Raw genomic sequence first — 72,089 nt, 5'->3', positions numbered from 1 at the left:
AGGACGCGTCCTCTCGCACCGACTCACCTCCCATGTCTCCAGGAATTTGGACCCATCGTCGATATTATTTCCATTGCTGTCCGTAGGGAAGAGGGCTACTCCAGGCTGCGCAACGATAGTAATTATAAAAGTCATAAGACATTCCTTTTTACAACACCATAAACCTGGGGAATTCAAATCTGGACCTTGAAGCCAGTTCTACTGCTGATTTTCATTCTTCCGCTCTTACCAGGGACTGATTTAGACCTGGGGCATTATCAGGTAGAACAGAAAACAGCAGCACTCCATACCTCCAGGCATGGATTTGAATACCCCTGCCATGAACCAATGGAGCCTACTTGAGCAAAAAAAGCTACAAGTGAGATAGTGTTAAAATGGTATTAGTCTCACCTGGAAGCCCATGGGCCAGTGTATCAGATAAAGATCCAGGTAGTCTAGTTTGAGATCACTGAGAGTATTTTGACAGCCTTCTTTCACCAAAGACTTCCCATGGAATGTGCACCACAGCTGAAAAGAGGACAAGCTTGACTTGCATAACTACCACCCAATTTCCTCAATTCAATCTAAACCACAAATTCACTAGCCAAGATGTGATCATTTCAATCATATAGCCTTGATATCAAGTTCGTTATTTTAAGTAGCATATTAAAGAGTGGTTCAACTTCTCACTGCAATGTCAGTGGTACAAACTTGAGACCAGAGATAACTGTACTGCAGACAGTGACATTGTATCTCACCTTGCTGACCACGAACAGCTCCTCTCTCTTCACCACCCCCTCCTTGACCATGGCATGAATGCCCTCTCCCACCTCTGTCTCGTTCTGGTAGATGAAGGCCCCATCGATGTGCCTGTAGCCTGCAGCTATGGCCGCCTTCACCGCATCTGTTACTTTACGTGAAGGGGACTGGTACAGAGGAGGGGGCAGGAAACAGAATGATTCATTCTTTCAAATGATTCCACTACAACATTATTAAGATCTCCAGTAGCCAATCGGCAGTTGAAGGCGTGCTTAGGACGCTAAAGGTGCGTTACGGATACGGCGGTGGTATGACATCATCAGGGACAACAGCCCCTTCTGGGATGGGGGAGGTGTTCCCAGGAGGGATATTGGAAAGACAATTGGAGATCTACTTAGTCAGTTGCAGCTACAGTATGTTTAGCAGTGCATATAGTATGGTACAGCTACATGGATAGATGCCAGTCATTGATTCTGGTAGTATTACTAAGTATGGATAAATTCAGGGTGTCTAGCAGCTTGATCATCACGGTGCTTTTTGGTAGTAAGTTTACAGGCATATATTATGGTAAATGGTGAAATAAGTATAGCTAGCTGTAATTGTAATGGCGTAGCAGATAAAGAAAAAAATGCATTATCAGTCTTTACCTGGCTAAAAGAGAAGGAACATTGTTTACAGGAAACTCATTCTACAACTACAGATGAGGTTGTGTGGAAAAGGGACAGTGAGGAAGAAATGTTTCTGTCACGGGCAAAGAAACTCAAAAGGGGTGACGATATTAAAGAACAATAATTTTGATCCGAATGTACAAACTGTCCAAACAGATCTGCAAGGAAGGTGGATCCTTTTAGATATGCTATTGGACCATAAACAGATCTTGCTCATTAAAAACTATACAGTCCAAATAATGATGATCCACACTTCTTAGAAACTATTTATAACAATCTATCGATCTCACAAGCAACACACAATCCTATTATTATGGTGGGTGATAACAGTTTTAAGTACTTCAATGGACCGTAAAGGAAATCACACAAAGAAAGTTCACCCTCATGCACTTAAGGAGACCACGACAACCATGGATACATTAGAACTAGTGGATATATGGAGGCTTAAAAACCCTGACCTACTGAGATATATGGAGGAGGCTTAAAAACCCTGACCTACTGAGAGATACATGAAGGAGGCTTAAATCCATCTAGTCGTCTTTCTTGTGTCCTCGCTGGCACCAAAAGTTTAAAAAGTGTTGATGGGAGACAGAATGCGATCGGACCACCATCCACATAACTCTTACCGAATTTCCACGTGGGTGGGGATGCGGATATTGGAAGTCTAATCAAAGCCGACTGGATGACAAGCTGTTTTTAACCTAGACAGAATCATTTATAACTGACTTTTTCCTGCATAACATTGGTACAGTAGATCACCTCATTGTATGAGATACTTTCAAATGTGTCTTCAGAGGCCATGCAATTCAATACTCATCTTTAAAACAAAACCAATTAAATTTACTTCGCTCATCGCGCTCTAGCGACTCCTTGAGGCGAGCCCTGCAAGCTGACTGTGATCGTCAGTTTAACAGTATTTCCTCTGACACATTGGTACGGCTGGCTTCCGGGTTAAGCAGGCGGGTGTTAAGAAGCGCGGTTTGGTGGTTCATGTTTCGGAGGATGCATGACTTGACCTTCGCTTCCTGAGCTCGTTGGGGAGTTGCAGCGGTGAGACATGATTGAAATTGGGAAGAAAAAAAGGGGGTAAAGCACAATAACAAAAAATGTAATTAAAATAAAAACAGAGGCACAGAATAAGTTAGAAAAACAAAAAGAACTGGAGAAGCTTACTCAAGAACGATCAAGTGTAATATAAACTGAGTATACTAAACATTAGGAACACCTTCCTAATATTGAGCTGCACCTCAGAACAGCCTCAATTCGTCGGGGATTGACTCTGTGTCAAAAGCATTCCACAGGGATGCTGGCCCATGTTGACTCGAATGTTTCCCACAGCTGTGTCAAGTTGGCTGAATGGTCCACCATTGAAAGGACATTCTTGATAGACACGGGAAACTGTTGAGCGTGAAAAGCCCAGCAGCATTGCAGTTCTTGACACAAGCCGGTGTCTCTGGCACCTACTACCATACCCCATTCAAAAGGCACTTAAATCTTTTGTCTTGTCCATTCACCCTCTGAATGGCAGACATACACAATCCATGTCTCAAGGCTTAAAAATCCTTCTTTAACCTGTCTCCTCCCCTTCATCTGCACTGATTGAAGTGGATTTAACAAGTGACATCAATAAGGGATGATAGCTTTCACCTGGTCAGAGCAGGTGTTCCTAATGTTTTGTACACTGTGTATTACAAAAATAAAGAAAACTGGATGGAAAATTGTGAAAAATGCAGCAAATTATTTTAGAATTTTCAACATAAAAAACATGAGCTGGCGCACACCCAGAAAAAAGTAGTTTGTGTGGAGGTGCTGACTAACGGTGAAAAAACGATTAACTATCAAAATAAAGAGAGTCGCAGACTCCATATATAAACTCCCAGTAATTTATTGGGTATTTACCAACGTTTCGGCATCACGGCGCCTTCTTCAGGGTAATGTCATGAATACTTGAACCAGGTTATGTAGACAAACAGTGCAACCAATGACAATAGTGATGGGTGTGTCATAATGATTAAGTTAATTAGAATTAATTAGTGAAACTTAAAAAAACAATAGTTTATGGCATATTAAATATATTAGGCTATTGTTGTCATATAGAAACATCATTGAATATTGTACATAATATTAGCATCAACATACATTATTGTTTAATTCAATTTCACATATTTAATTGTTTCATATTTAACTTCATATTTGTTACATGTAATCTTTTGGTTCAACCTTAATGTATAATTAGCATCATCAACAGAGGGAACATATTAGGTGTACGCTAATAAGCTGTAAAAACAAATATATGAATATATAATACTTGTTCATAAAATAAATGATTGTTTATAAGAAAGGCCTGAGATCAAAGTCAATATTCAGACCACTAGGGGTCAATGTTTTTAGATAGGATATCCAGTAAGCCTCCTTTTGTAGTAGTAGGATCTCAATGTTATCTCCTGGCTGACAAATCATAAGAGGGTGATTTACAGAGATACAGTAGGTGGAATGGGCTGAGAGCAGCTGAGGGGTGGGTTCAAAATACCATGATCTATAAATGTTGTGACTGAAAATACTATATACAGTGCATTCAGAAAGTATTCAGACCCCTTGACTTTTTCCACATTTTGTTATGTTACAGCCTTACTCTAAAATGGATTAAATAAAAACATCTACACACAATACCACATAATGACAAAGCTAAAACAGGTTTTTTGAAAATATAAAAAAAAACATTAATACCTTATTTACATAAGTATTCAGACCATTTGCTATGAGACTCGAAATTGAGCTCAGGTGTGTCACGTTTCCATTTACCTTCCTTGAGATGTTTCTACAACTTGATTGGAGCCCACCTGTGGTAAATTCAATTGATTGGACATGATTTGGAAAGGCACACATCTGTCTATATAAGGTCGCACAGTTTGACAGTGTATGTCAGAGAAAAAACAAGCCATGAGGTTGAAGGAATTGTCCGTAGAGCGCCGAGACAGGATTTTGTCAAGGCACAGATATGGGGGAAAGGTACCAAAACATTTCTGCGGCATTGAAGGTCCCCAAGAGCACAGCGGCCTTCATCATTCTTAAATGGAAGAAGTTTGGCACCACCAAGACTCTTCCTAGAGCTAGCTGCCCGGCCAAACTGAGCAATCGGGAGAGAAGGGCCTTGGTCACGCAGTAACCTGCAAATGTCCCTTGTGGATTCAAATGTATACAGACTTGATCACAAGACATTGCATAAAAGGGATTTTGTGACTTTTATTGATACAGCTATGAGGAAATAGGTGCAGCCTTTCAACGACAAATCACAGGACCAAGGCTAAGCAAAGCTTTATTGTAACAGAAACTATGGGGTCTATTGCCTATTCCTAAAAACGTAAGAGTTCACATATCTTGACTAGCTAATATTTTGACAATATAAAATAGACTATATAAAAATCTAAAATCGAACAAATCTCATTGCTCATTTTATGGAATTATTACAGCTGGCTCCTGGTTATGTTATTGTCGAGAGCGTGCTAAATAGAGAAAAGTAACGTTACTTGACAAGATATTATAATTACATAACGGAAGAGAGAAAGCAACGTATTCATGTCATAAATGCATACCATTCTGTAATTTCCAAAGTTGCTAACTAGCTCAAAGACCAAGAACTCAAAAAGTTCGACCTAGCTAGCTAGCTATCTATACAAGTAAAGGGGATTACTTGCTAAATTTAGAACGAACCTTCCACGTCCCGAGACCGAGAATGGGCATGTCTGCACCGGTGTTCAATTTCACGGATGTTGCCATTGTCCTCTTTGTCGCAAAATATACCTTTAGATACTTTGTTGCAATTGCAGACGGTGCTAGTCCAACCTCAAGTGCAGCGCCAAGTGCAGACTACGAATGGTACGGCAGCCAGCCCATATTGGTGATCGATTGCTTACGTCTGGAATTCTATTTAGCTGAACATCCTGGACAACAGCGCCACCCAGTGCCACCCTCACTCTCTTCAGTAATGATTTTACAATGGCACAGATGAGTCGCTTCATACAGACTACTTTGACATAAACCTGCAGATGGATTTAAAATTTTTCCAGAATACGAATACGTTCTTTGTAAAACAGAATCCTGAACCAAAATAGTTTAATAGCATTTTCACAAACTGATTAATCATTGCTGCCCCCCCCCCCCCCCCCCCACACATCTTGAATTCCACATTTGCATCTTATCAATTTGTTTCTGAAACTTAATCAAAAACGTTTGCTTCACCTCAAGCATTATGTGTAACAAGCACTAGAGGGAGACATTACCACACCGTTCAGCTGGCAAGCAAACGCTAAAAGGGTCAATTGCAAATGTTACGATTTTTTTTACTTAGAAATGCATATACCCTTTTGATTCTTGAATAATATAACTTAGAAATGCCTCGTGAGCTTAGTTAAATTGTCTTACCGCACCAGAACCCAAAATATAAGCTTGTTTTTACTTTGTTTGTAAACACTGTATTGCCTCAAAACATGGTTAAAACTATCACTTTCATTTTATGGACGATCAGTCCTTGCATCCATAGCTCTGTCTATGAATTTGAGAGTGGTAAAATTTCTCCAGCCCCAATCCCTAAACTGTTAACCAATTCAGGGGCAGATCGCACCTTTAACTGGCATATTATGGATACTACACCATGGAATACTGCACTCCAAGGAAAAACTGAAATTATGCATTTAGTGATACATGCATGAAGTCAAAAGGTTCAATTCTAATATGGTATTGATACTAAGATTTTTATATTTGTGTGAAATGTGAGGAAGAGATGTGGTCAAGAAAAAAAAAAAACATTGCATTGCCATCAATATTCTTATTTAAAAAATAAGAAAGAGACTAAGATAAAGCCTAAAGCATGTGATTAGGGGGTATAATATAGACTAGTCTTTAGTACACTCAACACAAATATCAACGCAACATCTAAAGTGTTGGCCCCATGTTTCATGACCTGAAATAAAAGATCCCGGAAATGTTCCATATGCACAAAAAGCTTATTTCTCTCAAATGTTTGCACAAATTTATTTTTGTCCTTTTGTCCTTGTTAATGACAATTTCTCCTTTGCCAAGATATTCCATCCGTCTGACAGGTGTGGAATATCAAGAAGCTGATTAAACAGCATGGTCATTACACAGGTGCATCTTGTGCTGGGGACAATAAAATACAACTCTAAAACGTGCAGTTTTGTTACACAACACAATGCCACAGATGTCTCAAGTTTTGAGGGAGCGTGCACGTGAAATGCTGACTGCAGAAATGCCCACCGAGCTATTGCCAGATAATTTAATGTTCAGCCTTCTCCAACGTAATTTTGGAGAATTTGGCAGTACATCCAACCGGCCTAATAACCACAGTCCACGTGTAACCACGCCAGCCCAGGACCACCACATCCGGCTTCTTCACCTGCAGGATCGTCTGAGACCAGCCACCTGGATAGCTGATGAAACTGAGTTTGCTTCACCGAACAATTTCTGCACAAGGGGAAGCTAATCTGCGTGCTCGTCATCCTCACCAGGGCCTTGACCTCTCTGCAGTTCGGCGTCGTAACCGAATTCAGTGGGCAAATGCTCACCTTCTATGGCCACTGGCAAGCTGAAGAAGTGTGCTCTTCACAGATGAATCCCGGTTTCAACTGTACCGGGCAGATGGCAGACAGCATGTTTGGCATACTTGTGGGCGAGCGGTTTGCCGATGTCAGCATTGTGAACAGAGTGCCCCATGGTGGTGGTGGGGTTCTGGTATGGGCAGGCATAAGCTCCGGACAATGAACACAATTGCATTTTGTGGATGGCAATTTGAATGCACAGAGATACCGTGATGAAATCCTGAGGCCCACTGTCGTGCCAATCATTCGTCGCAATCACCTCATGTTTCAGCATGATAATGCACGGCCTGATGTCGCAAGGATCTGTACACTATTCCTGAAAGCTGAAAATGTACCAGTTCTTCCATGGCCTGCATACTCACCAGACATGTCACCCATTGATCATGTTTGGGATGCTGTGGTTCGATGTGTATGACAGCGTGTTCCAGTTCCTGCCAATATCCAACAACTTTGCACGGCCATTGAAGAGGAGTGGGACAACATTCTACAGGCCACAATCAACAACCTGATCAACTCTATGAGAAGGAGATGTGTTGCCAGCAGATGCATATCTGTATTCCCAGTCATGAAATCCATAGACTAGGGCCTAATTAATTTATTTAAATTGACTGATTTCCTTATATGAACTGTAACTCAGTAAAATCTTTGAAATTGTTGCTTGTTGCGTTTATATTTTTGTTCAGTGTAATTTGATAACTTCCTATGCAGTATCTTGAATTTGAACCTGGTTAAAAATTCAAGAAACACAGTATACCATAAGATTTTGTATTTACTTACCCTTTGGTAAGGGCTGGATTCAATCCGTAATGCGGAAGTATCGCGAAAGATCCGTGTAAAAATGTAAAGGTAATTTTTGATTGAGCCAACGTATGCAGCGTTTACCTTGAATGCAGTCTCCGCGAACGTGAAAACGTTGTCTTTACATTTTAATCAAGCTATAACACGGAACTTCCGTGATATGGATTGACTCCAGCCCTTAACCAGGTTAATCTCATTAATAATATCTTCTTCGGGATTGGTGTCCTTTCCACGGGACGGTTGAGCTAATGTAGGTTTAATGCAATTAGCATGAGGTTATAAGTAACAAGAACATTACCCAGGACATAGACATGTCTGATATTGGCAGAAAGCTTGAATTCTTGTTAATGGAACTGCACTGTCCAATTTACAGTTGCTATTACAGTGAAAGAATACCATGCTATTGTTTGAGGAGAGTGCACAATTTTGAAGATAAAAAGTTAATAATAAACAAATTAGGCACATTTGGGCAATCTTGATACAACATTTTCAACAGAAATGCAATGGTTCTTTGGATCAGTCAAAACTTTGCACATTCACTGATGCCAAATCTAAATTGCACCCGGGCTGGAATAATACATTATGGCTTTTCTCTTGCATATCAAAGAAGAAAATGCAAAATAACGTTTTTTTTCTTTGTATTATCTTTTACCAAATCTATTGTGTTATATTCTACTACATTCCTTTCACATTTCCATGACCTTCAAAGTGTTTCCTTTCAAATGGCACCAAGAATATGCATATCCTTGCTTCAGGGCCTGAGCTACAGGCAGTTAGATTTGGATATGTCATTTTAGGCAAAAATTTAAAAAAAGGGGGTAATCCTTATTTTTCTAAAAATCTGTCTTGAAACACGTGCAATGTGAATGTGTGGAGCCTACTGTACGTATCGAATAGTTATTCACCACCATGAAGAATAAGCCAAACCCCAAAAGGCAACCAAAAGAAGAAAAAAAACACTTTTGTCAGTCAGACAAAACCTCACAGACCTTTAAATGAGCCATTCAAAATTCTGAAAAGGACGTACTGAAAGAAAAAAGAAAAATAAGAAAAGAAACAAGAAACAGAAAAGTTATCAGAGCCACTGTCTGTGTATCTCACAATGGCTCTCGCTGAAGTTTGTGTCTCTTCTGATCTTCTCCCAGCTGGACTTCTGATTTCCACCCCGTCTCCTCTGATCTGCCTGCAGACATCCGACAGCCTTTTGCCAGCCTGTGAGCTGTCAAAGTACCCCTGGAATCAAACGCCCAGCCACCCCATCTCCATGCTCTGGCATGATCAAAGAGGCACAGGTAAGCCAGACATGAAGCCACATACAATTGCCATCTAAAAAGGTGGAACATTTTCATTTTTTAACGTTTATCTTTTGTGTAACTTGACTAGGCTGAGATGATACGGCTCCTGGAGAACAGAGTCAATGCATTGATCAGAATCAAGGACAAGAAGTTGATCAGATTTGAAGATAAGAGAGATTAGTTAATTTTGATCTGACTGTCTATAGGAAACTTTTGGACAAGAAGTTCAACACTGTAGTGAGTTGTCTGAACACTCTGAAGAATTTGAATTTAAGATGGAATATTCATCACCTTCCATCTAAAGTTCATGTTTAAGTCATTCATTAAATACATATATATATATACTGTCACTGTCTCATCCATGTCAAGATATGGCTATATGCTTGATATGAAATACAATATACCTACTATTACCTATGATAAAGTACAGGCAAGCATATATAGACAAAGAGAAATATGGACAGAGAACACACATGCACACACACACAGGCTATTGACCAACACACACTATTGACCGAGTATTCCTTTCCGATGCTGCTAGTGATCTACTGATCTCCAAGTCCGGCCTCCCTGATGTGTATGGTTATAATGGGGACTCTGTGGGCTGGTGGCCATGTTTCCCTTCTTCTCCCTGCTCCCTACCAGAGATCACACACTAAACCTTTGAGTCCTGACCTGTCCTGGGGAGATCAAACAGTATCTCTGTGCTCGGCTCGCCGGGCCTCCTCTCTCTCTCCGACTCTCTTTCTGCCAGGGTGCACTGGATCATCCCTGTCCACACAGAGGTAATACTGAGTGTCAGATCCTGCTGAGTTCAACCACATACCATACATTCTGTCTACGGACTAAACACAACATAGGAGATATTGTCATCCGGCTTTTATTAAAAATCTCTACTGGAATCAATGGAAAATGCTTTTCATCAAATCAAAATCAAATCAAAATCAAATCATCTACATGCTTTTAGTATAAATCTTCACAGGAAATACCAGGAATATTAGCAATCTCAACTGGGTTAATAGACAATGAACACTAACAAAGCAGTTATTATTGAATTGGGTCTGATCAATGTGAATCAAATTAAAGCAGTGGATTATCATCTTCTGAGAAAAGTTATTTGCGGGAAAACACATAACAATGTAGAAACATAGAAACAGAAACATTGTAGAAAGTCAATGGTTCATTAAATATAAACATGTCTCTTTCTTTGAGCGTTTGATGGAATTCTGTCTGGACAATCAAGACCTTGATGATGATACTTGAGTTCTCAGAAAGAAGAGGAGAGAGGTCATATAAAGACATGCAACAAGTAGTCTGCACTATCCACCTCACCATCACGCAAAATAGCTCCTCTGTCCAGTGGGACGCCTGCTGCCCCTTCACCTCTGCTGGGCACTGAGGCAGACACGAGCCTCTGAGTGTCTGCTTCCATCGTCTGCCCACTCCCTCCCTGTGTGTTTGTAATGCGGTGTGTGTGCGTTCTGCATGTGTATGTTTTGTGTACGGTCCGTGGAGCATCCATAGCCACGGGCCTCTCCTGGCCACTCCTGGCCCCTCAAACAAGGCAGAGGCTTCAGCTTGATTAACCACTTAGTTCATCCTCTCAGACAGAATACTGCAGGGAGAAAGCAGAGTAATGAAGTGCTTCTCTGACGCCTTGATTTTCTGGGTTCAATATTGTTTGTTCCCTGTGAATAATCTGAAGATGCTTCTTTTTCATCAAAACAAGTGCCCATCCATGTCTCTCTCTCGTCAGCCCTAACTGGTGTGAATAAACATCATCAATATAGTACATATTTTGAGAGGGAATTGGAGGCTTTTTCCCTCAAATCACTTCTGATGGGCTGTTCGTCTTTCTAATTATGTAGATTATACTGTGTGTGTCAGACATGGGCTCAACAGACGTGGAATAGAAGAGTGCTTTGCCTTTGTACCAGATGGAACAGAGTGTCAGAGTTCCACACAGGTTGGCAATTACGTTCTCCTGTGTGCTTCTTTGTTCATGAGAAGAGGAACTGCACTCGACAGACAGACATGGATAGACCGTCTCAAGAATGATTGAGGATTGAGGAGTCAAGACTTAGTTGAAAGTCAAGTAACTGTGCAGAGCCTGCGAGTCTAGCAGCAACACTTGTGTCTAGACACATATATCAATCCCCAGACCCCACTGTAAACTGGGGTTCAATTCCCACAATCCACCTTTCCTACTGTTCTCCTACTTGCCTGTCTCCCTCTGTTTCCAACTGTCTAAATAAAGTGCAAAATGAAAAAATAATGTCAATTAACTGCTGTCAGTAATTCTCTTTCATGATATCAAATTGTCTCTATAAATTAGTTTTAGTATGAATGTAGGTAATGTATCTGACTTTCAGGACTTCAAATAGCCCCGTTTACTCTAAACAATATTCTGTTAAGAATTTTCACAAACATCCCTCATTGAGGAAATAGATGACACATCAAAAACAGAAAATTCACCAGAAATTCCACTACTTTCGATCAGCGCTCCAAACGGCTCAAACTCCTCTGTCCTAACAATGCATCCCTCTTCGAAAAAGACGCCATGGAGTGAGTGATGTGGCACACATTCAACAGTATACATAGCGTGATGACTTGTCAAAATCTGTGGGTGATTATTTCTGTCCAAGATATGTCCAACCAAGGATTTGACGTAACAACTTCCCTTTGCACTCCGCTCCAATAGACAAAAAAGAGGAAACAGGGTTTGGTTAAATATCTAGGGCCCTTTCACTTGCCCATCCAGGGCTGATATCTAAAGCTGAAGTTTCAGTACAAAATTACAAGACTCAATTGACTTTACCTCCAGACTTGCTACCCACTCCAAACACAGGTAGGCTATTCCATATAGGGCCAGGTTTCTTACTAATAACCAATAATCACATATTTATCTAAACAGATATTTCTGATTTATAAATTGTAGCTAGCAAAGTTTTGTAGCAGTAGGCCTGTGTGATTTTCATTTGAATTGAATTTCATGATTTTGGATGATGATGGAATTCTGTCCCTGCAGACTTGTCTGTGTTGCTTGAAGTAGGAAGTACATCAAACCACAGATCTAGGATGCTACCCTTGAGCATAAGGGGGATGGAGTATCTGATCCTAGATGAGTGGTTGGATACAAATTCTACCTACTCTGGTCCTATCCATCCCTAACTTCTCCTCTAACCACATCCTGCTTAACAGGAAGTATCTTATTCAGGATGGATTGCTCTTTACAAACATAGGAAACATTTAAACTGTTGACACTTGTTGTGTATTTTTAAGTGATGGTTCTGATTGGCTATGCAATGTTGGGGAACTAAAATCAACCCTATATGCTTTCTTTATTTAACCAGTTAAGAACAAATTCTTATTTACAATGACAGCCTACCGGGGAACAGTTCAGGGGCAAACAACAGATTTTTATCTTGTCAGTTTGGGGATTCGATCCAGCAACCTTTCAGTTATTGGCCCAATGCTCTAACCACTAGGCTACCTGCTGCCCCAATATAAGTTTCATTCTAAGTCTTTATATGCCCTCATTAAAATGTATGCAGTAATTCTGAGGTTTACTGCAATTTGATTTTCTCAAAACAAAGAAAAAACCTTCTCGTTTTGTGATTGAGAAGTATCAGGAAAAGAAATACAAATATGAAATACTGCATTGCTTTGGAAGTTCACTTTTAATTCCTCCTTGCGTATTCATTGTAAACTCAGCTAAAAAAGAAACGTCCTCTCACTGTCAACTGTGTTTATTTTCAACTTAACATGTGTAAATATTTGTATGAACATAAGACTCAACAACTGAGACATAAACTGAACAAGTTCCACAGACATGTGACTAACAGAAATGGAAAAATGTTTCCCTGAACAAAGGGGGGGTGAAAATCAAAAGTAACAGTCAGTATCTGGTTTGGCCACCAGCTGCATTAAGTACTGCAGTGCATCTCCTCCTCATGGACTGCACCAGATTTGCCAGTACTTGCTGTGAGATGTTACCCCACTCTTCCACCAAGGCACCTACAAGTTCCCGGACATTTCTGGGGGGAATGGCCCTAGCCCTCCGAGCCCTCCGATCCAACAGGTCCCAGATGTGCTCAATGGGATTGAGATCCAGGCTCTTTGCTGGCCATGGCAGAACACTGACATTCCTGTCTTGCAGGAAATCACGCACAGAACGAGCAGTATGGCTGGTGGCATTGTCATGCTGGAGGGTCATGTCAGGATGAGCCTGCAGGAAGGGTACCACATGAGGAGGATGTCTTCCCTGTAACGCACATCGTTGAGATTGCCTGCAATGACAACAAGCTCAGTACGATGATGCTGTGACACACCGCCCCAGACCATGATGGACCCTCCACCTCCAAATCGATCCCGCTCCAGAGTACAGGCTTCGGTGTAACGCTCATTCCTTGGACGATAAACGCGAGTCCGACCATCACCCCTGGTGAGACAAAACCACGACTCGTCAGTAAAGAGCACTTTTTGCCAGTCCTGTCTGGTCCAGCCACGAAGGGTTTGTGCCCATAGGCAAAATTGTTGTTGGTGATGTCTGGTGAGGACCTGCCTTACAACAGGCCTACAAGCCCTCAGTCCAGCCTCTCTCAGCCTATTGCGGACAGTCTGAGCACTGATGGAGGGATTGTGCGTTCCTGGTGTAACTCGGGCAGTTGTTGTTGCCATCCTGTACCTGTCCCGCAGGTGTGATGTTCGGATGTACTGATCCTGTGCAGGTGTTGTTACACGTGGTCTGCCACTGCGAGGATGATCAGCTGTCTGTCCTGTCTCCCTGTAGCGCTGTCTTAGGCGTCTCACAGTCAATTTATTGCCCTGGCCACATTTGCAGTCCTCATGCCTCCTTGAAGCATGCCTAAGGCAAGTTCACACAGATGAGCAGGGACCCTGGTGTCTTTTGGTGTTTTTCAGAGTCAGGAGAAAGGCCTCTTTAGTGTCCTAAGTTTTCATAACTGTGACCTTAATTGCCTACCGTCTGTAAGCTGTTAGTGTCTTCACGACCGTTCCACAGGTGCATGATCATTAATTGTTTATGGTTCATTGACCAAGCATGGGAAACAGTGTTTAAACCCTTTACAATGAAGATCTGTGAAGTTATTTGGATTTTTATGAATTATCTTTGAAAGACAGGGTCAAAACTCCTTTGTTGAGTTTAGATAGTTGTGTTGATGCAGCCTTGCAGTTGTTTGGGTTTGTTCTTCTGCCCTGTGAACACCATGTCTCATGTGCTGTGATTGTTTTTTTGTTTCAGTGAACTTCTATAATGTACACAATGACATTGCAAGAAAAGCCTTCCACACCCCCCTCTTTTGGGGATTTCCTCTTTTGTTTTGGTCACCAGATATTATTCTCAATATGTTTCGAAAAATCTCTTGGACTTCTGTAATTTGTCACGATCATCATGGGACATTTGATTTTATCATGTTATATGGGCAACCTGTTTAGACGGGATGAGTTTGCACCACACACTGGTGAGGGGGCGAGGGCCCCAGTGTGAGTATTTAAAGTGGCACATGACTCATTACAGAATGTGTCGCTATGACTTAGCAAAAACATCCAAAAAACAATGTTTAGAGGACAGAGAGGATTGCAGTGCCCACTGCACGCATACTGTGCATTATGGGTGGTGTGTCCACTATGTGAAAAGTGTTGGTGTGCTGTCAGCGTGTTGTAATTTGTGTGGGAGTAGGCTACTGGATGAGTCAAAGTTCATTCATGATTCATGTTATAGCTAGGCTATAATAGGATTTCTTAATATAATTTAACCCAGCTGGACGTAAACATATAATAATACTTTTTGTTACTGGGTGTGGAGATTCAACAATGCATTCGTATAGAATGGCAAGAGAGGGGAACCACTTGAAGCATAGGAAATGGTGTATACATTGCCCTCTTGTGGATCATAGGGGAAAGACAACTTGAGCATGAAGACAACTTGAGCATCTTGGACCACTACCATCTTAGTGTTCAGTATTTCAGATATAACACAGTTCAGATATTATACTAATGTTAATGATACTGGACTAAATGACATTGCCTCATTAAGAAAAGGATGACTTTAGTTTGAGATGACACTACTCTTCTATCAAGTGCCATGTCTGGTGATGGGAGAGCCCTTCAGGCACTCACTTTGCTATAGAGGGGAAAAGAGTGGACACTTCACTGCTCCACAGACACTAATCTAAAATGCTGACAGAAGGCTTGAAGCGAGAGATAGAGGGAGGGAGATAGACAGAAGGGAGAGAGAGACAGACAGAAATGCAGACAGAGAGAAAGTGAGAGAGAGAGAGCGAGATACAGAGACCAAGATGTAGAGAGAGAGTGAGCGAGAGAGAAATAGATCAAATAATGTACACATTGTATCACTGTACGGTCTAACAGTTCACTTCCAAGTGGAGACCATGCTAACCTTACCCCAGTGGGGGGTCTCATTGAGTTCAGTGAATGTATATGCTGCCGCCCAGACCTGACCAACCAGAGATGACATAGATTGACATAGAGGATGGAGACGAGGAATCTATCTCCCCCCTCTGAGACCACTCCACTGTCTCTTATGCTGGGGCGCTTTTGTCTTTGAAGTAATGCAAGTGATCAGATTGACTTGTGAGGCAGACAGTCAGACAGATACAAGTCATTTTCTCTCTCATGGGTAGGGGAATGCTGTAATCGCTAGGCAGACATGTCTGTCTGTCTGTCTGTCTGTCTGATAACTGAACACAGGTGGCACAAATTTGTGACGAGATGTTCCTGCCAGTAATGTATTTAACAGTGTCAAGTTCAATCAACAAGTGGGATATCTTGACGAGGGACACGAGCTGTCTGCTACCTCAAAACAAATAGCCTGTGTGTCAACATTCCTTTCTCAAACCACAAGCCCAAAGAATGACCAGATTGTCAGGTAGCGTCTTGAAACACAAAACGGACTGGTTGGCCTAATCTACCCAGCAGTTGAAAGAACAAGTGATGACCAGAAGTCATTTCATAACTATGACCAATAATCTGAGTTCATTTGCACACATAACACACATGGTGATTGTGGAGTAGCAGAGTGCTTACTGTTGGGCTGTACAGAACAGAATAGCAGTGCTGTGCTGTGAATGAGCCTGCATCTCTCCAGTGTCCGTAGCCTCATCATTATCCCAGCTCAGTGAATCACATCCTAAGGAGAGAAAGCAGTCTCTCATGGCTGCCTTGTTCACAGCTCCATGGGAGGTGTTGAGGGACAATGATGGAGAATTAGCGGTGAAAAGAGCAAATAAATAGGTGCTTGCTACTTGAAAGCTCAGCCACAAAGCCCCAGCAGCCCACTGAAGACAAGAGAGGGAAGAGAGAAGAAACATGTTTTTTTTCCTCTTCATGTCTTGCCTGATGAAAATAAAGGGTTGAGGCCCAAAGGAAGACATAGAGGCAGTGGGGGATAGGAGGTGATGCGAGAGCAGAGAGCCTCACAGAGCGGTGGTGTCTATGGGAAGGGTTTTAATGAGGTGGAGGGTGGAGGAGTGGGTGAAATGGGGTATGAGGGAGAAGGGGGGGTTTGCTCGTCAGACTGTGACACAGACACTCAGAACATAACATCCTCCTGAGGAAACGATGCACTGACTTCCTCTCTCTGGGGCTGAGAAGGACGTGTGTGTGTGTGTGTGTGTGTGTGTGTGTGTGTGTGTGTGCACTATCCTTGTGGGGAGCAGAAGTCCTCACAAGGATAGTAAAACAAGGAAAATGTGGCTGGTCCCCACAAGGAAAAAGGCAATTTTAGGCTTAGGGGTTAGGTTTAGGGTTACAATTAGTGTTAGAGGTTAGGTTTAGAGTTAGAGTTAAGGTTAGGGGTTAGGTTTAGAGTTAGAGTTAAGGTTAGGGGTTAGGTTTAGAGTTAGAGTTATGGTTATGCTTAGGGGTTTGGGGTTAAGGTTATGTTAAGGGTTATGTTTAGGGTTAGGGAAAATAGGATTTTGAATGGGAATCAATTGTTTGGTTCCCCACAAGGCTAGTCAAACAAACATTTGTGTGTGTGTGTGAGTTGGGCAGAGGAGGGGCAGAGGGACAATGACAACAGCTGTCTGTTTTAAAAGGAGCGAGACAGAATAACATTTGCATGTTGCCCTCGAAAGTCCCCGACTAAATAGCCTGGTGGCCCGTTGAATCAGGAAGATGTAACTGGGATCTGATTGACACATTGATGGAGAATTAAGTGATCATACCATGCTGTGATCAATAAGTTGCAAGAGAGAACACAATACAAGGGGATTCACAGCTTTTAAGCTTCCTAACATGTCATGTTTTGTCATCTTGTGACGCAATCATTTTCAAACTTGATTTTACAGCAGACTGTGAAAATCATTTTCTGAATCTATTTTATATGGAATATGCATGTAGTACGAGGTCCATCTCATTGAAATATCCTGAACAAAAATATAAAACGCAACATGCAACAATTTCAAAGATTTTACTGAGTTATAGTTCATATAAGGGAATCAGTCAATTGAAATAAAATCATTTGTCCCTAATCTATGGAATTCACATGACTGGGCAGGGGCGATGGGTGGGCAAAGGAGGGCAGGGAGGGCATAGGCCCACCCACTTGGGGCCAGCCAATCAGAATGAGATTTCCCCCACAAAAGGGCTTTATTACAGATAGAAATACCCCTCAGTTTCATCAGCTGTCTGGTTGGCTGGTCTCAGACAATCCCACAGGTAAAAAAGCCAGATATGGAGGTCCTGGGCTGGCGTGGTTACAAATTCTCTAACATGATGTTGGAGCCAGCTTATGGTAGACTCTCTGACAAACGCTCTGGTGAACATTCCTGCAGTCAGCATGCCAATTGAACGCTCCGTCAAAATTTGAGACGTCTGTGCCAGTGTATTGTGTGACAAAACTGCACATTATTTTATTGTCCCCAGCACAAGATACACCTGTAAAAGGATCATGCTGTTTAATCAGTTTGTTGATATGCCACACCTGTCAGGTGGATGGATTATGTTGGCAAAGGAGGAATACTCACTAACAGGGATGTAAACAAATGTGTGCACAACATTTGAGAGAAAGAAGCTTTTTGTGTGTGTGGAACATTTCTGGGATCTTTTATTTTAGCTCATGAAACATTGGACCAACACTTTACATGTTGCTTTTATATTTTTGTTCAGTATATATGCTTATATAAATCATTTTAGTGGTCATATATAGTCACATCCTTATTTTTCAAGTCAACACTATCCACCCCTAACATAGGTGTCAACTGTTTAGACAAGTATAAATCGTGTAGTGGGTGCAACTGGCAACAAAAGCCTGGTTTAGTGACATTACCTTGCCCACAAATGCCCATTAGTATATTACCACTGGCAAAATGGACTCCTTGTCTGAGAGGGCAGAATGTCCTCTACCTAATAGAGGGATCTACACATAAACAATTGCTGACACAGACCCAAGTCAAGTGCAAACAAGGCCAATTGTTCAAAATGGGCAGGCTAAAACAGGCATCACCCGTGGAATGCAGATATGTGGACACCATATATTTTTCCCGTCACCCAACTTCATCCAACACATTTGTCCTTTGTCTGACATAGAATGAGCAATTATCTAGCACCAGTGTTCTGCAATGCTGGCGACAGAAAAAAGAAGGGGCAATTACATAGTGTTTGCGTTATGCACAGAGAGAGGGATAGGGAGAGAGAGGTTAGGGAGGGAGAGAGGGGGAGAAAAAGAGAAGAGGAGAGAGGGAAAGAGAGGCAGCCAGAACCTTGCTAATTACCTCTCCATGTGAAGGGATGAAGAGGAGAAGGGCCATTGCTTAGGGCCGACACACTTCTCCTTCCCTTCCACCTCACTGCCACCTCTCCTTACCTCCCTATTAGAGGCCCCTTCCCTTCTAGTCTCTGCTCTGTTTATTTCTCAAAGCTGTCTCTGAGTGTGTGGGGCCGTCTCTCCACTAACTGATCTCTAATGGATAACACATGGGGATGACACACGGACATTCAGACAGGCATGGTCCAGGGCAGCCAATGCTGGCTGAGGGGTCCTCTTTTGTGCCACAGGTGATTCACACTGTAGGCAGAAGTTGCCCGACTCCATATCTGCACAAAAGCACAAGGAGGATGAAAAGTGTCAACTTGTATCAGTGATTGCGGACAATTCTTTGACGCATGTGTAAAATAGACTACTGAGAAAGGCCCCAAATTGACTTATTGAGGTACAATCTCTCTGTGGGACTATACAACATCAAGTTAACCATGGCATTTAAATGTGTCCCACTGTTTAAGGACAGGCCACACTCTGCTGAAGCATGATTTGGATGGATTCACCCCAATATGTCACTTAGGTCATTTACATTGGTTTATTGGCAGACTTGTTTTCCCAATTCAATTGCCCAGCTTGATTTGGTTTATGTATCAACTGAATGCAGTATGCCGCGGTAATTTCAATGGTTTCTACAGAACATGATGCTCCCTATTACTACAGTGACACTCATTATCTCCTACTAGAAGAGACAAGGACATTACCCAGCATACATGACCCCATTGGTCCCATGTGGGTATTTGGTGGGCAAGGTGGGCAGGGGCTAGCCCACACAAATCCCACACCAAGCCCACACCGGCCCAACATGGGCTAGCCCACACCAAGCCCACACCTGCCCAACACGGGCTAGCCTACCAGCCCAACACGGGCTAGCCCACACCAGCCCAATACGGGCTAGCCCACACCAGCCCAATACGGGCTAGCCTACACCAACCCAACACAGTCTAGCCTACACCAGCCCAATACGGGCTAGCCTACACCAGCCCAATACGGGCTAGCCTACACCAACCCAACACAGTCTAGCCTACACCAACCCAACACAGTCTAGCCTACACCAGCCCAATACGGGCTAGCCTACCAGCCCAACACAGTCTAGCCTACACCAGCCCAACACAGTCTATCCTACACCAGCCCAACACAGTCTAGCCTACACCAACCCAACACAGTCTAGCCTACACCAGCCCAATACGGGCTAGCCTACACCAACCCAACACAGTCTAGCCTACACCAGCCCAATACGGGCTAGCCTACACCAGCCCAATACGGGCTAGCCTACACCAACCCAACACAGTCTAGCCTACACCAACCCAACACAGTCTAGCCTACACCAGCCCAATACGGGCTAGCCTACACCAGCCCAATACGGGCTAGCCTACACCAACCCAACACAGTCTAGCCTACACCAACCCAACACAGTCTAGCCTACACCAACCCAACACAGTCTAGCCTACACCAGCCCAATACGGGCTAGCCCACACCAGCCCAATACGGGCTAGCCTACACCAACCCAACACAGTCTAGCCTACACCAGCCCAATACGGGCTAGCCTACACCAACCCAACACAGTCTAGCCTACACCAACCCAACACAGTCTAGCCTACACCAACCCAACACAGTCTAGCCTACACCAGCCCAATACGGGCTAGCCTACACCAACCCAACACAGTCTATCCTACACCAGCCCAACACAGTCTAGCCTACACCAACCCAACACAGTCTAGCCTACACCAGCCCAATACGGGCTAGCCTACACCAACCCAACACAGTCTAGCCTACACCAGCCCAATACGGGCTAGCCTACACCAACCCAACACAGTAGCTCTAAGTTCACAAGTTATTTTTGTGCAACCATTACTGAGAAAGCCGTTCCAGTTGAACTTTTCTGTTGTACAATGCCAATGACGAAGTCTGTGAAAAGACTTTGGTAAGTGCATGTGACAAAAACTTCTCTGGTTTAAATATATATGTTTCAGGACCCTGTCTTTCAAAGATAATTTGTAAAAATCCAAATAACTTCACAGATCTTCATTGTAAAAGGTTTAAACACTGTTTCCCATGCTTGTTCAATGAACCATTAACAATTAATGAACATGCACCTGTGGAACGGTTGTTAAGACACTAACAGCAATTAAAGTCACAGTTATGAAAACCTAGGACACTAAAGAAGCCTTTCTACTGACTCTGAAAAACACCAAAAGAAAGATGCCCAGGGTCCCTACTCATCTGCGTGAACGTGCCTTAGTCACATTATTCAATTTCTGTTAGTCACATGTCTGTGGAACTTGTTCAGTTAATGTCTCAGTTGTTTAATCTTGTTATGTTCATACAAATATTTACACGTTAATTAAGTTTGCTGAAAATAAATGCAGTTGACAGTGAGAGAACGTTTCTTTTTTTGCTGAGTTATATATATATATATATATATATATATATATATATATATATATAATAGTAACAACTTTATCGTTCTGATACAATGTATAGGGCAGCCGATCCAAAAGGGTGGGCTTATTTCAAGCTGCCCTTGGGGCCAACGAGCAAAGGTGGATCGGCCTAATGTGGGAAGCCTTTGTGAGGCCAATATTTTAGCCCCACATCATGCCAATGTTTGCTGGGTACTTTTTTTTATAACCCTTATTTTCCCAGGTAAGGTGACTGAGAACACATTTACTGTCACGTCCTGACCAGTAATAGGGGTTATTTGTTATTGTAGTTTGGTCAGGACGTGGCAGGGGGTATTTGTTTTATGTGGTTCAGGGTGTGTTTCTGTATGTGTTCATGTAGAGGGGGTATTTGGTTTATATGGTTCGGGCTATGTATTTAGGTAGAGGGGTATTTGATTTATTAGTCCAGGGTTTTGGTTATTGTTCTATGTTAGTTTTTCTATGTTCTGTCTAGGTGTTTGTATTTCTATGTTTTGGTAATGGGGATTGGGGCCTTCAATTGGAGGCAGCTGTCTATCGTTGCCTCTGATTGAAGGTCCTATATACAGGAGTGTTTTTGTCATGGGATTTTGTGGGAGATTGTTGCTGTGTATAGCTTTGTGCCGTGCCGGCATGTTCTTTGTCGTCGTGGTTTTGTATACGTTTTCCTTCTTTGTCCATTTAATAAAAGAATATGAGTATACATTTTCCTGCTGTGTCTTGGTCTAAACCCTGCGACACCCGTGACATTTACAGCAACAACCTGGGGAACAGATACATGAATGAGCCATTTGGAAGCTGGGGATGATAAGGTGGCCATATTGGGAATTCAGCCAGGAAACTGGGGTTGACACCCCTACTCTTACAATAAGTTCCATGGAATCTTTAGGGTACCACAGAGAATCAGGACACCTATTTAACATCCAATCAGAAAGACAGCACCCTAAATCACTTGGGATATTATTTTAGAATGCGTGCCTCCCACTGGCCCACCAACACCACTTCCAGCAATATCTGGTCTCCCATCCATTCCAAGAATAAACTGTTCAACAGGCTGCTGTCATCAGACCAAAGGTTTCAGAGGGAGTTCCTTTGGAAAATCCTTTAATTTTAATAGGAATCTCATGTGGTTAGAGTTAGTGGGCACCTACAGTATAGTAGTATGTTTTATGAAGGGTTATTGTGGGGAGTCGTAACATTACTGTCTATGACAGCCATCTTAACGATCAGTCAGTCAGACAATAGATTGTTAGCTCAACGAGCCAAACATTACAGAGTGGCTTAATGACTGTATAGGCCCTTGTCTGTTCTGTTTCTCTTTGACCCAGACAAGACCATCCGTGGAGAGGAGAGCCATGTTCGATTCCCAGACTGACCTGCCTGTGGTGCAGCTGGTGAGGGGTCAACTAAGGGGACAGCCTGAGGGGGTGAAGCAGGAATACTTGGGCCCCCCAGGACCACATCCCCACCCCCATACCTGGCCACAGCAGCACCGGCCCTACCCCTACCCTCCTCACCCTGCCTGTCCAACCCGGCCTGCCCGCCCTCCATACCCATACCTGGGGGCCTACTACACAGAGCAGCAGCCTCCAGCCTGGCATCAACCACACAACACATGGAAGGTATGAACAACCTTCTTGTTTAATTTCTCACATGGGAGATAAACAACTCTTTCCTTATGTGCAGCCTATGTGATTGATAGATACATCTACTGTACATTGTAAAGCATTGGTCACCAAACTATTTTTGAGTCAAGATCACTTTCTGAGTCAAAATGCAAGCCGGGATCTATCGCTCAGATTTTTTTTTCTAACATGGCTTAAAAAACACAAGCAACATTAACTAATTAAAAACAGTTCTGTAGCAATGAGGTTTGTGCAGTAGGCTATAAGACCACGACATTATCCCTGTATACTGGGTTTGGTTCAATTGCCCTGCCAATGCATTGTTGTTCGGGACATTTCTTACAATCATATTTCAAAATTTGAGGTAGGCTATATGATCACACCGGTAATAGATTGATCAGTTGTTGTATTACCTCTGAGGCACAGCTGAGTGAGCATACATTTAAATAATTAGCTTTACATTTGTATTTTACTGGGCAGATGGTGCCTGCATCTGATGGTCAGTCTCAGCCGAGGGAAAGAGCAGCAGACTGACATGCTGACCACACCGCTCGAATTGCAAAATAAATGTACACATACATGTTATTCAATCGTTGCCCCCCCCCACACTGCTCACGGGCATCTGCGTAGCCAGGCACTAAAATACAACTTGGTTCAAATGTTTTTTTTAATTTAACCTTTATTTAACTAGGCAAGTCAGTTAAGTACAAAATCTTATTTACAATGACGGCCTACACCAGCCAAACCCGGACGACGCTGGGACAATTGTGCACCGCCCTATGGGACTCCCAATCACGGCCTGTTGTGATACAGCCTGGATTTCAACCAGGGTGTCTGTGGTGACACCTCTAGCACTGAGATGCAGTGCCTTAGACCGCTGCGCCCCTTGGGAGCCCACTCGGGAATCCTATTTGTGACACTAGATGCGCTGCAAGTCCCGCCTTTCCCATCTCCTCATTGGATTTTAGGTGCATATACCCACGTGTAATCTCCTCATTGGTTTTAGGAGCACATACCCATGTGGGTGATTGAAAGATTAACTGAGTTCCACACTCCAGTTCAGTTAGTAGTGGTAATGCACCTTAAAGTTGGTTGCCAACCACCATATAAAGTCCAAAGAAAAAGAAGCCTGAAGGAGAAGAGATTACTAGAAACAAACACAGTTGACCCTTTTATCTGTGAATTAATTGTTGGAGTAGAGGACTTGTGCATTTCAGGTAAAATAACAACCCAATGTTTATATCCCAGGACAAATGAGTTAGCAACAGCAAGCTAGCTAGCTAAATTGCCATATATGTTTAATGCTTTTCAACCTGTCCCCAAATTAACATAGTTGGTTCAGAGTTCGTTTTGATATTTCAAGCTGCGTGTACCGATCAAGTCCGGTGTAGGTAGACAATATCAACATACGCGCGAGCGGTCTGGTCAGCATGTGATGGTCCATCTCTCAACGTTTCTCCACTCTCCCTTTCTTTCATTGACACTGACCAAAAAAGGGACACCAATTCTTCGCTATCAAAAAAGAGCCAAGCCGCTAATAATAACAACGCAAATCTACCGATACACTTTCCTACTCATTCATTACAGTGCTTGTTGTGGCATATAAAAGTGTTGAATACAAAGTTTTGACAGTGCTGAGTAAGAACTTAAACATGAACTCAGTCATAAATACAAAAGCTCTTTGCGGTATTCGTTGACAGTCTCTCTCTAGTCATGGTTTTAAACTTTTAGAAATCTCACAGTATCAACTTTACTGTAGCTTTTCTTTATGCCTGCTTCGTTACTGCCAACATGGTACCTTCTGACACATGAAATGGTTCAAAATGGGAACACTTCTCCTACCAGGCGCGCAGGGCAGCTGAATCGAGTGCACCTACCAGCCAACAGCAAAACGAATTCAAAATAAAAAAAGTACATTTTTCGTTGGGTTTTTTCCAGAATGTTTGGCGATCGAATAGGAATGCCTTGGAGATCGACCAGTTGCGATCTGTTGTAAAGTATGGCTGTGGTGTTTTTAATTTTAAATTTTATTTAACCTTTATTTAACTGTATCAAAAAAGGCACACCAATTCATAAATCAACAAGGTGAATGATGCTCATTGTTGATGATCCTGTCACATTCTGTAGCTCATATGGCTGGGTATAGTAGGCAATTGAGGTGAGGCACCTATCTCTGTTCAAGGGCAGTGTTGTTACTGTCCCTGGCCCGGTGGTGGTGGTGGAATCTGTATTTTGATTAGATTAGACACACCATATCAAACAAACCTTTGAGAGGAAAGCAGTGGATGAGTGTGTTGTGTGAGGCTTGGCTGTGTGTGTGTGTGTGTCTGTCCATGCGTTTTGGCTGTCTCTGCTCTGCCATTGATAGTTAATCTCATGATGTGATTAAAAACGAATGCCGATGTCCGCACATTTGAGCCAGGAACCACCCAAAAAGGCTCTTTGTGTTTCAAGGGTCATTTCTCTGGAATTCTGTCCCACAGGATTTGGCCGGTATTGTCCGTGAGATTAAGTCCTCCTCACAAAGTGCTGATGGACCACTGAGCCAAGACATGTCACTGGAATTATAGCTTCCAGGGTTAACATGTGTGTGCTTGTCTGTGTTTATTTTGGTTGTGCTAACGCTATGGCGTAAATCCAGTTTCTTTAGAGTCATTTTTTCCCCTCTCTCTCTCTTCCCCTGGCTTCTAGCTATGCAACTGAGAGTTTATATTTCCCAGTTTGGGGATATTTGGGCTATTGTCACTGAAATACAATAACTCCCATCTCAGTTGCAGTTGGCCCAGACAGGTTACCCAAAGCAAGAAATGAATCAGACTTGCAGCCGGTGTTGGGGAGAAGTCAGGGAAACTTCAAAGCAGCAATTCTGTTTTCTCTGGTCTGCAGGAGGCCTTTCATGTGTTAAAGTGTGTCTGGTTCAGGGGAGCTAGGGCCTCACGTGTGTGTGTGTGTGTGTGTGTGTGTGTGTGTGTGTGTGTGTGTGTGTGTGTGTGTGTGTGTGTGTGTGTGTGTGTGTGTGTGTGTGTGTGTGTGTGTGTGTGTGTGTGTGTGTGTGTGTGTGTGTGAGAATGATAAAGAGTGTGTGTGTATACACCTGTGTATTCATTTGTGTTTGTACTCACACATGTGTTTGCCTGTGTGTGTGTGTAAGAGATAGCAAGAGGGCCTATCCTCTCAGAAGCAGGGTATCCCCTATGGTTGCCGGGGGCATGGAGGGATGGATGGATGACAATCCAGAGTGTGTATGTACAAGCAGCCCCTGCTGTTAGCCTGATGATGCCTGATTGTGACTGTCTCAGTGCAGGTGGAGGTGGAGGGGTTGGTGGGGGGCCCAAAGCTGACAGCCCTATAGACCCCACTGAGGGGCTGGGTGTAGGAAAGGGGGAAGGTGTAGTTAGGAGGAATAGCTAGGGATTCAGGCAGTGATTGGGCCAGACCACCCATCTGGGCTGGCGAAGTGCCTGGGGGTGTCGTGCTGTGGCCCACTGGGCCTGCAGTCAGTCAGTATGAGGGACTCTATCTATGTATCTACACACTCCAGTCCAGACCCCATCTCTGCTGGGATGAATCCAGAGACAGAGCCAGAGGTAGGGTATTAAAGCCACACAACTAGTGTGCTCCCGAGTGGCACAGCGGTCTAAGGCACTGCATCTCAGTGCTTGAGGTGTCACTACAGACACCCTGGTTTGAATCCAGGCTGTATCACAGCCGGCCGTGATTGGGAGTCTCATAGGACGGCGTACAATTTGTCCAGCGTCGTCTGGGTTTGGCCGGTGTAGGCCACCGTTGTAAATAGAAATTTATTCTTAACTGACTTGCCTAGTGAAATAAAACCAGGGGCTCTGTGGTTCAACAGAAAGGCTTTTATAGTGTAGACCTCACAAAGTGTGTTTTCACTCTGAGCCTGCCTGGGAGACCTGAGGGCCAGTTGAAATTACTATACAGTACGGTAGCATCTTTGAACTATACCTAGGCTACTCAGCTTTTTTAGGTTTCTTGTCTCTGGCCAGAATACAGTGTAAGGGAAACAGTTCATCTACCATATGGAGAAACAATGTCGAGCAGATGTGGACTCCCCTGGCGCACATGATTCTGATCCAATCCGTCGAAGTGAATAAAGGGAAAACAAAAATATATGTAATGTACTTTGTTGTATGTGGCTCGAGACGAACAACACCCGTGCCAATATATCCTCCAAACACCGGCTTCTCTGGCATGATCACTTAACTGTACATCTAATTGAACACTTTAGCTCTTTGCCCTGTGCGGGTTAACCCCCATTGAATGTGCATCTAGGTGTATTTACCATGACAAGACTATAAGATTGGTTAGTTTAGTGGTTTAATAGTGTAATTACAGTATCTCATTCACCCTGCTCGAGACAGCCCTGGGATAGTACATTTATCACTAACTACATTTAGCCAGATAAAGATGGCCTCAGTTGAACTGTATCTAATGGCTAGCTGCTGTGTTCTTCTTGCTGTGTATCAGAGATGGAAACAAATATGAAAATGAATAGATGTAATATAGCTGGGAGGAAATAAGATATTAACACCAGCGAGGATGCCAACCAGACTGTATTGAAGAGACTAAATAAGGTCCTTGTCTGAGATGCAAAGCCTCCCGAACAGTTCATGACCTCGCAAATCATCACAGTCATGATAGGTCAATACATACAGCACCAGTCAAACACTTGGACACACCTACCCATTCAAGGGTTTTTCTTTATTTTTACTATTTTGGAGTGCTGCATCAGATGACCTGGCCTCCACAATCACTCAACCTCAACCCAATTGAGATGGTTTGGGATGAGTTGGACCGCATATTGAAGGAAAAGCAGCCAACAAGTGCTCATCAAGGTGGCTACTGTGAAGAATCTGAAATATAAAATATATTTAGATTTGTTTAACACTTTTTTGGTTACTACATGATCCCATATGTGTTACTTCATAGTTGTGATGTCTTCACTATTATTCTACAATGTAGAAAATAGTAAAAATAAAGAAAAACCCTGGAATGAGTAGGTGTGTCCAAACTTTTGACTGGTACTGTATATAGTGGGGGAAAAAAGTATTTGATCCCCTGCTGATTTTGTACGTTTGCCCACTTACAAAGAAATGATCAGTCTATAATTTTAATGGTAGGTTTATTTGAACAGTGAGAGACAGAATAACAACAAAAAACTCCAGAAAAACGCATGTCAAAAATGTTATTAAATGATTAGCATTTTAATGAGGGAAATAAATATTTGACCCCTCTGCAAAACATGACTTAGTACTTGGTGGCAAAACCCTTGTTGGCAATCACAGAGGTCAGACGTTTCTTGTAGTTGGCCACCAGATTTGCGCACATCTCAGGAGGGAATTTGTCCCACTCCTCTTTGCAGATCTTCTCCAAGTCATTAAGGTTTCGAGGCTGACGTTTGGCAACTCGAACCTTCAGCTCCCTCCACAGATTTTCTATGGGATTAAGGTCTGGAGACTGGCTAGGCCACTCCAGGACCTTAATGTGCTTCTTCTTGAGCCACTCCTTTGTTGCCTTGGCCGTGTGTTTTGAGTCATTGTCATGTTGAAATACCCATCCACGACCCATTTTCAATGCCCTGGCTGAGGGAAGGAGGTTCTCACCCAAGATTTGACAGTACATGGCCCCGTAAAATGATGCGGTGAAGTTGTCCTGTCCCCTTAGCAGAAAAACACCCCCAAAGCATAATGTTTCCACCTCCATGTTTGACGGTGGAGATGGTTTTCTTGGGGTCATCGGCAGCATTCCTCCTCCTCCAAACACGGCAAGTTGAGTTGATGCCAAAGAGCTTTTGGTCTCATCTGACCACAACACTTTCACCAGTTGTCCTCTGAATCATTCAGATGTTCATTGGCAAACTTCAGACGGGCATGTATATGTATTCTTGAGCAGGGGGACCTTGCGGGAGCTGCAGGATTTCAGTCCTTCACGGCGTAGTGTGTTACCAATTGTTTTCTTGGTGACTATGGTCCCAGCTGCCTTGAGATCATTGACAAGATCCTCCCGTGTAGTTCTGGGCTGATTCCTCATCGTTCTCATGATCATTGCAACTCCACGAGGTGAGATCTTGCATGGAGCCCCAGGCCGAGGGATATTGACAGTTCTTTTGTGTTTCTTCCATTTGCGAATAATCGCACCAAATGTTGTCACCTTCTCACCAAGCTGCTTGGCGATGGTCTTGTAGCCCATTCCAGCCTTGTGTAGGTCTACAATCTTGTCCCTGACATCCTTGGAGAGCTCTTTGGTCTTGGCCATGGTGGAGAGTTTGGAATCTGATTGATTGATTGCTTCTGTGGACAGGTGTCTTTTTTACAGGTAACAAGCTGCGGTTAGGAGCACTCCCTTTAAGAGTGTGCTCATAATCTCAGCTCGTTACCTGTATAAAAGACACCTGGGAGCCAGAAATCTCTCTGATTGAGAGGGGGTCAAATACTTATTTCCCTCATTAAAATGCAAATCAATTTATAAAATTTTTGACATGCGTTTTTCTCTATATTTTTGTTGTTATTCTGTCTCTCACTGTTCAAATAAACCTACCATTAAAATTATAGACTGATAATTTCTTTGTCATTGGGCAAACATACAAAATCAGCAGGGGATCAAATACTTTTTCCCCCCCACTGTATCTCATACTGTACTTTCCTCCCAAGATGGTTAAAAGAAGGAAATATACTTTTTTTTTTTTAATTACATATAAACATGAATTCATTCCAGCATTAAAACTCATTAAATACATTAAAGTAAGGATCTTGTTTGACATTTGGCAATTTTCAAATGTGATTCATAACAGCATTTAAATGTTGTGTTTTACGACATGGGGGAAATAGAGTCACCTTTTGACTGAAGAACGTGTCTGTTTCTATGATTGTGTTTTGCTTTTTGTGTATTGTTATGTTTATTAACATGTGTTTATTGTATTTTGATGTGTATTGTGGTGCTATAAAGGGCCCATCTGGAGAAGAGACCTTGGTCTCAGCGTTGACTCCCTGTCAAAATAAAAGTTAATAATAATAATAATTCAACGTCATCCCAGGACAGTCCCGTATGTCAGACCATTTTCAGGTGTCCCACCTTTTCTTTTTAAATAAAAGGTCCTTCCCATATATCAAATGGATGCACACACACACACACACACACACACACACACACACACACACACACACACACACACACACACACACACACACACACACACACACAGAGTCCCAGTTCTGAGGCACCCCTCCCCCCTCATTGTGGGTTCTTGGCAGCCTCACAGGCCTAGACTGGGGCTTGGGACAGGACAGGGACGGCCTTCTGTGTGTGTGCCAACTCTCAGATCCCTGCCCCAACATTCACATACACACAGGGCCTACTGCACACTGGAACACTGGCCTCACTGGCCCCCATTAAACAAGCGGCCCCCACATACTAGACGTTATGAGATGAATGCAGTGCATGTAGCAGGTGTCTGCCAAAATTCCATTCCTATTTAAACCTCCCGGCCCATACCAGCGGTTAATCCTATTACAGCTAATTGAGTGAAGTCGTCAGTCTTTTTCAGTTAAACCAAGTTCAGCCTCTAATAGGATTCAAAAGAAAAGCTACAATGGTACAATGCATGAAATAGAATAAGCAACCAGTTAGTCCAGTGGTGTGTGGCTGGAGCAGTGAGCGGTGAGCAGTGGCTAGTAAGGCCTGAGGAGATCTGCCCCCCCCCCCCCACCCGCTGATTTGGGATCTGTTTTATAATGAGAGAGGGGTGAGGCCGGGGTCTCTGGAGGCTAGAGGTGCTGAGAGGGGGATCAGGACTCAGTGGTGGGAGGGTGTGGTGGTGGTGGGTTTAGGTGGTTATGGTATTAGCGAGGGGTTTGAGGTGGGGGATGTTTGTGGTTGGTGTGGGGAGGTTTGTGGACGGTGACGTTCCGGTCTGATTATTGGATTGATCCTTATCCCACTGTGCTCATCAAAGGGACCACACAAGGGGTAAATGCTCTATTATTTGTGTCATGTTCATGGACAATATGAACCTGGAGTCCATTTCATGCTGATCATATTTTAGAGAAATAGGAATTGCTTCAGCAAAGCCCTTAACATCTCATAATTTCCCTACGTTCTAAACGGCAAAGCAGACAAATTATTCCTAATCGTTTGTGATGTCGATTTGTTAACACCACCAGGTCAAATGCATCAGCGGCCTCATGAAAGACCCTAGTGTGATCTTATCTTGTCCTTCCTAGTCACCTATTACCTGCTCCTATCTAAAGAGGATGAGATGCGAGAGAAGAAGCAACTCCTTCAGACAGACCCACTGTGCCCTGTCCTAATTTGATGTAACTTAGCCCCCTCATCCCTTCATCCCCATGTCCCTTCTCCCGCAACCAAGTTAGGCCAAACCGGGACACCTTTTACCAGTGGCGTCAGGAACTAACCTTTGGAGAGGGGAAAGGGACCCGTCTGAGACCAGTCTTAGCCAGGGGTGCTGGGCTGCATGTACTCCCTTTGAAGAGCACAGCCATGGAGACCAGGCTAGCAGTGACTACCTTTGAAGAGCACAGCCATGGAAACCAGGCTAGTAGTGACTCCCTTTGAAGAAGACAACCATGGAAACCAGGCTAGCAGTGACTCCCTTTGAAGAGGACAACCATGGAAACCAGGCTAGCAGTGACTCCCTTTGAAGAAGACAACCATGGAAACCAGGCTAGCAGTGACTCCCTTTGAAGAAGACAACCATGGAAACCAGGCTAGCAGTGACTCCCTTTGAAGAGGACAACCATGGAAACCAGGCTAGCAGTGACTCCCTTTGAAGAAGACAACCATGGAAACCAGGCTAGCAGTGACTCCCTTTGTAGAGGACAACCATGGAGACCAGGCTAGCAGTGACTCCCTTTGAAGAGGACAACCATGGAAACCAGGCTAGCAGTGACTACCTTTGAAGAGGACAACCATGGAAACCAGGCTAGCAGTGACTACCTTTGAAGAAGACAACCATGGAGACCAGGCTAGCAGTGACTCCCTTTGAAGAGGACAACCATGGAAACCAGGCTAGCAGTGACTCCCTTTGAAGAAGACAACCATGGAGACCAGGCTAGCAGTGACTCCCTTTGAAGAGGACAACCATGGAAACCAGGCTAGCAGTGACTACCTTTGCAGAGGACAACCATGGAAACCAGGCTAGCAGTGACTCCCCTTGAAGAGGACAACCATGGAAACCAGGCTAGTAGTGACTACCTTTGAAGAGGACAGCCATGGAGACCAGGCTAGCAGTGACTACATTTGAAGAAGACAACCATGGAGACCAGGCTAGCAGTGACTACCTTTGAAGAAGACAACCATGGAGACCAGGCTAGCAGTGACTACCTTTGAAGAAGATAACCATGGAGACCAGGCTAGCAGTGACCACCTTTGAAGAAGACAACCATGGAGACCAGGCTAGCAGTGACTCCCTTTGAAGAAGACAACCATGGAGACCAGGCTAGCAGTGACTCCCTTTGAAGAAGACAACCATGGAGACCAGGCTAGCAGTGACTACCTTTGAAGAAGACAACCATGGAGACCAGGCTAGCAGTGACTACCTTTGCAGAGGACAACCATGGAGACCAGGCTAGCAGTGACTCCCTTTGAAGAGGACAACCATGGAAACCAGGCTAGCAGTGACTACCTTTGAAGAAGACAACCATGGAAACCAGGCTAGCAGTGACTACCTTTGAAGAAGACAACCATGGAGACCAGGCTAGCAGTGACTACCTTTGAAGAAGACAACCATGGAAACCAGGCTAGCAGTGACTACCTTTGAAGAAGACAACCATGGAGACCAGGCTAGCAGTGACTCCCTTTGAAGAAGACAACCATGGAGACCAGGCTAGCAGTGACTCCCTTTGAAGAAGACAACCATGGAGACCAGGCTAGCAGTGACTACCTTTGAAGAAGACAACCATGGAGACCAGGCTAGCAGTGACTACCTTTGCAGAGGACAACCATGGAGACCAGGCTAGCAGTGACTCCCTTTGAAGAGGACAACCATGGAAACCAGGCTAGCAGTGACTACCTTTGAAGAAGACAACCATGGAAACCAGGCTAGCAGTGACTACCTTTGAAGAAGACAACCATGGAGACCAGGCTAGCAGTGACTACCTTTGAAGAAGACAACCATGGAAACCAGGCTAGCAGTGACTACCTTTGAAGAAGACAACCATGGAGACCAGGCTAGCAGTGACTACCTTTGAAGAAGACAACCATGGAGACCAGGCTAGCAGTGACTACCTTTGAAGAAGACAACCATGGAGACCAGGCTAGCAGTGACTACCTTTGCAGAGGACAACCATGGAGACCAGGCTCGCAGTGATACACAGTCACATTAACTAGACCACCATGAACACAGTAGGGGTGAGACTAGAGACACGTCTGTCTGTTCATGACAGACAACTATTAGTCTCCCTAGGCAGACAGGCTGGTGGCAGGTAGCCTGGTGGTTAAGAGCGTTGGGCCAGTAACCGAAAGGTCGCTGGTTTAAATCCTCGCCCCGGCAAGGTGGAAAAATCTGCCGTTGAGCAAGGCAGTTAACCCCCACAATAACTGCTCCCCGGGCGCCGATGATGTGAATTAAAGCAGCCTCCTGCACCTCTCTGATTCAGAGGGGTTTGGGTTAAATGTGGAAGACACATTTTGGTTGAATGCATTCAGTTGTACAACTGACTAGGTATCCCCTTTCCCTAGATCTGGGATTTCCATCACTAGACAACTAAGGGAGCATTTAGAGGACTAGCTGCCATAGAAAGACCACAGCCACACGTCGAAAATAAATACAAATCTCAATTTGGTTTCAGAGATGCAATAAACTGAAATAAAAAACTAAAATACAATTCATGATGAGATATGCAGTATGAGATATGCAATATCTTATATATGCATATTTAAATTCTACGCAACTAAATTCAATTTTAAAATCCCTCAATAATTGGGCTCCCGAGTGGCGCAGTGTTCTAAGGCACTGCATCTCAGTGCAAGGGGTGTCACTATAGTCCCTGGTTTGAAACCAGGCTGTATCACATCTGCCTGTGATTGGGTGTCCCATAGGGCGGTGCACAATTGATGCAGCGTCGTCCGGGTTTGGCTGGGTTAGGCTGTCATTGTAAATAAGAATTTGTTCTTAACTGACTTGCCTCGTTAAATAAAGGTATAAAAAAAGGCTGATTCAACCACATCCTGAAATAGTATAATAGGTTAAAAAGAATGTGAAATTTCACTAAGCACAGAAGACTGGCCCAATATAGAGCTGTAAAATTCACAACTCTCCTTTTCTAAAGTCTACTTAGAACAATCCCTTAAGTCCCCTAAGTGTTTACAGAGCTTACAGGCAAAAAACAACAGCAATTACTGAGCTAATTCAAATCCTCACACTAATTCCATTGGTGCTCTACTGTGGAGTATCTTGCTGTCCTGAATATTTTATACATATAAATAAAAGTACATTATCTATCTATAGAATCGTCCATGAACACTTTATTTTCCTCACCCATCATCTCCAGACAAGGACACGACATCTCCGTATTCATGATTTCAGACGGAGGGAGAGATAAAGTGGCCCAACAGACAATAAGTTGCCGTCCAACCACATTGACACGGGTTGCTTAACAGATGACGGCCCCCTCTCCTCCGCCATGGCCTTCATCACTGGGATAACATGTCCTTTGTTTCTTTTATTTACATGGAATCCCCTGTGATGTTGAGAGTGTATGACTTTCCCTGTAAAAGGGGAGTCCATATCATTGGATCCAAACATGATCAGTTACAGTACAATGTCGAATCAGTGCTTCTGTTGGAGGTGGTCTCTCTAGCAAAAGAGATGTTATCTCAATGAGACTATCCTATATAAATAAGGGTTTAACTAAATTAAAATGAAAGGGAGTAAGAAGAATGTCTCTCAGTGTTTGCAGTCCACTGGGGATAGGCCTATTCCATTCTAGCTTGGTTCCAGTCTGATTTATATCTGGCAACAGAGGAGTTTGAGGAGTTGGCTAACATACAGATCTGAGACAAGGCTAGTTCCATTCTTTATTGGGCCACATACTTCTGAAGTGCACAACCCATGTATTGTGGGGTTTAGTATCTTACTTGGTAGGATAGATAGACAGAAAGACAGACACCAATGTGATTGACTATACTTTATCAATACTATCTATCTATACCGTAAATCGAGTGTGGCCTTTCCAACAGGCCGTTAAACTGGCTCAAGCTGTGAAGGAGCTCAGGGCGGTTAACCCTTCATTCAGCTGTGGGAAATTAAATGGAAAGAGCAAGCAAAGTCCACTGTGGAGGGACAAAGAGAGCCGTGTAGTTTTAGCTGGGTTTGACTTGTGGGGATCAAGGTTAGGGACAGAGAGTGTCTTCAATGGCTGGTTGAAGCATGAGTTGTGGGTTTGAATATGTTACATAACAAACTAAGTCACTTTGGATAAAATTCTTTAAATACTAAAATTGTCATGAATGATTACACAGAGAGTTTATCCCTCCTGTTAAAAACATGCTAGCTGTGCCACTAGAGATTCTGGGTTCGAGTCCAGGCTCTGTCGCAGCCGGCCGCGACCAGGAGACCCATGGGGCGGCGCACAATTGGCCCAGAGTCGTTAGGGGAGGGTTTGACCGGCAGTGAAGTCCTTGTCCCATTGTGCACTAGCGACTCCTGTGGCGGGCCGGGCGCAGTGCATGCTGACATGGTTGCCAGGTGCAAGGTGTTTCCTCCGACACATTGGTGCAGCTGGCTTCTGGGTTAAGTGGGCATTGTGTCAAGAAGCAGTGCGGCTTGGTTGGGTTGTGTTTCGGAGGATGCACGGCTCTCAACCTTCGCCTCTCCTGAGTCCGTACGGGAGTTGCAGCGATGAGACAAGACTGTAACTACCAATTGGATACCATGAAAAAGGGGTAACATAATCTTTTTTTAAATGATGATGAACCTATTTATTGCCCTTTTTCTGGCCTGCAAATTGATTTGGACAAAAACAAAAATCAGTCCCGTGCTAAAAAGTTTGCCCACCACTGATCTAAATTGTAAATTCCCCTGTTAGCATCACCAACCCCAACGACCCCCAAATAAGTGAGGGGGGAGAGGGGTGTTGGTGTTGTGGAACGTACGAACCATAAAGATTAAGAAAGAGAACTCAAAAGAAACAAAGGGGGGCCAGGAGAAAAAGTAAAAGATTAAAAAAATTTAAGAATTGGATTAATTGGCATAATGCAAGGTGGCTAGGCACAGCGAGGGAGAGTGTCAGTGTTACTAGGCAGAATCCCCACCATCCTCAAAGTAAGACAGTCTGCACAATTAGCCGTGCGACCCTTGATCCCGGTCAGAATAATTAATGAATAACAGAGGGGATAAAGACAAAAGACGTGGAGCGGTTTGGGTGAGGAGCACGGGCGGCGTAATACATCAAAGCGGGCCGGTAATTGGCCCGGTGGCTTTCATTCTTTGCCCTATTTCTTTCAATTCATTGACTCAAAATAATGGGTTCAGGTTCATTATCAACAGGTCGTAAGCTCTGGGAGTGCAAAACTTTCAACAGTGTAGTGGTTAGGCTGTGCTGAGCTGGGCTGTGCTATGTTGATGGGTGAGTGCTAAGCTAGCTAGTCTCCCGAGACCTGACGACATTATCAGCCAACAACGTCCAGGGAAAAGTAAAGAGTTGGACAGATACAGAACCGAAAAGTCATCATATTTTAAGAACAGTTTAAACCGGAACAAACACTGCTACGATCAAGCGATTGCCATTATGCTGGAATATAATTGGTATGGGCAGGTAAGTCAAACAGAAATGCTGTTTATAGTTGTGTATTGTTTTTGTCACTTATTTCAAAGTATTAGACATAATGTAGAATAAATAACAATAATTATCAAATGGTACAAATATAATAATATAATATGGCATCACTCTTTGAGAATTATGGCCATTTTACCAATTCACAAATAACATTTTCAATTGAGTACACGAATGGACCATGTGTATGCAAAGTTGTAACGATTGAATTCACTTTAGATAATGCAACAAGGCCAGGAAAGGATCATCAAAGTTGAATGAACTCTGATGACAAGATAGATATGCCTTTGTCAAGGCCCAACCACTTGGTCTACAGATAATCATCTCTGGCATGCTCTTATCATGACCTTATCATGACCACTCATCTTCTCCAGCAGTGTAGTTCTCCTGTAGGATGAGACGCGTAGTTGAATTAGGATAACAGGCTACGAGATTAACAGCATGTGCACGGGAAAGTCTGGTGACGTCAGCAATGTTATGGCTACATGATTACTGTAATATTATTATTACACTAATAGTCTAATGACCATGTAATACGCACATGGTCATAGAACAAGTAGAAGGGGAAGAGAGTTGTGGCATTTCGAAACTCTATTTCTTTTTAAAGGTGAAAGCTGTGGTAAAGGCTGCAACCTATTTAACAGTATTTCTGAGGTTTCTCCCTTACACTGAGGTCCTTTAACAGAAAACAACAAAAACAACAAAAGACAATCTTTTGAGACATGCCATGCAAAGAGAATCATAAATACTGGCGGCAGGTAGCCTAGTGGTTAAGAGCGGTGGGCCAGTAACCGAAAGGTCGCTGGTTCAAAACCCCGAGCCGACTAGGTGAAAAATCTGTTGATGTGCCCTTGAGCAAGGCATTTAACCCTAATCGCTCTGGATAAGAGTGTCTGCTAAAATGTAACAATTTGAAATAGGCCTGTTATCAATTCAAACTGAGGACAACATCTTGAGACTCTGTTGCCTGATCACAGACAGAGCTGTGTCCTTTGAGCATTCCATGTCAAAGGACACAATTCAGAAGAAACCAAAACATCAGACTGTGTGTAACTAGCCCTACTCTCGCTACCCTCCAATGGCTGAGAGAAGAGTGTAGGAGAGGTTTACTCAATTGCCTTAACCCGAGTTTTCAAGTGGAAGACATGTGATTGTTGTAAAATAAATACCTCATCACTTGTTATTGTTCTAATCTAACCTCTTACAACTCACTCTTTTTTCTTTTCTTTTAAATTGTGCTTTAATTGCAGTTAAAAGGTTTCCATAGTACCATTACCTGGGTGTGCCATGTCAAGCAATTCATATCCTAATAAGTCTAAAGTCAGTCTTTTGGTCTGGAGCGCACCCCGCTGTGATGAAAAGACTGGTGTCGTGTCACATTAGCCTCAGACAGGTGCTCACTCCCTTTCTCTCCCTTTCTCTCGCTCTCTTTCCATCTCTCTCCGCTGCGCATCAGATCATAGTGATGCTGAGCCTGAAAAAAAGAGGAGCGAGATGGAGGGAGAGAAGTGGGGGGGGAAAGAGGTGATTGTGATAGGAAAGGGGGCAGAGGAGAGGTAGAGAGAAACATCTCAGGAATGTTCTCTGCTCTGGTAGTGCTAGAGTTAACACTGGGATTATTAGCCGTCTCTTGCTACATTAAAAAGACCAGGCTGAAACAACTGTTGGACCTCTTTAAGGATCGCTATGTTACACCTTTAAAGGGCTTAGAGGCCCGCTGCTGAGCTGACCCACTCTGACATCACATGGAACACCGTTTGAACTATCAGGGCAGTTAGTACTCAGGGTTCAGTGGGCTTGAGTGAAGTCAAAAACATCTAAGCTGTTATCCTATTCTGAGATTAAGATTAAAGAGAACCCCGATAATTGATTGTTTTTGCAGGTTGGAATCCCTGTGATCGTTCTTGTTATCGACCAATAGTTATAGCATAGATCAGGGATGGGCAACGTTGATGGGGGTGGGGGCCACCCAAAAAATCAGAACTCTGCATACACCCATCCATACCCACACATGCAGTAAGTGCCAGCCCTGCCATTTGGGTGCCTCTAACCAAAACATTTGAGGGACCCCCCCTCCACCTTACGATCAAAACATTTTAGTGGACCCCTCTTGACCATGGAGAAAAAGTTTTAGAGTTAAATTCCTGCAATTCTATACATTTTGCCATGGGGCAGAGAGAAGATTTTTGCCATTTTAGAGCAATTGGGTGGAGAGAAATGTTTGGTAATTCAACCATAATTGGACCAATTTTGAAATTGCATCTTGTGTTTTCTCCTATTCTAACTCTCAACCGTAAATTGAGACGCCCGACAGTTTTTAAATGTGTTTTTTTGTTTTTTGGGGGGGGGGAAATTGACCCACGGGAAACCAGTTGCCCATCCCTGGTATAGATTGTGCTAGCCTACACCTGCTACTATATACATGCAAATCAGAGTAGATCAGCTGGTCATCAGAGGGTTTTAGAAGAGAGGAGAGGCTTCTCCTCTACACGCAGACAGGCTAAGAGTACAGCTGATTCGTACATTTCCTCCGTGGTTGTCTTGGCGCTCGATCCTAGCCCAGGTCCTAAAGAGACAGGACTGGGACAGAGACCCCTGGACAGGGCGAGACAAGGCCCCTCTTTGACAGGCCGGCCAAGGGAGGCTGGCACAGTGGTGTACTTTGTACTCCCCGCTCTGGGGGCCTCGTCTTCTTCAGTATCAAATTCAACTCAGGCTGAGCTGATTAATCAGTTAAGAAATGAGGGGGGTCCATTGATCCAATTTAAAGCATACTGGCCTGGACAATTAATGTATTCATCTATAAAGAAATGATTGAATATTAAAATCTATTTGATTAAGTTAAAACAGTACCGTTATGAACTCTATAGTAGAGTACTTTGGGGATAGTTCATGGTTCATTGCATCCCTTTGTCTGTTGTCAGTGGAAAAAATAAATTTGCTTTGCTGGCAAGCCGAATTGTAAGTATTTATAGAACTTTAGTCGACAGTAAAGTAAAATTAAAGCCAGTTAAACAAACAGAATACAGAGGTCAATTACAGTGCCTTCAGAAAGTATTCATACCCTTGACATATTCCACATGTTGTTGTGTTACAGCCTGAATTCAAACTGGATTAAAAAAAAGTTTTTCACTGCTCTACTGAGGAACCTTACAGATAATTGTATGTGTGGGGTACAGAGATGAGGTAGTCATTCAAAAATCATGTTAAACACTATTATTGCACACAGAGTCCATTCAACTTATTATGTGACTTGTTAAGCACATTTTTACTCTTGAACTTATTTAGGCTTGCCATAACAAATGGGTTGAATACTTATTGACTCAAGACATTTCAGCTTTTCATATTTTATTAATTGGTAAACATTTCGAAAAACATAATTCCACTTTGACATGGTGGGGTATTGTGTGTAGACCAGTGACAAAAGAAAATGTAAATGTAATCCATTTAAATTCAGGCTGTAACAACAAAATATGGAAAAAGTCAAGGGGCGTGAATCCTTTCTGAAGGCATATGGGTTACTAAGAGTGTGACCCATAACAACAAATCCCCGGAGCAATGGGATTGTGATGATCTTGTAAAATGTATATCCAGTCATTATTCTCTTGGGTAAGACATTTTTGTCACAGTATTTGTCTGACACATGGCATGTATCAGATTTAACAAGGCTAATAGAAGTGTATAAAAGTGGCTGTGATGTATGATTATGCGTAAACAACATTTAGCTGGGCCATGCAATGCCAGCATTGAGATTTATGTGCTGTTGTGTGTGTCGGAATGTTGAGCTGTTAAGATGACTTATGGACCTTTTATACGTATAACGCCTTCACATTATCTGGGTACTGTCAAACAGTGTCTTGTGAGCATAACCACAATAATGATTTTAATTTATGATCTGTCAACTGTTCTTAAATCCTAATTGCTTTACACTGTATGTGGGTTAACTTACCCCCTTGCTTCTATTACCAGAGCACAGAAACCACCAGATTGACCTCGTAACCAGACAGGGGACAGTATTCAACCTCCTCCCCCTTATCCTTCACTCCTTAGGCTCACGGTCGGTTCTAACCTCAGCCTGGGTGCCTCTGGGTAACACAGGTCCTCTCCCGTGCGCGCGTGCGCTCTGTCACCCTCTCCCCTGTCCCCCTCTATAAACATCCAACTGTGCAACGACAGGGGACCAAAGACTCTCAGGACAAACGCGCCTTTGTCCGCCACACACAAACCACATATTATTTGTTCCTGTAAGGTCAAAGTTGATCAAATGTTCTGCTTAGTTCTCATTAAACAGCTATTGCATTATTTGATTTCCCACAATCAGATTGGGGGGCGTAATGAATATATTGAGTGAACGGTTTTGAACAGTGGCTTGCAGATTTAGCCCACATATATACTTAATGTGCACTTTCAAAACTTTGGGGGCGGATTTTACTCCAGGGAGATCCAAAAGGTCAGCTGGAGGAGGAGGTAAGGCAGGGATGCGACCAGCGTAGATTTTATTTTTTATCTGCAGTCTGCACGTTATAAGCCAGGCAGGGCTGCTTTTAGTAACTCTGATATAGGAGGAATCAATGAAAGATGATTCACAACACGCAGTAAATATCACCGTGGTCGGAATGAAACCATTTTTGTGAGCTGTCAGCTTTTCTCCCTCAGTCACAGAGTAGATTATAAATCAAAACAATAGGAAAGCAGCATGAGCTTCCCAGAACCAGACAGCCATGACAGGCCAGCTAATAGTTCCCTCTCATTTCATCTACCCTGACATTTGGTGCAAAATGGACCAATTGCTTTCCATTCTCTTACCTCTATCGGATCGCTTTCTACTCTGAGTGGAAGCTAGGATGGTCTGCAGTCATTATTTTCCTAAATGTTCCTGAAATAAGAAGGGTTGGTTAAAACCTATTTTTTGATCAGGTTTAAACCCATTAGTGATTAAATATAAGGTTTGAGGTTTACAGTAGGTAGGGTCTAAGCAGTTATAAAGTGAAGGGTAATTGCATTGTGTTCAGCCTGACTATCAACGTAACAATGTAAAAACTGAAGATATACTGTAGGCTATAGACTCTAGACATAGAGAAGATCATATACAGTTGAAGTCAGAAGTGTACATACACTTAGGTTTGAGTCATTAAAACTCATTTTTCAACCACTCCACAAATGTCTTGTTAACAAACTATAGTTTTGGCAAGTCGGTTAGGACATCTACTTTGTGCATGACACAAGTCATTTTTCCAACAGTTGTTTACAGACAGATTATTTAACTTACAATTCACTGTATCACAATTCCAGTGGGTCAGAAGTTTACATACACTAAGTTGACTGTGCCTTTAAACAGCTTGGAAAATTCCAGAAAATGATGTCATGGCTTTAGAAGCTTCTGATAGGCTAATTGACATAATTTGAGTCAATTGGATATGTACCTGTGGATGTATTACAAGGCCTACCTTCAAACTCAGTGCCTCTTTGCTTGACATCATGGGAAAATCAAAAGAAGACCTCGGAAAAAAATTGTAGACCTCCACAAGTCTGGTTCATCCTTGGGAGCAGTTTCCAAACGCCTGAAGGTACCACGTTCATCTGTACAAACAATAGTATGCAAGCATAAACACCATGGCGCCACGCAGCCGTCATACCTCTCAACAAGAAGACGCGTTCTATCTCCTAGAAATGAACGTACTTTTGTGCGAAAAGCGCAAATCAATCCCAGAACAACAGCAAAGTATCCTGTGGAGTTGCTGGAGGAAACAGGTACAAAAGTATCTATATCCACAGTAAAACAGGTCCTATATCGACATAACCTGAAAGGCCGCTCAGCAAGGAAGAAGCCGCTGCTCCAAAACTGCCAGACTATGGTTTGCAACTGCACATGGGGACAAAGATTGTACTTTTTGGAGAAATGTCCTCTGGTCTGATAAAACAGAACTGTTTGGCCATATTGACCATCGTTATGTTTGGAGGAAAAAGGGGGAGGCTTGCAAGCCAAAGAACACCATCCCAACCGTGAAGCACAGGGCTGGCAGCATCATGTTGTGGAGGTACTTTGCTGCAGGAGGGACTGGTGCACTTCACAAAATAGATGGCATCATGAGGTAGGAAAATGATGCGGATATATTGAAGCAACATCTCAAGACATCAGTCAGGAAGTTAAAGCTTGGTCACAAATGGGTCTTCCAAATGGACAATGACCCCAAGCATACTTCCAAAGTTGTGGCAAAATGGCTTAAGGACAACAAAGTCAAAATTCACCCAACTTATTGTGGGTGAAGCTTGTGGAAGGCTACCCGAAACATTTGACCCAAGTTAAACAATTTAAAGGCAATGCTACCAAATGCTAATTGAGTGTATGTAAACTTCTGACCCACTGGGAATGTGATGAAAGAAATAAAAGCTATATTGACTGCCTATATAGAATCAATTAGACAATGTTTGTACCATATTTGTGCTGCTGCCACGTGTTGTCATGTTGTGTTGCTATCATGCTGTGTTGTCTTAGGTTTCTCTTTGTGTAGTGTTGTGGTATCTCTCTTATCGTGATGTGTGTTTTGTCCTAAAACATTTTTATTCCAGCCCTGTCCCCACAGGAGGCCCTTTGCCTCTTGGTAGGACGTCATTGTAAATAGGATTCTGTTCTTAACTGACCTGCCTAGTTAAATAAAGGTTAAATAATAAATGTAAAAAGACAGCATAAAATGCTTATGACAAAAAAAATCTGGTATGTGAGGTAATAAGATAATAAGAACACTCTGAGCGTGGTAAAATATTAAATAAAGTAGAACAATGAAATGGTGGTGGTTACAATAAGATATAGTATTTCACTTTTTCCCTTCAAATTCAATCAATCTGTGAAAATAGATTTCGCCAATGGAAAGGCCATCAGTGAAAGTATCATTGCGTTAGGTATACAGTACTACAATGACAGTATTCAGTCTGCTTTTGACATGCATTCTTTTCAGACTACCACTTTGCTATCGGAACATCTACTTAAGAAAATATCCAATATATCATACAGCAGTGGAGGCTGGTGGGATGAGCTATAGGAGGATGGGCTCATTGTAATACCTGGAATGGAATTAATGGAACGGAGTCAATGTGGTTTGCATGTGTTTGATCAGTTTGATACCATTCCATGGATTCATTCCAGCCCTTACAATGAACCCATCCTCCTATAGCCCATCCTACTAGCCTCCTCTATAGGCTGGTATCTTCTTGGAAGTGAAAAAAACTTGGGTACATTTGACCTATGAAATTGTACCCTACTTGAGTGACAGTATAGACATCTCTTTACTGAGTGCATATCTTAGGACCTCAATGTTACAGAAGTGACAGCTCTGTACTCCCCTTCCCTCTCTGCCAAAACACAGATTAAAGAAGCCTGCAATACCACTTCTCTTAACATCACCCAGAGGATGACAATAAAGAGGATCCATTTAGTCACAGACCAGTAGTCAACCTAGTGGTCAGCCATAGTTAGGGATAAAGATGCGCTTCAAAACCGCAGACACAGACACAGCAGTTTACCCATAGGCCACTGCTCTGCGGCGCTGGGCAGCTTTGTGTCTGAGGGTCAGGAAGGATGGAGGAGTCATGTGGCAGGAGATGACCATTTTGTGAATCCGGGGGAGGTGAGGGTTTCATGAGTGCCATCAGGGAGGTTTATGATTCAGATTTTTCACACTATTACTTCCTGAAGTTGAAGCTGCTCGTGCTTGTGTAATGACAAGAACAACTATGGCCACTTCATGGTAGCCTAGTGGTTAAGAGCGATGGGCCAGTAACCAGAAGGGTGCTGGTTTGAATCCCCGAGCTGACTAGGTGAAAAATCTGTTGATGTGCCCTTGAGCAAGGCACTTTACCCTAATTGCTCTGGATAAGAGCGTCTGCTAAAGGTAAGATGGACATTCTGAGCTCTCAAATTGTGTTGTTGCAGTTGATCATGCTTCTCTAATCAGTAGCACTTTATTTGGATAGCCCATCTGTAGATACTCTACAATCTATCTGAAGACATACCAGTAACATGTCAACTGCACGTCTGTTGGCGTGTCTGTAGTTCATCTACAGGTGGTCAACGAACTATTTGTAGACTATCAGCAGCATTTTAACAGCATGTCTTTAGCCTTTCAGTAGCATCTCAACTTCTCATCAACAACATAGTGAATAAAACACCTGAAAACCCCATTCAACCCATATACAGTGTAATTAAGCATATTACTATGACCTGGGTCTGTCTGTCTTTATGTCTGCCTGGCTTTATGCCTGTCTGTGAAGAGAATAAAGATGTTTTATTCTATCAAGACATGACAAGCTGGAGATCACCTGATTGGTAGGGCTAAGCATGAATATTAATTGAAAATGGTGAAAAACATCTCCTACTACATCCCCATCAAAGTGTGAAAATTATGGTTAACATGAATTATGGGATAAATTTGAATCGGATTAATATTGGAAGGCAAAATATTGTGGTTGCGCAACATTGCGATATTGACACATTGTTCATTTTCATACATTGGCGAAAATCTGATATCAACTTTGGAGAGGACAATTACATGACATTTTCTCAAGAGCAATTCCTGAGGGGGACACCATAAGTAGTACTGTAAAACATAGCCTACATTGTAATATGGTAAATGTATATTGAGGAACCAAAGAAATAAGGTGTTTGCTGTACTCCTAACTACCGGTACCCAAAACAACACAACTAATCACAACAGCAATACCACTGCCTTTAACAAATCTTAGTTCAGTCACCAGTTTAAGTTGAGAGTGGGGGTATCCATGGCATTTTCCAATTATGTTCCTATTTTACAAGTAAAAAAAATTGAGAACCTTTCATAATGTTGCCAAACAAAGACTCAACAAACTTACCTGAGACTCCCTGTCTCTGCCAGTCTGTCCCTGCATATCTGTCCCCAACTCTGCTGTCTGTGTGCCATCTGTTGCCTGCTCTGCCTAATGACATCATTGTGAAACATTTCCATTAGAATTTCATTTCTTTCTTATGAACATTTTATCAACTAGTCTTTGAGATATTAGGCTACTCGGGTTCTTACTATGCGTTTTGGTGTATTGAAAAATACTCTGATGTCCGTCTTTTATTTTTCTGCCATTTTTCTACCTGGCTGGCTGGCTGGCTACACACACAGTGTGTAGGTTATTTACAGTAGAAGATGGGCTTCTATCATCTTCAATCATTCTATTTGGGATTCGATCTAAAAGGTAGCTAGCAAATGTGAAACGGATTAAAATGACAAGAGTTGACAGCTGTATGAGTTCACCATTTACACAACATATGCTGCAACCTTTTGTAATTTTAATAGTTTGTTTCATATTGGCTGGCTTCCAACAATAGCTGAATTTGCAAAGCTAGCGAGCACCAATTCAGTTTCAGTGGTGTTTGCTATAATCTTTGCTACCCGGGTTAAATAAAGGTGAAATAAAATAAATAAATAAAAGTTCCCTTGCGACAATTTAGCTTTTGCAACGAGACCATTAAATATATTTAAGACAATGGTAGAAGAGTGTAGTTCTGTTCAGTTTGGATTTCAGTTTATCGCTAACCTTATCACAGGGACTTTGAAGCACTAACTTACATCATCTGCATGCTGATTCCATCTTTGACGACGCCACATAAATGGAATAGGTACTAGCTAGCTTAATAGTTAATATTTGCGCGCTAGCTCTGCATATTCAGCTAGTGTGTGTGCGCGATTGACTGGATTAACCTCACGTCAGTTACGTGCATTGAGTGCCTTTCAGACAGTAGATACGACCTGGCAAGCTAAGGAACTGGCAGTGGATCAAACCATTGAGGCAAAGGGTGGGGGGGTTGCAATCTTTTGAAACTTAAAAATGCGCTATTAAGTGTCTATAATCACCACAATTGCTTTCATTGCATATTATTAATATTATTTAAATTATATAGTTATGTTTCAGTGATATATTGGGGGGGACAAATCATATTTTTCCCAGGATGGGGGGGTCGTGTCCCCCCCGGGATTTCCGCCCCTGTTTTCATAAATTATGAACCTATAGCATTAATTATTCAAATCGACATAAACATGAAATTATGGCTGATGTTATATTTGTAGAAAGTAGCGTGCATTACAAACCAGAAGCATGGAGATAAGACCGATATTGTGCACTTCTCGCCCGCTGTTAATCTGTCCCAAGGCTGTGTTACTCCCGCCCCGCCGGCAGGTACAAAAGTAACGGTGCAGTTGTTCTGTTCTCGGTCTATTTCATTTAAACTCATTTACCCTAGAAATGAAATTACAGTTGCTAATGGTAGAGGACGTATACGTAAGTTGTCATAAAATATGGTGTCTCTAGCTCTATCGATCTCTGCGTAATTAGGAAAAAAATGTGGTGTTATTTTCGGCCCGGTTCTCCCCTACTATAGCAGCTCATTACCCTAGTTCAAGACAGGACTATCACAGGGAGAACATTACAGGCACCACTCTCGTTGGCACTGCTAGCTTCTAATCTCTGTCATTTAAGCAGTAGCAAAGAGAAGGATGCAAGGAAGGAGGAGGATGACCTTAGATGCCTTAGCTCCCAGGTGTCCCTGTGAACAGCCTCTTGTCATCCATGACAGGGAAGGACCGGGCTAATTGATTTAAGAGCGAAAATCGCATTACTCCATTTCGCTGTAATTGCATCTCCTGCGAAATGACTAAAGAAGAACTGTCTCATTCATCTCCCCTCTCCAACCTATGAACCTATTAGAAGTGTATGAAATTGTTTGTAATGTTGCTGCTCCTCTTATTCAAAAGTCTCGATTTGTGTGTGTGTGGGGGGGGGGAATATCAAAACTATTAAATAACACATATGGAATCATGTCGTAACCAAAACAAATGTTAAACAAATCAAAATATATTTTATATTTGAGATTCTTCAAAGTAACCACCCTTTGCCTTGATGACAGTTTTGCACACTCTTGGCATTCTCTCAACCAGCTTCATGAGGTAGTCACCTGGAATGCATTTCAACTAACAGGTGTGCCTTGTTAAAAGTTCATTTCTGGATTTTTTTTCCTTCTTAATGTGTTTGAGCTAATCAGTTGTTGTGACAAGGTAGGGGGGGTATACAGAAGATAGCCCTACTTGGTAGAAGACCAAGTCCATATTATGGCAAGAACAGTTTAAATAAGCAAAGACAAATGACAGTCCATCATTACTTTAAGACATGAAGGTTAGTCAATTCAGAACATTTCAAGAACTTTGAAAGTTTCTTCAAGTTCAGTTGCAAAAACCATCAAGAGCTATGATGAAACTGGCTCTCACGAGGACCGCCACAAGAAAGGATGACCCAGAGTTACCTCTGCTGCAGAGGATAAGTTCATTAGAGTTAACTGCACCTCAGATTGCAGTCCAAATAAATGCTTCACAGAGTTCAAGTAACAGACACATCTCAACATCAACTATTCAGAGGAGACTGCGTGAATCAGGCCTTCATGGTCGAATTGCTGCAAAGAAACCACTACTAAAGGACACCAATAATAAGAAGAGACTTGCTTGTCCTTTGGTCTGATGAGTCCAAATTTGAGATTTTTGGTTCCAACCGCCATGTCTTTGTGAGACACAGAGTAGGTGAACGGATGATCTCCGCATGTGTGGTTCCCACCTTGAAGCATGGAGGAGGAGGTGTGATGGTGTGGGGGTGCTTTGCTGGTGACACTGTCAGTGATTTATTTAGAATTCAAGGCACACTTAACCAGCATGGCTACCACAGCATTCTGCAGTGATACGCCATCCCATCTGGTTTGCGCTTAGTGGGACTATCATTTGTTTTTCAACATGACAATGACCCAAAACACACCTCCAGGCTGTGTAAGGGCTATTTGACCAAGAAGGAGAGTGATGGAGGGATGGAGTGATGGATTGGAATGAGTTGGACAGCAGAGGAACTTCTTCAAGACTGTTGGAAATGCATTCCAGGTGAAGCTGGTTGAGAGAATGCCAAGAGTGTGCAAAGCTGTATCAAGTCAAAGGGTGGCTACATTGAAGAATCTAAAATCTAAAATTGATTTTGATTTGTTTAACACTTTTTGGTTAATGCATGATTCCATATGTGTTATTTAATAGTTTTGATGTCTTCACTATTATTCCACAATGTAGAAAATAGTTAAAATAATGAAAAAACCCTTGAATGGGTAGGTGTGTCCAAACTTTTGATTGGTACTGTATGTGTGCATGTGTGAATGTGTGGATGGTACTGTTAGTTAGCCACATGGCCATTCAGTGTTTGATGACCTCTTTAGCCTATGGATGATTTAAACAGAAACTGAAAGATATGTGTTGGACAGAGAGATTGACACTAATTAGCTAATTATAGGTTTATCTAGAGTAAAAAAATCTGTGCACTTATAATGTTATATGGCATGCTCATACTGATTAGAGAAATGCAATGATGTTCCTAATTCACTCATATCAGAGTTTACAATATCTATTGCATGCTGTCACATTTTTTATGTTGTACAGTAGATATTGTGATAGATACGGACAAGCAAGTCTTCATTAAAACCAATCAACATTATATCCATCTACACAGTACACATCCCTCTGTTCCCCATATGCCGTAGGCTACTGTACATGCGTATTGTAAAGAAATGTACCATATGATCGTTTTCTTTTTTACAAATACAAGGTCAACATTTCCAGTACAGGCACATACCACCCCTATACCAACATCAAGCTCAAGGTAACAGTTAGGCACACATATAACACTGATGTTAAAGTGGTTGTAATATTTAATTTATATATGAATCATTAAAGTGAGGTGCAGCGGCTATTATGCATTCCTTTTCTAGCAGGATAAAACAGCCCTTAGATGTGGGAGCAGGACTTTGAAGTCTGTCTCAGAAGCAGGCCAACTCTTACAGGAAGTACCTTTGCTCATGTTTTAAATATACCTGCTGTGGTGTGTGGGACTAACAAAGGTGAGTGTTCTGGATGGGCCCCAAGATGAATGGAAAATGGTCACACACACACACACACACACACACACACCACACACACCACACACACCACACACACACACACACACACACACACACACACACACACACACACACACACACACACACACACACACACACAGCTGAACAAGCACTTGTCTGAGAACTCCAACTTCCTTCCCAGTTAAGAACTTCCTGTCCACTAAACGAAGAACAAAATGAGACTAAAGTGTCATTTCAATTTGACTGCTCATTTGTTCAGATAATTAAAACAGTCAGTCAACACAACGACTCCACTATGGCCAGTAGCCTAACGGTATCAGCTTAAGGATTTCCCACAATAATAAAATCATGAACCATTCAGGCCCCGAGACATGTGTGTTTATTAGGTCACAAACAAGCCTCCCACCAGAAAAAGAATTCACAACAATATGCGTCTTTTCGACACTGCGAGACATTACTTTAATGGAGCATTTAAGTGTCAAGTTAAGCATGCACTCTAAAGACAGCATGCACCCTGGGGCGGCAGGTAGCCTAGTGGTTAAAATGTTGGGCCAGTAACCAAAAGGTTGCTAGATTGAATCCCTGAGCTGACAAAGTAAAAATCTGACGTTCTGCCCCTGAACAAGGCAGTTATCCCACTGTTCCTAGGTTGTCATTGTAAATAAGAATTTGTTCTTAACTGACTTGTCTAGTTAAGTAAAAGACCATCTTCTTTTGAAATGTAATCATTGTAATGCTATTTGACCCTTACTGCATTCACTGTACTTAAATTCAGCTCTGATACGTTTACTTGACTGTATCTAAAGTTATTTGGGCGTTCAATCATCACAAGCATTGATAAGACTGACATTGACTGAGGTAGTGAACATGTTTTTGCAGAATATTTGGCAGAGAAAGCGTTTAATAAAAATACTATCAGTCTCATTCCTCCAATGCTTCTGCTGAAATGTGGAAGAATAAATTTCCCAGACTAGGTGTTTGTTGGCTTGGACATTTCGCTGATTGTTTTGACATGATCTGATGCTTCAGGGTCAAGAGGTTAAGTCACACAAGCTTCCACTTTGCTGTCCTCAGTATTTCTGGTACAGAGAGGTTCTGGTAAGCACAATGCCTTCTGAATGACCTGCCAAGGGTTTCCATAGTAAACTCTCTGACTGTGTCCGTGGGTTAGAACAGTGGCCTGTCCTCTGTCTGTGTGTGTGAGTGTCTTGGAGGCCCAGTGAGACCTGTGTGTGTGTTTTTTTTTTAAAGGAATTGCTGGGGAAGTGAGTGTCAGTGAGATAACCTGGGGGGAATGTACTAATCAGAGCTGAAAGTGTTTCAGGCAGGAAAGTGTGGCAAGTCGAAGGCAGGAACACAGACCTATCCCCCCTGCCTGCTTCAGACCAACTGCCATCTGTATTTCTGCCACAGTCAGGCCTTTTCCTAACCAATGTTAGGGTTTGCAACGAGTGCTTGGCTCATGCAAGCCCACACACACTTAAAGGAAGCGGACCTGCTCTCTAAAAAGCTGATGTGTCATACCTTCCTTTCCTGGAACGACATGGCAGCACCTCTCTTCTTCTCCTTTTTCTGTTTCTGGGATCCTGACAGGCAGACAGTACGGTAGCGCTCTTCTGTTGCTTGAGTCGTGACTGTAGTGGGCGGCCGTCACTCTCGGAGCCATGAGTCGATCCTGTGTGGTCAAAGTGATCACGCTGACTGAGATCCAGATACTGCCGGTAGGTGACATCAGCAGGCAAAGGAGAGGGGGAAAGAGAGGGATAAATAGGGAAAGAGAAAGAGGGTGAAAAAGGGTGAAGAGAGGGTCTCTGCAGTCTCACCCAGGATACTGTATGTATATGGAGGTACTCGCAGCTTGGATACAAGTGTAAGTGCATCGTTTGGTTGATTGGGTGTCTATGTATGGGGGGGTATTGTAATGGCATTTTCTGTGTGACCTATATAATACTCACTTACTACTTACACATGCACACACAGAGCTCCAAAGAGCATGATCTTCAAGACTGACATTCCAAAAAAGGGCAATTCTACTCAGTGTGGAATTATCTCTCCTCCCTCCATACAATCTCAGATGTGTGGTCACAGCTATTAACTGGTTAGCTGGCTCAGCATATCCACAGGAACCATGTCTGAGAACATGTCTGTCTGTATCTACACCACAGAAAGAGCGTTACTGCACAACATTACTGTAGTAGCGTTACTTCAAAATACTCCATGCTTGTTAAGTAGGTCAATATAACACTAAAGTTTGGGATTCATAGTAGAAATGAATCCCAACAGTTGTGAGGTTATAAGGTTATGTCCAGAATTGCCAAAGCCTGTCCAAGTGAAATAATAACCCTGTGTTTCATAATCCAGATTTTTCTGAAGTGAAACAAGAACTTGGGTAAGAGTGAAACTGAGTTAAACAACAGCTGGCTATCTAGAATAGTGAACAGTAGCTACCTGGGAATGAGCTCTGTGACATACAGAGGTGTCATCAAAGACCATAGATCACTGTGCTACTGCAGGGCTACTGTCTGACTTCAAGGAGAAAGTACATACTGAGGTAAATCAGTGCAACTTTGTCACAATTTAAAGTAGATTCGAGTATGGATATTATGTCTAGTTTGTAGAGTACTTTTATATGTTAAAAACATCAATTAATGTCTTTTGACATTTTAAAGCGGATATTAGGTTCTTAGTTACTTTTGCGCTGTCTTACTTGATGTTGTTAGAATGTGAATGGTTTTACCAAGTTTCGTCTTGAAAATGATTTTATCCCAACTTTTTATGACCATCTTCATCATAAAAGTTAATTTAATGGGATGCCTGAATCTGTCCATACATTATTCGTGTTTTTTTGTGTTGACTTTGACGTTCTGCGCATGCCATTTAACTCTCATTTATCATAACTGACAGAAAATGTCATAAACGTGATGTACTTTCTTTATCAATGCCATCACAGCTACGTTGTGTGAAGAAATGCGGTATGTTATACATCAAAGTAGGAGACAGACAGTACGAGTCAGTCCTAGAGTGATCCATGGATCAGATCAGTGAGTTGTCTCTCTCTTCTCTGCCTGTCAGACATTCCTCGTTTTAGTGGCTTAAGCAGTGAAAGCAAAGTTATGAAGAGGGCATAAATGCCGTCCTAATAGGAATCAAAGCTCTCATGGATGTTCTCCCCACCAGCCATTAGAAAAACAAACGAAACAACAACACATTTATGCTCTGATTCAATCATAAGCAAACTGCATTGGGAGTACACAATATGTCTGCCTCAGGCATTCATTTACAGCGCCAATGTCTGTTAGACATACTGCTTGATGATGTATATGCTAGTGGAATGACATGGACAGCATTCAACTACGTATTTTGTACAGTGGGACAGAATAATGGCATGGGTCGAGTGCACAAACAAACATGATTTTGGGTCATTTTGACATGGGAGGAAATAATTCTAAGCGATATCCAAACCATATATTTAGAGCGTCGGGCCAATGCGGTTTCTTCTTAAGTGATAATGCCCGAGAAGCCACTGTTTGGAGGATACTTTGTCTCGAGCCAGAAAACCGTGCCAATATATTCTTCAAACACCGGCTTCGAGGGCATTATCACTTTTATAAACGGGTTACCAACATATTCAAATAATGGACATATTATTTTAATTTTTTTATTTTTATTTTGAAGTATTTAGTCATACTATTTCATGAGATATAGTCCCGACACAAATCTAAGGTTGCTACCCAAGCCGGCTGGTTGTTTGTTCTATTGGTCCGGTTGCCAGAGACGCGACCCAGTCGTTCAGTCTTTTTGTTCTGTATCTATGGACGAGACCCAGTCATTCAGTCTTTTTGTTCTGTATCTATGGACGAGACCCAGTCGTTCAGTCTTTTTGTTCTGTATCTATGGACGAGACCCAGTCGTTCAGTCTTTTTGTTCTGTATCTATGGATGAGACCCAGTCGTTCAGTCTTTTTGTTCAGTATCTATGGATGCGACCCAGTTGTTCGTTCTAAATATTCCATTGCCATACTGGCTGGCAACGTTCTTATCCCTTGCTTGCTAGCTAGCCAACTACGGCTAACTTACAGTCACGTCAAACAGCAAAGTAGCTGCACTTGCATTTGTTTAAGCTGTTTTTTAGTTACATTTATTTGTTTGTATACATCCATAACAATGAGCTAATGATGCGCAATTTCGCCTGGCATAGAAAATGTGTTCTCTCATCAGGACACTGTTGTTCAGAGGAGCTAGCCAACAACACAGCTAACACAATCACTTTATTTTCCATTGACATTTCATTGTATATATCCATAAACATTATGCCAGCTGATTCATGATTTTGACTGGCTGAGGTAAACTGTCTGCCTGTCTGTCTCGTCCCAACTCCTGACACGTTCATTACTATGGGACAGCTGGAGATTGAATTTCAATATTGAAACAATGTTGCAAATGTTGGAGAGAACGAGAGCAAGGTTTATACAAATCTCCGCTGTTGAAAACCAAATACTAGTATAAAAGAAATGGAAGATAATGTCTAGATGCTTTTTATAGTTGACATCAAGTTTATAAATTGCCTGGCTGGGCTGATGAGACAGTGGATTGTGCAGTGAGCTCGAACAGAGTAAATAGGCATTTCAACATCATTGTTTTAGCTGGTGGTAACTTGTGGAATAGACACCAGTTGGAATGTGATTTTAACCAATCAGCATCCAGAATTAGACCCAGCCGTTGTATAAATGATGATGCATTTACATGACACTTCAACATTCTATTGCAGCCATGTTAGCTCCCCATTAACATTACATGGTGAATATTTAAACAATTTGAATTAGAACAATATTCACAATTCTAAAAGTTGGCCAAACTCTTTAAATATATGGCTCTGATCACGACAATCCAATGAATGAAAGAAGGGACGTCACAATCAGTTCCAACAAGTGGAAAAGGACAAACACAAACTCTTCCATTTTCAAGAGTGTCAAAGTAATTTACAAACGTCTACATCGCCGATTCTCCAGTCATATCTCCTTCTGTGCCTAGTGAACTGCATTGTGTCTTGTCTTCATGCACAGTCCTGTCATTGTCATGCCGCGCATTAGTGACAGAAGATGCATTACTTGGTAGGAATCTAATTAGAGGTCCCCTAACGACCTAATAGGCGTGTCTCCTGCTGCATGTACAGTAGAGAGAAGGCTATTAATCCAAGGACAACCTCTGTCTCTTCAGACAACAAGCTGAGTGTAGTACGCTTGCAGTCTTTCCATCCGCTCTTGAAGAATGTTGATTGAGTAACAAATGGCATCTTGTTTAGCCCTTAGCTGCCAGCAATGAGACTTGCTCTTTCTTCATTGGTGACAAGTTCAGTATTGTCGTGCGTGAGTCCATTCTGAGCAGGGCCAGTCTTCTATGTGGACGACAGACGACAGCACTAGTGTTGACCAAAAATGCTGATTCTATACTATCGTTATGTGCAAAGTGTGCATCTGTGTCTGTGGTCAAATCAGATGCTTCTAGGACTTTTGTTTTGTAGTACAGACCTTTTTTTTTACAACCTAAAGATGTTGCTACTAGTATTGGAGTAAAGGGGAGCAAGCGGTTACAGTTGTCGGCTGCGGTCTGAATGTTCATGTGTGATGACAAGAATTACAACTTTACAACTGTAGTACAGACCTAAGTTGACCTGAGTTGTTTCTTCTTTGTATTGATTAAACGAGGAATGATGAAGAAAGCCAGAAGCTACTGCTAAAAGCAGACAAACATTTACTGTCAGGAGTTCAACCAGCATGGCAAACGGTTTATGGTAAAGTCATGAAAATCTCATGGGAATTCACTGATAGTAGAGAAGAATAAAACCCAATGATCAATCAACCAATTCTTCTCAAAATACTTAAGCAACCGTAAACCAATAAAAAATGTACTACAATGATCCCCTTTATAGCCCCAGACAAGAGTAAAACAACTCTTTCATCACATGGCCAGAATAGTCCATCTCGGGTTATTCTTAGAGTAATTGACAGACAATGAACGGCCAAAGGATGGGTCATGGTAGAAATGGCCGTCCAAAATTATTTAAAAAAGAAGAACAAGAAAGAACCAATTGTACTAGAGTCAACTACTAGACCCCCCCCCCCCCGAAGGAGATCGTAGAGAGTCCTGACTAGGGGTCAATCGTGATTGGCCGATAACTCCCAAACAGAAACAGGGCGGTCCCGTTGAATTAGTCGAAATATAGGCAAAAGACATCGGCAGATATCCTGTTGGGATCAAACCTGGGGGTAATCTGATGAGTCTCTGTTTGAAGTGATTATCACGCAGGGAAACTAAGGGATAGCCCGGCTTCTCGCCTAATTAGCAAATGTAGTGCAGAGCCTTAAGAAGTTTATAAAGACTGAGGACAGGAGGGGACTGTCCTCAACCTATCAACTCACCAGGACAGCTACCGGATAGCAGCCTCTTAACCACAATCCTACTGCTACTTTGAGCTGCTCTACAGCTAATACACCAGACCTGAAGACAGTTGTTCTCTCTCTCTGACTGATGAGAATGCCACACTTAAGTGACTGTAGTTACTACAAGATGCGAGACGGAGCCCGAGTTTCCAATGTAAGGATTCATGTTTCAATAGCAACAGTATACATAATCCAATGAAGTCCACTTGGAGACTTGTTGACATATTCATAATTGGTTTAGTAAGTTGGTTGTAGTTCTATAGTGTGTGTATACATTTGGGGCATAGACATTTGAAGGATACGGTAGTACATTGGGACATCTGCTAATGCTGTACTGACTGTTACAACTTTTTACACTTGTGGTAAATCATCTTCTTATTGCCTGTCTAAAGTTTGATTGGTTCTTGATTTGCTGGAGAAGTCAAGAGGATGTGTCTTGCATTCAGGGGTAAAACATGATTAAGAACAATTTGACGAAACATGACTCATGACTTGCTACACTATCAGTGCTCTCTCTGAGACTGCACTGAGCAGTGACTTTTATTTTTTATGTCTGTCTGAGATTGCATACTAACACTAAACTGTTATTTGAGACTACTAACACTAAACTGTTATTTGAGACTACATAGTAACCGTTGCCTGTTGTGTTACCCAATAACTGATCTCAGGTCTGTATGGAACAGGTCCAGAGCCACCTGGAGGGCTCAAAGTTCCACCTACACCAGGCCCAGAGTCAGCAGGTCAAGCAGTACCTGACGCTGGGTTCCAAGGTGGCCGGGGGACAGGGGGGCCACCCTCACCCCACTGGGCAGGGAGGGCAGCTCTTGGGCACCGTTCCAGTGATGAGGAACTGCCACATGGCCCCCCTCAGCGATGGCAGCACCCCCAGCAGCCCTGTTACACTGCTGACCCTGGCATCCAACCATGACAGTGAGGTGAGTGAGCATTTTGATTTTCAACAACAGTATGTGTTCATCGTGGTACAGTTGAAGTCGGACGTTTACATAGACCTTAGCCAAATACATTTAAACTCAGTTTTTCACAATTCCTGACATTTAATCCTAGTAAAAAATCCCCTGTCTTAGGTCAGTTAGGATCACCACTTTATTTTAAGAATGTGAAATGTCAGAATAATAGTAGAGAGAAGGATTTATTTCAGCTTTTATTTCTTTCATCACATTCCCAGTGGGTCAGAAGTTTACATACACTCAATTAGTATTTGGTAGCATCGCCTTTAAATTGTTTAACTTGGGTCAAGCATTTCGGGTAGCCTTCCACAAGCTTCCCAAAATAAGTTGGGTGAATTTTGGCCTATTCCTCCTGACAGAGCTGGTGTAACTCAGTCAGGTTTGTAGGCCTCCTTGCTCGCACACGCTTTTTCAGTTCTGCCCACACATTTTCAATGGGATTGAGGTTTGAGCTTTGTGATGGCCGCTCCAATACCTTGACTTTGTTGTCCTTAAGCCATTTTGCCACAACTTTGGAAGTATGCTTGGGGTCATTGTCTATTTGGAAGACCCATTTGCGACCAAGATTTAACTTCCTAACTGATGTCTTGAAATGTTGCTTCAATATACCCACATAATTTTCCATCCTCATGATGCACCAGTCCCTCCTGCAGCAAAGCACCCCCACAACATGATGCTGCCACCCCTGTGCTTCACGGTTGGGATGGTGTTCTTCGGCTTGCAGGCGTCCCTCTTTTTCTTCCAAACATAACGATGGTCATTATGGCTAAACAGTTCCATTTGTTTCATCAGACCAGAGGACATTTCTCCAAAAAGTATGATCTTTATCCCCATGTGCAGTTGCAAACCGTAGTCTGGCTTTTTATGGCGGTTTTGGAGCAGTGGCTTCTTCCTTGCTGAGCGGCCTTTCAGGTTATGTCAATGTAGGACTCGTTTTACTGTGGATATAGATACTTTGTACCTGTTTCCTCCAGCATCTTCACAAGGTCCTTTGCTGTTGTTCTGGGATTGATTTGCACTTTTTGCACCAAAGTACGTTCATCTCTAGGAGACAGAACGCGTCTCCTTCCTGAGCGGTATGACGGCTGCGTGGTCCCTTGGTGTTTATACTTGCGCACTATTGTTCGTACAGATGAACGTGGTACCTTCAGGCATTTGGAAATTGCTCCCAAGGATGAACCAGACTTGTGGAGGTCTACAATTTTTTGTCTGAGGTCTTGGCTGATTTCTTTTGATTTTCCCATGATGTCAAGAAAAAAGGCGCTGAGTTTGAAGGTAGGCCTTGTAATACATCCACATGTACACCTCCAATTGACTCAAATGATGTAAATCAGCCTATCAGAAGCTTCTAAAGCCATGACATAATTTTCTGGAATTTTCCAAGCTGTTTAAAGGCACAGTCAACTTAGTGTATGTAAACTTCTGACCCACTGGAATTGTGATACAGTGAATTATAGGTGAAATAATCTGTCTGTAAACAATTGTTGGAAAAATGACTTGTGTCATGCACAAAGTAGATGTCCTAACCAATTTGCCAAAACTATAGTTTGATAACAAGACATTTGTGGAGTGGTTGAAAAATGAGTTTTAATGCCTTCAACCTAAGTGTATGTAAACTTCCGACTTCAACTGTACCTTTGATACTTAGTGTTGGGATTCAATCAATCCCGCTATTTGTTTGTTTAATCTCAGTGTCTTTATTTAGTAGGTTTATTTTTAAAATAGTGATTTAATAACACAATGCAGGTTTGATTACGGAGTCCTAAATCTCTTTGACATGAGATAACTGAGTTGTTTACACAGCAGGTATCTCTAGTGACCCGCCCATTCTCTCTAAAATGCTCATCAATAACTTCAGAGATTCAATTCCTAAAGAGAATCTCTGTTAAGGATGAAACTAGTTTGATAACAAATATTTTGTTCCCACCATGGCGGCTGATCTCTTCCAGCATGGTGGTGAAGAAATGTCTGTTATTGGATTAGGATCCTAACTGTCTCTCCCTCTGAATGATGCAAATAGAAATGTTACATTGAATTACAGCGAGAGCATTTGCCCACCTAGCGTTTTTATTACCTGTTGTTATGTATCTGAATTGAACTGGTACAACCTGACTGTTTTCTTTTAGTTTCCAATGGATGAAGTTATTGATGACTTGATTAGCCTGGAATCCGGGTTCAATGACAGGGGCTTGGATTGTATGGATCCCAGCATCATAATGCAAAACAATGTAAGTATGAATAATCCTATTAACTATTATATCAATCGCAAATGTAAAGGGAAAAACACTCATTTGAATTGCAAAACTAAAGGTAAAAACAGAAGAAATGCAACCATGCCTTGGACATGCAGGTGTTTCTGTCTATTGACTCTTGCTGACATGATTCCTTGATCCAGAGGTGATTCCCAGAAGAGCCTTGATCTTCTTGAAACTCACGAAGAGCAGATATTGAGTAGTCAAGTTCAGCTTTAAAGTTAAGTTGCTTAACTGACTTCATTAAAGGGGGATGTGAGAACTACTTCCTCTGCCAAACATTAACTTTCAGGCTTGACTTGCTTGGGAAAAAAGGAGCTGGCTTTGTGTGAAGTCAGATTAAGTCCACCGATGAGTCAAAGTTCATTTCACCAGGGTTGAGGCTTAAAGCATTTCTCACATTTCTCAAGCTGCTGAACAATACAGATTAGTCCGCAAGTGATGTCATTACACGTAACTACACGGTAAATGATGACAGTGTGAGAATAATGTGTTAATTAGTATAAACACTAAGTCTGTGATTCTTCTTTTTTGCTGAAAGACCTACATGGTCACTACCAGAGAGTTTGGGAATGGTAGTCAAGAAGACAGAGGCAGAACGGCAAGACTATGCTAGATATCTACTACGACAAAAAATATCTTATTCAGACTAGGCATTCCATTAGAAAGAAAATGCCTGGATGGTAGCAGAGACAAATAGCCCCAGTGGAAATTATATCTGGAGTGGAATTGTAAAACTTTGAGCTTATGCTCGGACAAAGACTCATTTGAGTAACAATTATAGCCACACCTGAATTCTGATCAGAGGTATGTGGTACTAAAGGAGAATGTGTCCCCACAGCATTGAATGTGACAGAGAGATAGAGAGAGATGAAGAGCGATAGAGAGAGACAGAAAGAGGCAATCAGGCAGGAAAGAGGCAAGCAGGCAGGCATGCACACAAACACACACATAGAAAAACAGGGTGACAGAAAAGCGGAGGTGTGTGGTGTGTGTGTGTGTGTGTGTGTGTGTGTGTGTGTGTGTGTGTGTGTGTGTGTGTGTGTACATGAAAGACAAGACAGGGGGGAAGGGGGTGTGGAGAGTGAGGATCAGAGCGCCCGGAAAAAAATGGAGAGGAGGAGAGATTTAGCGTGAGGCAGTGAGGCATTGGATTGGGTTAATGCCTACACTCCCGATGGGCTTGTTCTGAAATGATAGCGTGCTTAAATGGATCAATTCATTTTAATTAGTCATACAGTACGATGCATCACGTCGTTTTGCCATGTCAACATATCCCAGGAACACAGATGGGAACGGATTGAAGTGATTACGATGTGAGCAGTCGGGGGACTGTCGCAATCTTTCATTTTGATAAGTACCCCCCCCCCCCGTTAGAGATAATGAGAGAGAGAAAGCCATCTACAGGCAAAGCAAACCAACTGCAAATTTTGAAATGTCTGCAGTTCCTTATTTCTCTCCCACTCCCTCCTTCCCTCCCTCCCTCCCTCCTTCCCTCCCTCCCTCCCTCCCTCCCATAACTTGACCTCTATTCTTATCCCTTTCTACACTACTCTAGGAACTAAATTTCACACATGCACAGTGACAAATTGTCTTTACATGGCTTGTGGCATCTATGCCGGCTTTTGTAGGATTCCTAGAAATACACAGCTCCCTAAGATTAGACATGCATACAGTGTGTGTCAGAAGCCCATATATATCCCTCTGCATTCCAACAGAGTCCCTAAAAGAGACCGCAGTTATCCCGCTTGTTCGGAAAATATATGCCTATTTTCTCACAGTGGACAAGCGGCGTAGAAAAACAGTTTGGTGTCTGTTTGGGTGGGTTATGACCCGGCTTTCATCCAGTGGGGTGCTATTTTGAACACACAGACGCCTCTGTGTTCTGGGGCCCTTTCAAGCTGAGTAGCCATAGTGGTCACTGATAATGGTACTATTAGGCTAGTAAACGGGGGCACGGAGCGAGGTCGTACTCCCAGAGAAGGACCTGAGAGGGCCTTAGGGGACCCTGACAAGGCTGTGGTCAGGCAGGGCCCCTGTTGGGGAGACATGGAGGCCCCTAGCCTCTCCTGCTGGATCACACAAAAGCAATGCCCTGAAGGCTGAAAAGCGACAGGACTGCCAACAGTGCAATGATTGCCCTCACACCCAACCTCATCTGAAACCTTACAAATTCCTGTTACCCTTTCAAAGCTTTCAGATCAGCCAAAGTCAACCTGCTTCCAAAAGTTTCAATGACTTTGTGAACTTGAGGTCGCTGAGTCTGAATGAAATGTTCTCTCCGTATCTATGTGTCTGTGTTCAACCATTCCCTGACATTCCTCTCCTCTCCTCTCCTCTCCTCTCCTCTCCTCTCCTCTCCTCTCCTCTCCTCTCCTCTCCTCTCCTCTCCTCTCCTCTCCTCTCCTCTCCAGGTGCTCAGTAGCAGCATGCTGGACATCTATGGGGGTGAACCAGGTATGACTACAGCCCCTCATAGCCGAATGACACCCACCTTACGCCCCACTATGCTCACTACTGTAAAAAGGGAAGTCACAGGTACGAACACACATCATAGCGCTGAAGATAATCAATGCATCAAAATAATCAATGCATGATCACATAAAAAATATTTCAAGAGGATAGAAGTGTGAAACTCAACCACATACTGTAGCATAAGAATACAACACTTTAGGAAACACATTCCTGACAAATCATGTCAGTTACTGGCATCTAATTTTTTTAATGAAAGAATAAGTTTGGCATTTTTTAAGGCGCACAACAACAGGAAATGAGAAAGAGTAATCCATTTAGACATTTTTCTTCTTTGGCTGACTAAAATGAAGACAAAATGCTGTGTAGGCAGCATGTCCTAAATGCACAAATCCTAAATCTGGAGACAGGATTAACCAAAACCGAGCCTTCCAGTCTAATAAGGTGTTCCCACAGTCTATTACTGACCAATGGGAGACTGCAGTAGAGGTCTACAGGTCTATAGAGTAGCATGTTCTACTGGGAAAGCCCTCTTCTTTAGCCCTGATGTGTACAGCATTCATCCTATACAAACTATTCAATTTCTAACAAAATAAAGTCATCAATATCTGTGTCCTTCGATTACGTTTGTCTGCTCTCAGCTGATTGCCACGGTGTATTCTATACAGCATCTATAGCTTGTCAGTCACTTTGTATAGTGGAGGACAGATTCAACATGGATTTGTTTGGATAAGTTAAGGATAGCTTCTATAGGGTGCATGGGTAGTAGCATGAGTTCCATGTCTAGCCGTATCAAGTCCGATGAAGAAGGAAGCTGAAGGGAAAACAGGACAAATGTGTTTCCATGTAGCAAATAGATGTTTCCCTTAAATGCGTAGTGTTTGGATTACAGTTGTATCACTCACATACCTAATTACCAATGGCCTCGGTTTATGGTCTACGGAAGCATCATGGATTTTTTTGTGTTCTAGTCCCCAACACAAAGGACCTCTGAGAAACGGTTTATGAATGCCATGCATCAAGTAAAGCTAATTGAATTAGCTCCGACGAGAAAATAAGTGAATCAGTATATTTTTCATATAAGTGTGCGGTCAGACAACGGGCAGTTACACAGAAGTCTAAATGACCTTATTGAATCAACAGAGACGAATTGAGAAATCCAATCACAGGTTCTGATTATATAATTTGGGAGAAATGTGAATGTGAATATGAACGCTATACCATGCCTTTTCCCTCAAGGGTAGATCAGCAAATTTGTTAAGCGGACTTAATTGCCAGGCTGAGTGGTTTAAGAGAGGACACAGATTTTTCACAATGAACCAAAGAGAAGAGACAATGCTATGTATGCCAGGCGGGCTGGGAGCGAGCGGGATAAATCGTGTCCTTTCACTGAGTGTGCTTGTGTGGAAGGTTAAGGCTCTGTGGAAGGTTCAGGCTCTGTGTCTGTGGTGGCGAAGATGATCTCCACTCTGTCTGCCACCCCAGAAATATCCAGGCCAGAACTGTGTATCAACTGACTGGAGCTTCTTTTACGCTCTGTGTGTGTTTCTTATCAGCCTGTGTTCTTCTTTGTGTTTCACAGAACATGAAACGAGAGTGATGGCCAAAGAACGACAGAAGAAAGACAACCACAACTTGAGTACGAGCCGCCCCACTCAATACAGAGTACCTTCAGAAGCATTGTGTGGGGCACTAAAGTAACTTAATGTTCTCTCTCTCCTCTCTCTCTCTCTCTCTCTCTCTCTCTCTCTCTCTCTCTCTCTCTCTCTCTCACCAGTTGAAAGAAGAAGAAGATACAACATTAACTACAGAATCAAAGAACTTGGAACAATGATACCAAAGTCGAATGACCCGTAAGTGGTCTAGCTAGCGCTTGCTACACTTCTCTCAGTGTTTATTATGTTCAAAACATTAGTTTACCTGACTCAATATTGCAAAGCAACTCCCCATGATCAAGTCTATTGCCATGAATAGATGTACAAATGTCTGGCTGCTGTTGAGCATATCAAACACTAAGCACAGCCCGCTACATGTTGTTCATTGAATTCAAATTAATACTCAAGAGCACATTTCGCTCCTATTTCAAGGGTGTACTTGAGTAGCTATTGTAGTCTTCACGCTCTGCAAAGTAGTGAGTCTGAATGTTCTTTGGGTTCTTAACAGTAGACTACAGCTTAGAGCTCAATGATGAAGATTGGGGTCAAACGCAAAGAGGGCCACCACCCATTTGAATCAAAGTTTGAGCACAATTGGCCCACTAAGATGGAATACGGAAGCCGGAATTGGAAACCGACTGTCCCAACCGCAATTGAACTTTTGATAGAATTTAAATGGAAGGTTACCGCTGTCGCCGTGCCATTAAGACAAGATAAAGAAGATTATTAGCTGTGGAGCAGACCAACGTCTTGTTCCAAAGAAAGGTGCATTTTACAACTGCGTCCTGCTTTTAAAAAGTAATGGTATCAGGGAATGGCGCCTGCACTCTTGGCTTCTTCCAAAGTCACATCCCCCCCCCTCTTCCGATACCTATTTTTACCTGAGGATTAATTTTACCATACAAGCGGTTCCAGAATGGACTTTCTGTAGACGTACTTATACTTAACTATTCTATTAAAATTCCCATTCAAAGGCTGGATGTAATGTCCGAGAATGAATAATTGGCCATGTAAATCACCATTTCTTATTCATATATAAAAAATGGGTTCCTGCATACGTTTTTGTACAGAACATTCCGCTGAGGCGGTGAATAAAAGGTTATCTTTTATGTCCCTCTGCCGTAGTGATATGCGCTGGAACAAAGGCACCATTCTCAAGGCGTCGGTGGAGTACATCAAGTGGCTGCAGAAGGAGCAGCAGCACACCAGAGAGCTGGAGAACAGGCAGAAGAAGATGGAGCACGCCAACAGGAAGCTACTGCTCAGGATCCAGGTATGGACTATGGAGAGAGAAAGAGACACCCTCAAAACCCGGCCCCCTACCTCTACAGATCCCCAATCCAGCGACTTCCTCATCCTTAACACCATGCCAATGCACACCATCACGGGGCCCTGATGCTCAATAGAGACCCCCCCCCTTTCCCCTGCCAGCTCAGTGCTCTATACCTACCTAACCCCCATACCCTTACACCCCCACTCCCTGGCAGAGACCGGCCCTGCTCGTATTGATGTTTGTCAAGCAGTTCCCCATCACCTCTCTTCTCTTCCACCGCTCCTCTTTTCCACTTCTCCTCTCCATGACACAATAATTACCTGATTAATAAATAGAGTGATAGACTTCGGCTCCATACTTCCGGAAGGAGGAATCAGGTCAGAATTAGATTGTGAGTCATAATAATGCCCAGAGTCATGCCTCTCTCCCCCCACTTTCCGTTGCCCTAAAATGATGCGTTAAAACGGGGCAAATGGGGATTGACATGGCAGCAGAGTAGAGCCAAGCAGACAGTGGAGACGTTACCACAAGTCCTCAGCTACCGAGACGTCGCAATTAACCACCAAATGAATCAGCACATTCACGGCTCTGGCTCTTACGCCGAACTCATAGTCAAGCTAAACTTCTCATTGTAACAGTGTCATCCTAAAGGACGTTGAGACCAACAAAACACATAAAACTCAAAAGAGGCGTAAAGAGACATTTCATGTGGAGAGAGCTAACAAAAGCATTTAACAGAACACTAGCTTCAAAGTGTTAGCCAAATAAGTGCTGACGACAGTTGATATTACACTGTAGGGCGAAAGACAGCATCAACACCAAGCATCACCCACACAAACATCACAGCTAGTCTTACTTAAATATACTGTTGGAATCCTACAGAAAGATGTTTAAACTGAGAAAAACAGATGGTTATAACTTTGCATCACGTAACGTGGGAACAGTGATGCTTCTAACTTGTATCGCATTCCTCAACACTTTTTTTTATCCCCCGTGTTTTGTTTAGCTAAACGACATGCTAGGATAACCGTTATCAAGGTAGACTGACAACAGACTGTTGTCCATATTGTTACTGCTAGTAGAGCATTGATGGGGAGGCGTGAACCATATTGCTGACCTGCTGGTAGCTGATTGATGAGGTTTTGCCATTGGTTCCTCCCTATCATGTTTATGGCACAAACCCCAAGGGCCCTGGCTGCTTCCTGAGAGGGGGTCTGGAGACGAGGGGTAGATTAAATGGATTGGCATCCACTACATTAGAGTGCTATTAGAATCCTCTTAAGGATTACCCCCTTTTTGTTTTCAATTTTCGCCTAAAATGACATACCCAAATCTAACTGCCTGTAGCTCAAGCCCTGAAGCACAGGATATGCATATTCTTGGTACCATTTGGAAGGAAACACTTTGAAGTTCATGGAAATGTGAAAGGAATGTAGTAGAATATAACACAATAGATTTGGTAAAAGATGATACAAAGAAAAAAAAACGTTCTTTTGTATACTGCGCAAAAAAATAAAGGGAACACAAAAATAACACATCCTAGATCTGAATGAATGAAATAATCTTATTAAATACTTTTTTCTTGACATAGTTGAATGTGCTGACAACAAAATCACACAAAAATAATCAATGGAAATCCAATTTATCAACCCATGGAGGTCTGGATTTGGAGTCACACTCAAAATTAAAGTGGAAAACCACACTACAGGCTGATCCAACTTTTATGTAATGTCCTTAAAACAAGTCAAAATGAGGCTCAGTAGTGTGTGTGGCCTCCACGTGTCTGTATGACCTCCCAACAACGCCAGGGCATGCTCCTGATGAGGTGGCGGATGGTCTCCTGAGGGATCTCCTCCCAGACCTGGACTAAAGCATCCGCCAACTCCTGGACAGTCTGTGGTGCAACGTGGCGTTGGTGGATGGAGCGAGACATGATGTCCCAGATGTGCTCAATTGGATTCAGGTCTGGGGAACGGGCGGGCCAGTCCATAGCATCAATGCCTTCCTCTTGCAGGAACTGCTGACACACTCCAGCCACATGAGGTCTAGCATTGTTTGCATTAGGAGGAACCCAGGGCCAACCGCACCAGCATATGGTCTCACAAGGGGTCTGAGGATCTCATCTCGGTACCTAATGGCAGTCAGGCTACCTCTAGCGAGCACATGGAGGGCTGTGCGGCCCCCCAAAGAAATGCCACCCCACACCATGACTGACCCACCACCAAACCTGTCATGGTGGAGGATGTTGCAGGCAGCAGAATGTTCTCCACAGCGTCTCCAGACTCTGTCACGTCTGTCACATGTGCTCAGTGTGAACCTGCTTCATCTGTGACGAGCACAGGGCGCCAGTGGCGAATTTGCCAATCTTGGTGTTCTCTGGCAAATGCCAAATGTCCTGCACGGTGTTGGGCTGTAAGCACAACCCCCACCTGTGGACGTCGGGCCCTCATACCACCCTCATGGAGTCTGTTTCTGACCGTTTGAGCAGACACATGCACATTTGTGGCCTGCTGGAGGTCATTTTGCAGGGCTCTGGCAGTGCTCCTCCTGCTCCTCCTTGCACAAAGGTGGAGGTAGCGGCCCTGCTGCTGGGTTGTTGCCCTCCTACGGCCTCCTCCACGTCTCCTGATGTACTGGCCTGTCTCCTGGTAGCGCCTCCATGCTCTGGACACTACGCTGACAGACACAGCAAACCTTATTGCCACAGCTCGCATTGATGTGCCATCCTGGATGAGCTGCACTACCTGAGCCACTTGTGTGGGTTGTAGACTCCGTCTCATGCTACCACTAGAGTGAAAGCACCGCCAGCATTCAACAGTGACCAAAACATCAGCCAGGAAGCATAAGAACTGAGAAGTGGTCTGTGGTCACCACCTGCCGAACCACTCTTTTATTGGAGGTGTCTTGCTAATTGCCTATAATTTCCACCTGTTGTCTATTCCATTTGCACAACAGCATGTGAAATTTATTGTCAATCAGTGTTGCTTCCTAAGTGGACAGTTTCATTTCACAGAAGTGTGATTGACTTGGAGTTACATTGTGTTGTTTAAGTGTTCCCTTTATTTTTTTGAGCAGTGTATTTTTTGAAACGCAAGAGAAAGGCCATAATGTATTATTCCAGCTCAGGGCAAGTTTAGATTTAGGCCGATAGATGGAACCATTTCATTTCTGTTCAAAATGTTGTATCAAGACTGCCCAAATGTGCCTAATTTGTTTATTAATAACTTTTCATTTTCAAAATTGTGCACTCTCCTCAAACAATAGCATGGTATTATTTCACTGTAATAGCTACTGTAAATTGGACAGTGCAGTTCGATTAACAAGAATTTAAGCTTTCTGCCATTATCAGAGATGTCTATGTCCTGGGAAATTTTCTTGTTACTTACAACCTCATGCTAATCGCATTAGTCTACGTTAGCTCAACCATCCCCGATCCCGAAGAAGTTCTAAAGTCAATCCATAATAATCTACCAGACCATGAGGGATGTGTGTGTGTGTCGGGGAGGAGGGGTGTGTGTGTGTGTGTGTGTGTGTGTGTGTGTGTGTATATATATATATATATATATATATATATAAGGGTTGCCAAATCGTACCGAGCTCATTCTGAGAAAAGTCTTCTTCTTCAACACTGTTCCCATTCATATGTATTTGAGAATAACACTGTCCTGATCCTTGATCATTTTCTGTGCGTTTCAGGAGTTGGAGATCCAGGCCCGTGCTCATGGCCTCCCCAGCATGGCCACTGCCCTGGGTACTGTAGAGCTCTCCTCCCACCTCCTCAAACAACAAAAACAACAACAGCAGGAGCCCTTAGCTCCCCAGTCACAGCAGGGTCTCCAGCCACCCCTGTACCAGGAAGAGCTGAACGGGGAGTACCTCCAGAGGACCTCCATGCCAGCCATGGTCACCGGGCTTACAGACCAGGGTCAGGGGGTGGTTGATGGCTCCACCACTTTCTCCGACCCGCTGTCTCATTTCACAGACTTCTTCAGCTCCACGCTCAAAGAGGAGCAACGGCTGGACGAGATCCTCATGGACAACCCGCTCTCGCCTTTCGGCACCGACCCGCTTCTCTCCGCCGGCTCGCCCGACGCCTCCAAGGACTCCAGTCACAGGAGCAGCTTCAGCTCGGACGATGGCGACGATGACCTATGATCCCTGACCCCTCCGCGACCCCGTGTCAAAGGTCAAAGGACAAACAGCAGTTGGTCACCCTCACAAAGTGGTGCAGGGATTTGTTCCAGCCCAGCACCAACACATCCGATTCCACTGACCAGCTCGAATCATTGAGAGCTTGATTCGTGGGCTCAGGTGTGTTAGTGCTGGGCCGGAGCAGAAGCCTGCACACCCTGTGGCTCTCCAGGACCAGGGTTAGTTAACACTGGCACTCCCACTTTTTAAAAACTTTGGCCGAGAGTGCATCCAGCACCTCTGCCTCGCAGACAGAACCAGACTCATGAGAAAAAGGGAGAAAGACAATCGGTCCATACTGATCTTAAAATACTGCTCCACAGTGCATTGAACACTGGGGTTGTTGTACACCACTGTAAACTATACAGACTACTTCACTGTACCGATCACGTGTCTTTGCGACATGCCAAAAGAGGATTGCTTCCTTTTCAGAGGTATAGTATTACTGTTATTGTATAAAGGACTTTAAACCATTGAGGTTCACTGATGGGCCCTATCTAACGTTAGTTACTGGTGGTTCCTCTTCCAAACAGAAATTAAAATGGAACAGTGATACTAGCCGAAAAAGCCTAACACGTCCTTCGTTCATCTTTACATTTATTTTTATAAAATGTTTTATGTATTTATATGTGTTTTAATCCATGTATTCCTAAAAAACATTACACTTTCTAACATGCTCTCTTTTCTATTGGTGGGGTGGGGAAAATATAATAAACCCCTTTTTTTTGTATAAATCAGAATTGGCGTTTTGTCATTATAATCACACACGCGCACCACATACCCAACACAAAAGCTCTTGTGTTTAATTTGTAATATTACGCCCTACTCTATCATCAAAAAAGTATGGAGACCTGTTAACTTTCATTCTTTCCTATCCAGCAGGAGCAGCTCAGTTATGAACCAGGAGGAGTGACAGAAAGGTTGATTATCACAAAATCAGAGGAGGCTAGACCTATGAGGCTAAACTGATGAATGAAAGTCCATACAGGGGAGCTGTGTCTGAACAGAGGTGGGTGTGGGTAAAACGGGGGTTCTCACCCAGGGCGACAGACAGTAAATGAGTGACAGAGAGAAGACAGAGAGAATGGGAAAATGAGGAGTGATGGTGCTGATCCAGTTAAGGGCTCTTAAGGACAGGGAAAAGGCCCGAATTAAAGGAGAGTATACAGTAGGCTTTAAAATACTTGTTCGTTTAAAGTTCTCTGAAGAGGCTAGATGACTGGTTTTAAAGAATATACTGTCCAATTAATCACTGAGAATCAAAATAGTTGCTTGAAATAACATCTAAACTTTACTCATAAAAATTTAGTCCGTCTTGTTTTGGATACATATAACGCTGAAATCTTTAGAATAAATATTTCATTAGTGGATATTTTCTAATCATATTACATTTATGCATTAATAATACAACAGTCCAGATTAGGGAAAAAAAGCAACATTTCAATGCGTTTCAGTGGATAGCCTGTGTTCCTCATCAAAGCTCTTCTAAATGAATGTTTTAGAATGTTATTAGCTTGTATGTTTCTCCCATAATGAAATTGAAAGATAACTGCCTGCATCTCCTCTATAGCTACAAAATAAAATTGAACCCCCAATCATTATGCAATATAGACAGCCCAACTACAAAGCGATGAGTGATGTTTACAAGTAATTGGCCAATGCAATTATGGAAGGTAAATATGGATTTTCATTAAGGAGAAAACATGGAGGGTCTCGGAGAATTTTCCAAAGGCACAATTTACATTTTGATGTCAATATGATTATCTCCAGATACTCTCCTATTGCAAAACAATATAAAATACATGATTTAGATACACAAGCTTCTCATTATGTGACTAAAATAAGACATTTCATAGATTGAATGCATTTCAACTCTGTCCAGAATCCTTGCTTCATCAAAGATAATATTGAACAAAGTTCATGGTTTCATCTCAAGGGGCTTCAAACAGTGATGTGGCCTGAGGCAACGGTGACATCAGAACTAGGAAGTTTTATTCGGAATATCACAGTTCATTAAACCACAGCTTTGGAAACTCGGGGGCAAGACAGGGATACAACATATATATTGACAAAACAGTCATACATTATTAAGAGTATCCGATAACTGTTTAATATAGAAAACATGAACCGATACATTCAATAACTAAAGATGAATGTAAAGATGTAAAACAGATTTTATGTAAAGATGTAAAACAGATTAGTTTATAATATTTAAAACCTTTCTTGATATGGTGCTGCCATGCCCTCTGTCTAACCTTCTGCATACGACAGAGATTATAATTATTCCTCTACTAGAGTAACTGCCAAAACTGTGTGGTTTGTAAAACAATCTTTCTATTGCTTTATTGTATAACTTCTGTGCGTAGCAGAGCATTACCTCACCACTTCCTGAAGCAGGAGTAGTTCAATGCTAAAGTTCACCAGTAGGTGGCAGCAGTATGCTGTGTACTCTGGTCAAAAACCCAAAACTCTCGTTTTACCAATCCCAATACAAACCCAGAGAGTTATTGTGGTTGATTAAACCAGCGAGGCAAACGAACAAACCCCAAAAGGCTTTCATGTTAATGTTAATTAACTCCTTCCTTTCTTGTATATAAAAAAATTAATTATGAACATATAATTTTAACATTACGCCAGTAAAATTACAAGTACATTTGGGTTTCTTCTAGATGTACAGTATATGGACTCCAATAAAGACCAGTCTTATGAACCCAATTGATGTAATGAACCTCCGAGGTGCTAGCGCGGCTAACAATTTCTCACCCCTTTTCCCACTAAGGTTGACACGGATGCTGCAGAGCTGTCACCTGTACAGAATGCCACAGCTGCCAGCGTAGCGTGCTACAATGCTTTCCCCTGCTGAAGCTGCCAATGGCAACTCTGGAACACAACGAGCACTCTGACACACACACACACTCGCATATGTATATGTGTGTGCGCACAGGCACACACACTATATTCTCACCTCCTCACCTGCCACACCAACCCGAGCAGGAGGGGGAAAAAAATACATTTTACAAACGGTCATCAGCATCTGGCCTGTGACAAGGCTTGTGCACAAGTTCAATGAAATTTGACTGTGAGTAACAAAATGACAGCAGTG

At 42.7% G+C, this 72,089-nt stretch overlaps 2 protein-coding genes across 9 annotated transcripts in view; one reads left to right on the top strand and one right to left on the bottom strand.

Annotated features, from left to right (window-relative positions):
- LOC106576053 (aldo-keto reductase family 1 member B1) overlaps positions 1 to 5,325 on the bottom strand; it is an 8,478-nt gene extending 3,153 nt beyond the window's left edge. The window contains exons 1-4 of one of the 2 annotated variants that reach the window (XM_014152898.3): positions 5,118 to 5,325; positions 738 to 905; positions 391 to 507; positions 28 to 105 (exon numbers count right to left, since the gene is read on the bottom strand). In XM_014152898.3, coding sequence (XP_014008373.1) covers positions 28 to 105; positions 391 to 507; positions 738 to 905; positions 5,118 to 5,183 — 429 coding nt within the window. In that variant the 5' untranslated portion in view covers positions 5,184 to 5,325. Of the gene's footprint in view, positions 1 to 27; positions 106 to 390; positions 508 to 737; positions 906 to 1,905; positions 1,933 to 5,117 lie in introns of those variants that run through there. The other variant, XM_014152899.2, reaches the window with a different exon arrangement.
- A 6,553-nt stretch (positions 5,326 to 11,878) lies between these two features.
- LOC106576052 (transcription factor EC) lies at positions 11,879 to 69,743 on the top strand. Of its 7 annotated transcripts, none has more exons than XM_045699703.2 (9): positions 11,879 to 11,962; positions 22,668 to 22,961; positions 56,859 to 57,110; positions 59,270 to 59,371; positions 61,810 to 61,933; positions 63,450 to 63,506; positions 63,645 to 63,720; positions 64,621 to 64,795; positions 68,492 to 69,743. In XM_045699703.2, exons 2-9 carry the CDS (start codon positions 22,695 to 22,697, stop codon positions 68,948 to 68,950), a joined length of 1,512 nt encoding a protein of 503 aa, XP_045555659.1. In that variant the 5' UTR covers positions 11,879 to 11,962; positions 22,668 to 22,694; the 3' UTR covers positions 68,951 to 69,743. The 7 variants fall into 7 exon arrangements, with proteins under 7 accessions (XP_045555659.1, XP_014008364.1, XP_014008363.1 ...); XM_014152889.3 differs by having other exon boundaries at positions 61,810 to 61,852; positions 64,648 to 64,795; positions 68,492 to 69,742; XM_014152888.3 differs by having other exon boundaries at positions 61,810 to 61,852; positions 68,492 to 69,742.
- The last annotated feature ends 2,346 nt before the right edge of the window (positions 69,744 to 72,089 follow it).

The sequence above is a fragment of the Salmo salar genome, chromosome 17 (genome assembly GCF_965601325.2).
Source record: "Salmo salar chromosome 17, fSalSal1, whole genome shotgun sequence".
Taxonomy (NCBI): domain Eukaryota; kingdom Metazoa; phylum Chordata; class Actinopteri; order Salmoniformes; family Salmonidae; genus Salmo; species Salmo salar.
This window is presented reverse-complemented; position numbering and strand designations above follow the sequence as displayed.

Excerpts from the sequence above, each read along its gene's own strand:
- LOC106576052 (XM_045699703.2), top strand. The coding sequence starts at position 22,695 with ATGTTCGATTCCCAGACTGACCTGCCTGTGGTGCAGCTGGTGAGGGGT. Across the intron at positions 22,962-56,858 it reads AACCACACAACACATGGAAG|GTCCAGAGCCACCTGGAGGG; the intron begins GTATGAACAACC and ends TGTATGGAACAG. Across the intron at positions 59,372-61,809 it reads GCATCATAATGCAAAACAAT|GTGCTCAGTAGCAGCATGCT; the intron begins GTAAGTATGAAT and ends TCTCCTCTCCAG.